The following is a 62,088-nucleotide window of genomic DNA, read 5'->3' on the forward strand; positions in this document are numbered from 1 at the left end:
GATAGGCCATCTGAATTCCACTTTGCGTTTTAAACACACATGGTTGAGTGGCTGCTGCCAACACACTGTCATTGACACTGACCCAACTCCAGCCACTTTAATAATGGGAATTGATGGGAAATGATGTAAATATATCACTAGCCACTTTAAACAATGCTACCTTTATATAATGTTACTTACCCTACATTGTTCATCTCATATGCATACGTATATACTGTACTCTAGATCATCGACTGCATCCTTATGTCACTAGCCACTTTAACTATGCCACTTTGTTTACTTTGTCTACATACTCATCTCATATGTATATAGTGTACTCGATACCATCTACTGTATGCTGCTCTGTACCATCACTCATTCATATATCCTTATGTACATATTCCTTATCCCCTTACACTGTGTATAAGACAGTAGTTTTGGAATTGTTAGTTAGATTACTTGTTGGTTATCACTGCATTGTCGGAACTAGAAGCACAAGCATTTCGCTACACTCGCATTAACATCTGCTAACCATGTGTATGTGACAAATAAAATTTGATTTGATTTGATTTGGTTTGGTTTACTATGCTAATGTTTCCTATGCTATGTGCATTCAAAATCATTTGTACATCCTATATATAGGCCATGCCCGCTCGTTCAGTCCTGAGAGGTTGCATGCATAACAACACCTCATTCAGTCAATCACCGGCCTACCTACCTGCTTTCACTTTCAAACTTGTCATTATTCGCAGCCTTGGCCCTTCCAATTGCCTTCCTTGCACAGCCTATGAGATTGCTGGATTGGCTATTACGATGCCAATGAGGGCGCGGTTAACATCGGGAATCCCGGGAGGTTGTCTGGATAAAAAGTTTGCGGGGACATTATTGTGAATCTGTATCCGTGCGAGTATGACCGACGCAGAAGAGCAGAGCGCCCCATCGTTGGCACCAGTGGAAGAACCGCCACAGCTGGAGAGAAACATTTTAGGTAGGGAAAGTATAATTACTAGTGGCGAAGAGACCTTCCTTGACAAAAGTTTGAATACTTCGTTAGTGTTGTATGTGTGTGAATTTATCAAGGCAGCAACATTGGCCAGGTGTTTCAAATCAATGCGTAAAAGATGTCAGCTGGCTACAAATTGGGTAGATAGAAAGTGCGTAGGCTATATTTTCATTGTTTTGTCAGTTTGTAGTGCTTGGGTCATGTGAATCAATTGGAGTAGCCCACATTGCACACCCAGGTCAAATTATGCTGAACCTATAAGCAGTTTTTGGAATGCATCATTTCTCGAGTTCCACGTCCATATTTTACGCACTGACTTGGGGTTTAAACAATTTCATATAATTGGTTTAAAAATCGACTCAGACTATGACAGCAATGTTGATAAATATTATTCAAGAAGCGCAGACAACTTGTTTTCAAATTACCCCTCGCTGGTTTGTGCGGTTGGTATTATGTGCCAACCTGTTTATACGCACTCGGTTTTATAAATGAATTAAAACAAATGTAGTTATCGACGTGGTTGAATGTAGGCTAATGCTGTCAAAATAATACTCTAACTTCACTTTCAGATGTTACGTTTTCCAAGGCGGAGGGAATTCGTTCACAGGTGTAGGTCATTGATTGAGCATCGATTGAAGTTTGATTTTTCACATCTGACAGTCCTTCGGATCAAAATAATCACTTATCCGTACTTATTCGCCACGTTCGGGCTTTCATAAAATGTCTTCAGCAATGCATTGCGCAGTAGTACACATTATTTGACTGAAGTTGCAATTCAACATTCCAATATCGGTGGAAATTACCTTTCTGTTTTTAGTTGCAACTACTGGGCGTATTATGTATTGCACTAACCACGATGTCGAAACTTTAACTGTTTTCACAGGAAGCACTAGTCCCACTTGCCCTAGTCCGTAGGTTATAGTCAAGTATTGTTAATGATTGACGCGAATGCCATATCCTGCAGCCTAGCTTGAAGTACTTTGGTTGATAAAAGAAGTTGCGATAAGGGAGAACATTTTAGACATTATGATCATGTATTATTTTCCCGTTCAGTCTTCAGATACTATTCATTGATGGCCAAGTGACTTAAAGGTTTGACTTGAATTTGATATTTGTGAATAGTATTTATCCGAAAGTCTGAGGGCCTTTCTGTTACTGACAACTGTTTTCTATGGTGGTTTTACTTTTCGTGTGTACAGGGCTCATCTGTAAAATACCTTTTGATCCCAGCATGAATCCCTAATAAAATAATGGTAAAAAAAAAATAAACTTTCTTTTTGCAGCCTCTGCAGTCCAAGGCACGGTGAAATGGTTCAACGTGCGCAATGGCTATGGCTTTATCAACAGGTACCATGTTATGTGCTAGAAGGTGCCCCTGAATCATTTATTTTGTCTGATGTGCAAGGAAAATGTACACTAATGGGCATTACTTTTGTCACAATGCATACACATCGTAGTACAGCTATCTGACAATTTAACATGGATATGGTTTGTCATGGATGGGAGATGTCATTGCTGATGTTATTTTTCCCCCTCAGAAACGACACCAAAGAAGATGTCTTTGTTCATCAGGTAAGTCCAGCAAGATTAAGTCCATGTCAGGAAGAACACCTGCTTAATACCACTGGGTCACATTCATTAATGCGCACTGTTCTACAATTGAAAAGGAGGGTTTCCTATTGGACCAGTTCAGGTAGTCCCTTACTGTTTCAGTCTGCTTTCTTCTGTTTGGTGCCTAGTGAATACAACCCTGTATCACATCACCCAATCCATCTGCTGTTTAGACTGCCATCAAGAACAACAACCCCAGGAAGTTCCTTCGCAGTGTTGGAGATGGGGAGGTGGTGGAGTTTGATGTGGTTGAGGCCGCCAAGGTAGGTAAACCTGTAAGGATGGCTTTCATTTTATATCACCCATAATTAACAAGCCTTAAAGAGGTATCACAATTCAAATTGTGACCGACCTTTTCATGCCTCTGACTTAGTTGTAAGCCATGTTCAGTTTTATGCCATAAGGTGTGCAGCTTTCTACATTCGGAGACATGTCAAATGAATGGGAAATATTGATTGTGTGAACTATCCCTATTCAATGTCACTAAAACGGTTTGAATTGCACATTGAGAATTCAATAACAATTTCATTGTCTTAAATGTCTCTCCAACAAGCTCTTTCCCTCTCTCAGGGCTCTGAGGCAGCCAACGTGACCGGGCCTAGCGGGGTTCCTGTGAAAGGCAGCCGCTATGCGCCCAACAAACGTCGCTTCCGCCGCCGCCGCACCTCCCCTCACAGCCCTCAGCCCGACGATAAGGGTGACGGCACCTCTGTCCCCACCTCGGAAGGCGAAGTGGAGAATGGTGGTGAACGACCCGCACCACGACGACGCAGGCCCCGCCGACCCAGACGGGAAGGACGAGAGGTGAGTAGATGGATGGAAAAGATGCATCCCAACAGTTTAAAGTTCCTTTCCCTCCATGTTGACTTACTTGAAGAGAAACAGATGGTTAAAGTAATATTTTTTAATCGTTATTTAACTAGGCAAGTCAGTTAAGAACAAATTCTTATTTTCATTGACAGCCTAGGAACAGTGGGTTAACTGCCTGTTCAGGGGCAGAACGACAGATTTGTACCTTGTCAGTTCGGGGATTTGACCTTGCAACCTTTCGGTTACTAGTCCAATGCTCTAACCACTAGGCTACCCTGCCGCCCCTATGGTGAATGGAACTTCCTACCAGCAACTTCCTTCCACTTTAATTTACTAGGAATATTCTTGTTTTAATGTCTGCAAATGGAGGGATGGGGTTGAGGAAGTTTGGACCTCATCCTGTGGATATCTGTTGTGTAATCAGTTCTCTCCCCAGGGCGAGTCAGGGGAACAGGAGGGAGCAGTGCAAGGCGACCAGCAGAGGCCACCACCACGCAGGTTCAGGCCCCAGTACCGCAGGTGAGACTTGTGACATGGCATTCTTTTGCTGGCAGATTTATTTGGGATAGGATCTTAATGTCAATGGATCTTTTTGAGCCCATAGGCCTATTTGACTCTACATTTGACTTTGTCCCACGCCACCTAACCTTCTCAGGCCATTCCGTCCTCGCCCACCCCCTGGGGAGGGTAAGCAGGATGGCAGCGCCCCCACCGAGAGGCAGGAAGGCCAGGCAGCGGACGGACAGAAAGAGGTGGAGGCCCAGGAGGTCCAGCAGACAAACGGGAAGCAGGCCAATGAAGACGGCCAGAAACCCCGCCGACAGTTCAGCCGCCGCAGGCAGAGGAACTCCGAGTCGAACACTGTCTCTAAAGTGAGCCACTCAGTGCTGCCTATGTAATGTTGTGCCGGAAATTCCTCTCCCTGTACAATATGTTACATGACAAAGTTTCTCCTCTGTTCATATCTTAGGATGGGACAGAGAAGCCAGCCTTGGGGCCTAGCACCACCCCTCAGACCTCCAAGCCAGCTGACGTCAAGGCCTCCCCCAAGTCTTCCCCTAAAGGCTCCCCCAAGATGTCCCCCAAGTCCTCTCCCAAAACCATCCACAAATCACCAGAGGTACGAGGCACCCCAAAGTCTTCTCAGTACTTCTCTTTCTACTGTTTCTTCTGGTCATAACTTGGCTGCTGAAGTCTAACTGTAGGTATTAATTTATGTAGTCTCATTTTAATATAGATTCTTTGGGTAATTATGGCAATTAAGTCTTAAATCTTCCTTTCCAGGCACCTGCCACGACAGTTCCCGTGGCGGCAGAATGACTCCTCTGAGCAGATGGTGTCACGTGACCTCAGGCAAGCGGTGCGACTCCACGCTAAACTGATGCAACCTTTCAGGGGTTGGGTGGAGGAGGGGTTTGGGTTACGCCTATTGCACTACTACATTGCACTACAAAACCGCATCGTAGGCCATATTGTAGCTGATGTCACTAGTATGTGACCATTTAGTTCCTTAAGTAATTAGTTATTTTTCTACATGGGTTTTTAGAGGAATTACATAAGTCTTTTGATGAGTTTGAAAGCACCAGGTGGATTTTGCCTTTCCTGTTTCCTTTATAATTTTGGGACATTCTGGCGTTCAATGAATGCCCACCTATATTACAGGTGTAATTTGGTTGCCAATTGAAGACTCAAATCCTGTGGGACCCACTGATTGTTTTGAGGTTTTAAGTTGTGGCATTTTGTATTCAGTTTATTTTGTTTTAATGTCGGGCTCTCTCCTCTTGGCATCCTGTCGGTCTCGCTCTGTAGGTCCTATGGACCGTTAGACGCAGTCCCCATCTAACAGTACATACCCACCTGACTTGTCTACACACTGTGTATGGGAGAAGGGGAAGAGAGGAAGGGATATAGTGGGTTGTCTGTGTTTACAATTGAGAAAATACTCATTTTTAGAAGAAAGTGTGAACCTGCTTGGATGCCCATTTAAACCACAAAACCCACAGCAAGTTCTTTAATTGACTGAGAATGGCACAAGCATTAGAGCGGCTCCAGCCTCTATTTAAGTTTGATAACATGAAAGCAAAGCAGGTGTGAGTAGTGGTACAGTCTGGGACCTGACCCCCCCCCCCCCCCCCCAGATTCTAAAACATGCTGCTGCCCACCCCCCCTCATAAAGGCATGAGGCTGGTTTAAAGAAATATTGTACTTTTTTGGTTTTGTATGTGCTTGTTTGGAGGAGATTATGTGCAATGTCAGTATCAGAATGTCTATAAAAATCATGTTTGCAAAGACTACAATGCATTTCTTTGTATGGTCACATTATTCAGTAAAATGTCTTTAATCACATTTAGTGGGGTAAAACTGAAGTTGGTCATTTAATTTCTTCAACTCAAGCTCCAGTAACAACATTTCATCTAAACTATAACTTGACTTAAGTTGCAGTATATTTAATGTGTTTTGACACTTCTTGGGATGTTAATATAAGAAATGACTCGTTGAAATGTCGGGTCCTCAACATGCCCATGTTTGTCAAATGGGGACAATTGTCACATGAACCACATCGCGACACTGCATATATTTTTCTTCTTCCACACTACATAAGCCACAGGTCCTCCCTGTACAAATGTTCATGAAGACTGTCGCTCAACAGTACATTTAGGAGTTTAGGGGCAGATGGCTGCTACTGTATCAGAGCCCTGTTGCCATATCAACTATGTTTGGAAACCAGTAGAATGAATACTAGTAGTGCTCACTTGGGGCCCTGTCCCATTCAGAAACTTAAGATATACTCCTATATGGGAGTGGGTGAAGTTTGAGTATTTTGTAGATCCTTGTGCAGTTTTTGTCAAGCAAACCAGCACATTGCATACATTAAGTACTTAATACAGGATTTCCTCTGTAAAAGGAGTCTCTATAGGCTGTACATTGAGTCGCATGTTAAAGCGGTCCACTATTTTGTGTAATCAAGTTTAGGGACACTGAAGTGGGTTGCTAGTGGTGGAGTGGTTAGCCTGCTATGATACTTGTATTAACTTATCAGAAATAAAATACCTCAGTCAATGCCACACGCCATAGCTTTGTAAAAAGGTACATGTTTTTTTTTCACCCATATTCTCACCATCTCTGAAAACATATATTTGTAGATAAAGTGCAGAAATACCAGTTTCTCCAAGTCTCTTTCCCTTGAACATCTGTGCAGTCTCTCAGAATAAAATCACCCCCATCTGTACATGAACACTGGGGGTGGGGTAAATGCCTAAGGTTCAGAAACATTCTAGTTCCTGATCACCCATTATGGGTTGCTCTGGTAATAAATCTCCCACCCCACTGACCCTTCACCCTTTCTGGCGTCTATTCAGTTGGTGCAATGCTTAGTAATGTTGTGTAACCTTTTCCTTGACTCAATTCCTGCAACCCCTGATTCTGCCAATATTTTTCACTCTAGCGTAATTTCCCAGTGGCAGCTATTGCATCAACTATGGCCCCCATCCCAAACAGATTCCACCTCCCTATCCCTCGACCCACACGCCAACGCCCCCTTCCCTACTTGATATGTCTAGACGCAACTCGATAAATGGTGAAAGGATGTTTGGAATGAGGCCCAAGCCCACCCCCAGTACCATTTCTCTTCCTCTACCCTCTTCCTCTACCCCCTTCCCTTGCCCACCACCCCACAGTCTGTCTGGCCTCCTGCCCACCTTCCCCAATTGCCCTATGGGATCCCTTCAGTTGAGGCTCCCCCCCTCCCCCAGGTAATCCAGCTCTGTGCTGCGTTTTCCCAGCTCCATGTCCAGGTCCATATCTATCATGGCGGGTGAGTGTTTGCTGAAGGTGTTGGAGATCTGGTCGAACGTCTTCCCCCGTGTTTCCGGCACACGGAAGAAGGTGAAGATGAGGAAGAATAGCAGGAGCGCAGCGAAGATGAGGAAGACATATGGCCCACAAAGCTCCTGTGGAGTGGGAGAGGAGGGAATATGTTCACTGATGTATCTTAAGAAATTCATTCACTCAACATTTCAACTCAGACACCATCCAATCGACTTCACTGATCAATATCCATTATATTACAATCCCAAAATTCCCCCAAAACACCAGTGACCACTGTACTTACAGCAACATATTGGAAGCCAAAGCCGATAATGAAGTTGGCTGTCCAATTGGCGAATCCGGCCACGGCCATAGCAGCGGGCCTGGGGCCTTGGGAGAAGAGTTCAGCCACAAAGAACCAGGGGATGGGCCCGGGGCCCACCTCGAAGAAGGCCACGAAGCCAAAGATGGCCAGCATGCTGATGTAGCTCATCCAGGGAACACTGTCCTGCCAAGCGAAAGGAGATGGTTTAGCCAGAGGTACATGGCTGGTGAGCGGAGGACTGATCACAAATGACTGGAATGGTATCAAACACAAGGAAATCATGTGTTTGATGTGTCAATACCATTCCATTCATTACATTCCAGCCATTACTATAAGCCCGTCCTCCCCAATTAAGGTGCCACCAGCTGCCTGTGGTACATGCATAGAAATAGTCATACCACCCATTATGGCCTCATTGACATGAATAGGGGGCCCCTTCTATACTGAACAAAAATATCAATGCAACAAATTCAAAGATTTTACTGAGTTACAGTTCATATAAGGGAAAAAAAGGTTGGCGCATGGATCAGAAAACCAGTCAGTATCTGGTATGACCACCATTTATCACATGCAGTGCGACATCTCCGTTGCATAGAGTTGATCCGCTGTTGATTGGGGCCTGTGGAATGTTGTCCCACTCCTCTTGCTGTGTGAAGTTCCTGGATATTGTTGTGAATTGGAACACGCTGTCGTACACGTTGATCCAGAGCATTCCAAACATGCCCAATGGGTGACGTCTGATGAGCATGCAGGCCATGGAAGAACAGGGCCATTTTCAGCTTCCATGAATTGTGTACAGATCCTTGCGACATGGGGCCGTGCATTATCATGCTGAAACATGAGGTGATGGCGGCAGATGAATGGCATTACAATGGGCCTCAGGATCTCGCCACATTCAAATTGCCATCGATAAAATGCAATTGTGTTTGTTGTCCGTAGCTTATGTCTGCCCATACCATAACCCCATCGCCACCATTGGGCACTCTGTTCACAACGTTGACATCAGCAAATCGCTCGCTCACACAACACCATACACGTGGTCTGAGGTTGTGAGGCCGGTTGAAGGCACTGCCAAATTCTCTAAAAGGACGTTGGAGGAGGCTGATGATAGAGAAATGAACATTAAATTCCCTGGCAAAAGCTCTGGTGGCCATTCCTGCAGTCAGCATGCCAATTGCATGTTCCTTCAAAACATGACACCTGTGGCATTATGTTGAGACAAAACTGCACATTTTCGAGTGAATCTTTGTTGTCCCCAGCACAAGGACCAATACTTTACATGTTGCGTTTATATTTTTGTTCAGTGTAGTAATTTTATGTCTATGGATACATTATTCCAGTCCACCAAAGTTGCCATTATGATAATATGTTAATGGCTTAATGAGCTTGTTGGTATTCGTTTGGAACTGACCAATAGGGCGAGAGCCATTGTCATGACAATGGCGCAGCCGCACATTCCAGACAGGCCCAGCATGTGTAGTGTCCGGCGACCAGTCCTCTCAACCAGGAAGAGCTGTTGATTGGATAAGAACAAGGTGACAAACAGGTCAGTAACAACAGGTCCGTGTCATGCTCGCTCATTTCTAATTGAGGAAAAACTTTGCAGATGATTCGGTCTGAATTTTCCAACTGGCGTTTGCCTAAGGAATTCTCCAATCTTTATGTAGGGGCTTTCTACAGGATGGAAACACAAAAGCGATGGCTTAAGAAGTTTGCATTTTAAAATCAAAGATCAACCCTCAACCCAATCAATAACATTAAAAAAAACAAATCATGACCTGGCAACCCAACTCTGGCCGATTTGGAGGGGAAAGTCTAGGTTGGGTCGACTCACTACGTTATCTTCTTTGTTCAGTGATAAAGGTGAAGAGTTAAACAGTAATGGAGGTGCCTGGTTACAGGACCTTGCAAGCGTACCGAGACCACGGTGAAGGCACAGTTGACCACGCCGGCTCCTATAGTGGCGTAGACAGGACTCTGGACCCCTGCCTTCTGGAAGATACTGGTGGAGTAGTAGAAGATCTGGACAGGAGAGAAATAGAAGACAGTTGGTCAAGGAACGTGGTCCAGCTTTTTGAGTAATACTGACCAAATATGTGCCGAAAGGCAATATGGTTTGTGTAACGGTGGAATTGTCCATTCTAACATTGATTCAAATTGTGAAAATGGCCAAAGAGGATTGACTGTGGAAGAGTTTGAACACACACACACACACTTTCCCTTTGTTTTGCTTTATTTTGACAAAACACAGCTTATCTGGAGACTCAACACAGCAAGGTTACAGCAACACAGACAGACACACCCTGACACAAACTCAACCAGGTGTATAACACACATTGGGACATTTATTAATGAACCATTTTACCATGTCTCAGAATAGAATAGTACAGACCAGAACATAATGCGTAGAATATTGTAGAACAGAACTATGTCCTCTGGCACGTACTGCTTGGCACATTCTTGTTTAGTTCAAATAAAACAAAAGAGTAAACACATACACAATCCATGTCTCAAGCCTTAAAACTCCTTCTTTAGCCCGTCTCCTCCCCTTTATCTACACTGATTCAAGTGGATTCAACAGGTGACACCAAAAAGGGATCATAGCTTTCAACTGGAATCACCTGGTCAGTCTGTCATGGAAAGAGCAGGTGTTCCTAATGTTTTGTGTAGTCAGTTGAACGCTATGATCCCTTTTTGATGTCACCTGTTGAATCCACTTCAATCAGTGTAGATAAAGGGGAGGAGACGGGCTAAAGAAGGAGTTTTAAGCCTTGAGACAATTGGAACATTGATTGTGTTTGTGTGCCATTCAGAGGGTGAGACTAAATATTGAAGTTCCGTTGAACGGAGTATGGTAGTATGTGCCAGGCGCACCAGTTTGAATATGCCAAGAACAACAACGCTGCCAAGTTTTTCACACTCAACAGTTTCCCATGTGTATCAAGAATGGTCCACCACCCAAAGGACATCCAGCCAACTTGACACAACCGTGGGAAGCATTTGAGTCAACATGGGCCAGCATCCCTGTGGAACACTTCTGACACCTTGTAAAGTCCATGGCCCGACGAGTTGAGGCCGTTCTGAGGTGCAACTCAATATTAGGAAGGTGGTCCTAATGTTTGGTATACTCAGTGTATATGTTTGTATTAATAACATAACATATTGATAACATTTTTGGAGAAGAATCTGTCAACCTTATCTAGCTATGATAAGATATGAACTAAGTAACGGTGCATTGCAGCCCATGTTTAACTAATGTGAACTCAGTGGTATGTTGTGAAGGCTTGTGGAGCCAGTCAGCTTTCTGTGTTGAAGGTAAACAGATGTAAACAGTAGGAAGGCCTGGTCAGTCTCTCCCAGAACCCCTAGCTGTCAGTCACCGTGGCAACAGGTGCCTGTGAGATGATGGGAACTATATGGTACTCAGCGTTCAATCACCCAATCACACAATAAAGTCCTAGACACGGCTACAAAGATCCTTAGACACACACACACACACACACACACACACACACACACACACACACACACACACACACACACACACACACACACACACACACACACACACACACACACACTCTTCCCCACTCTCCTCCCTCTAGTACTCACAGCGTTCACCCCGGACAGCTGTTGTGAGAGTTGCAGTAGGATGGCGATGATGATGGGCTGCCGGTACATGGGGGAGCGGAAGAGCTCTGCGATGGACACCTTCCTCTCCATGTCCATCCTCCTCTTCTCCTCCTTCATCTCTGCCAGCATATCCCCCACTTCCTGTCTCCCCGTCAGCCTCCTCAAGCCTAGGGATGAGTGGGAATGAGAATCAGGCTGAGAATATAACTTCAGATGGGTTTCAGAGTGTGTGTGTGTGGTGGGGGAGGCTGACTTGTTCTGGGGTTGCCCAGACTCCCTAGCCCCCCTGTTATTCAAACCCTGCCCCTGTTCTGCTTGTGGTCCTCTCCGTTCATCCAGAAAGAAAAAGAGACAGAGAAAGGAGACAAGCAAAAGAGGCCATCAGAGTGTCCTGGTACATGGTCGTGACTGGATCCTCACCGCTCTTGGCGTGGTGCTCCTGGGAACGGATGATGTAGAGGAAACGGGGGCTCTCGGGGCAAAAGGGCAGCAGCACCATCTGCAGGACAGTGGGCAGAACGGTCACACCCACCAGCACTGGCCACAACTCCTCACTGCCCAGCAAAGACTCCAGACCCAGGACCTAAGGAAAAGGTAGGAAGGGGGAGAAAGGGAGAGAGGAAAGGAAAGCAGAGAGAGAGAGAGTGAGAGGGAGGAAAGAGAGAGAGAGAGCGAAAGAGAGAGGGGAAGGAAGGAAGGAAGAAGAGAGAGAGAGAGAGAGAGAGAGAGAGAGAGGAGGAAGGAGAGAGAGAGAGAGAGAGAGAGGAGAGAGTGAAAGAGAGAGTGAAAGAGAGAGGGGAAGGAAGGAAGGAGAGAGAGAGAGAGAGAGAGAGAGAGAGAGGAGGAAGGAGAGAGAAGTTGACTACTTTAATACTTGTTCAGATAGATGTGTTGTGGAGAACAAACACCATTCTCTGGCCTGTAGAGAAAAAAATATTGTGTGGTCTGAGAGCTGTACCTGTGCCATGAGAATCCCTGTGACGATAGCCAGCTGGTGGAGCGTGCCCAATGCCCCTCGCAGACTGGTAGGGGCTATCTCACCCACATACATGGGCACCAGCCCCGATGCCAATCCTGGGAGAAAGAGAATGAGGCTCCAATTCAGAAACTGGTACGCCAAGGTGTGGAGAAAACCGAGCAGAGATAGTGGTTCCAATGAACTATTTCACTGGTCAGTACTGTTCATCTACAACCATAGAAAACAATATAGTCTGTCTACAACTGCACCACTGAAAAGCCATTCAAACAGCATTAAACCACATCAAAACACATTTCTGAGATAGTCAATCTGCAGGATGAGTGCTGACCACAGTATGCACCGATGACGAATCGTCCCAGAATCATCATCTCGAAGGACCTGCTGATCTTGGCCATGCCCATCAAACCTCCTCCGATGAAGGCAAACAAGTTGTTAATGAGCATGGCTTTCCTCCTGTCAGAATAAAGAGAAATATATTAGTTATCATTGGTATACTAGAAGTAAATATGTTATTAGTTGTTGGTTTGCAGATATACAATTGATATTTGTGAGTAGTGTGTGTTCTGGCAGTTAGACAGTATAAGAACAGGTCTTCGACAATTCCGGCATTTAGCCTCTTAATGGCAGATCACAAAACAGAGATAATGCCTCTGCTGATATATCCATGTTACAAAGTGTCATAGGAGAAAGTGTCACAGGCAGGGTTGGGGAGTACAAGTAAGGGATTACAAAAAACTGTAATCCGTTACATTACAAGCAAAAATATTGTAATCAGATTACAGATTCTTTTGAAAAACTAGATGATTACCTCAATAATTACTTTTAGATTCAGAAAGGATGTTTGATACTTTTCTCAATGACATTCAAATCAGAATTGAAAAAAGGCACGAGTTTAAGTTTGTTCCACCTGAGCGAGTCTGACCACAAGTCAGAGACCACTATGATGACACACCAAATGTGTTTGATGGATCGTGGGAAAAGAGCAGGAATAGGCTTTTGTAGGCTACAGTCCAATGGTGCGACTGCTGTCGGCATCCAATGACTGTCCAACTTAAATAAACGCTTGGAGGTAAGGATGACAGCAGTGGTGTAGTCTACGGCTATACGGGTATCACTTAGTATTGATATCTACATAGTGCATTGATGTGAATCACACTGCTGCTCTCTCATTTAGCTATTTGCGATTTATGGATTGTGGTTGTTGTGGATGGCTGTTCGCAAATCTAAATGTATAGTTGATGGTTGAATCCAAGAAGTTTAAGCTGCCTATCACTCTTTGCTTTTGAAACCAGTGGACAGCCAGAAAAATGTGTTCTTGCAACAGCTGCATAGTGCGGATCCCAGCCTATGGAATAAAAGTCTGTCTAATTCATGATGATAAAAAAAATGGACACATGCTCAAACTTGCACACTTTTGATAGACTTAAAGGGACAATCTGTAAGTTTGCCCACCATGAGAAACTTAAGTCTAGGGGGAAAGACCGGCTCCGGCTTTCTTACTCCCACTCTACTCCATTGGGATCCCCTTTCAATCACAGAGGGCTCTGGGTCTGTGTCCAGATAACATCCCGGCTTGGGTTACAATAGGAAACTGAGTTGAGCCACTGCCTAATAACACAACCCTGCCCAGTAACACTTTCTCCCACTATCCATAGGGAACCATGTTGGATCTGACTGACACAGTCACTCCCACTGTTTTTCCTATATATTTCTCACTGCATTGTTGGGAAGGGCCCATAAGTAAGCATTTCATTGTTAGTCTACAAAGCATGTGACAAGTTTGATTTGCTAACACTATCCATAGGGAACCACATTGGATCTAACTGACTGACACTATCTATGGGGAACCATGTTGGATCTAACTGACTGACACTATCTATGGGGAACCATGTTGGATCTAACTGACTGACATAATCTATGGGGAACCATGTTGGATCTAACTGACTGACACTATCTATGGGGAACCATGTTGAATCTAACTGACTGCCATAATCTATGGGGAACCATGTTGGATCTAACTGACTGACACTATCTAAGGGGAACCATGTTGGATCTAACTGACTGACATAATCTATGGGGAACCATGTTGGATCTAACTGACTGACACTATCTAAGGGGAACCATGTTGAATCTAACTGACTGCCATAATCTATGGGGAACCATGTTGGATCTAACTGACTGACACTATCTATGGGGAACCATGTTGGATATAACTGACTGACATAATCTATGGGGAACCATGTTGGATCTAACTGACTGACATAATCTATGGGGGAACCATGTTGGATCTAACTGACTGACATAATCTATGGGGAACCATGTTGGATCTAACTGACTGACACTATCTATGGGGAACCAGCTTGGTTTAACTAGGCAAGTCAGTTAAGAACAAATTCTTATTTACAATGACGGCCTACACCAGCCAAACCCAGATGACACTGGGCCAATTGTGCACTGCCCTATAGGACTCCCAATCACAGCCGGTTACGATACAGCCTGGATTTGAACCAGGGTGTCTGTAATAATGCCTCAAGCACTGAGATGCAGAGCCTTAGACCACTGTGACACTCAGGAGTGCTGACAACTATGCATTAGGTGGGTGTATCAGTGTGTAGGTCTATGTGTGTACATACTAGCCCTAAGTCTGTGAGAAAGTGAATACATCTGTTTATATACCTCTACATCTATGCAAAATAAAAAACACATGTGCTATGATATTTACAAGTGTGTGTGTGTGCTTGTGTGTGTGTGCTTGTACTTGTGTGCATATGTGCATTCTGTGGGTGAGTGTGTGTCTGTGTGTCCGCTCCCGCATGCATACATGTGTGTATCATCTCTCCTACCTCCCCAGCCACTCTGAGATGACGCCCACACAGAAGGAGGAGATCATACCGCCTATAGAGAAGATGGCTACGGACAGGGACCAAAGGGTTGTGAGGGTACTGCTGGGGATGGGCTCTCCATACCGATGCACCCATGTAGCGTTGTAGTCCGCTTCAATGATCTGGACAGGCAGGAGAAGAAATATGAGACATTTGATAGAGCTAATATTTTTTCCTTAGGAAGACTATAGTCTAGTCCCAGGTCTGTTTGTGCTGTCCCAGCATAACAGTGATCATAGGAGTTGGTAAGACACAAACTGATCTGGGACCAAGTTAGGAAGACAACAATGTTGTCAAGATAACAAAGATAACATTTCTTTAGTTGGTTGGAGCGTTGTGCTTCCTTACAACACCAGAGTTGTTGGTTTGATTCCTGCATTTTGGGCTCCCGAGTGGCACAGCGGTCTAAGGCACTGCATGTCAATGCAAGAGGTGTCACTACAGTCCCTGGATCAAATACAGGCTGAATCACATCTGGCTGTGATTGGGAGTCCCATAAACCGGCCCAGCATCGTTGGGGTTTGGCGGGGGTAGGCCGACATTGTAAATAAGAATTTGTTCTTAACTGACACGCCTAGTTAATTTTTAAAAAATAATTTCAGAGTGGATAATATTTGGTTGAGACGTTGATCAATGAAATTACAACCTACATTCCATTGTGTTTCAACGAACAGCGGAACCAAATGACCTGGATTGCAGTTCGAGATTCTGTGTAGGTTATTACAGCCATTGTGAAGATCTCCACAGACCTGCGACAACCTATGCATGCTATCTTGAACATGCACGACTTACTGTATTACAAAAGTAATAGTGAACTGTGTTTGGTTGACAAGGCAACCAAATATTAACATTTAAAGGAGATATATCTACTGCATGGATAGTTGCATCAGAGCAACTGGCTTAATCCCATCCTTGAACATATATTTTTGGTTGAGTTGGAGACGTGAATCCAATTTATAATTAGTTAACTTGTCAACAAGTTAATAGGCTATTTATTATATTTCAAAAGTTATACTGAATTGTGTTTGGTTGTCAACACAACCAAATATCAACATTTGATAGAGATGTATCTTCTGCTTGGATAGTTCCATCTGTACCACTGACTTAGTCTGGCTTTAATTCCAGTTTGTCTACAAATTAATCATTGATATGTTGGATTCAGGTATCCATCGCAACTAAATCAATTCCAACTGTAAATAAAGTTTGATCCTATTCTTTTTTGTGATATCCAATTGGTAGTTACAGTTTTGTCCCATCGCTACAACTCCCATACGGACTTGGGAGAGGCGAAGGTTGAGAGCCATGCGTCCTCCAAAACACAACCCTGCCAAGCTTCATGACACACTGCTCACTTAACCCTGAAGCCAGCTGCACCAATGTGTCAGAGGAAACACTGTACAACTGTCAACCGAGTCATCCTGCATGCGCCTAGCCCACCACAAGGAGTCACGATGAGACAAGGACTTCTCTGCCGGCCAAACCCTAGCCTAACCCAGATGACACTGGGCCAATTGCACACCATCTCACAGTCAAGGCTGGCTGCTACACAGCCTGGGATTGAACCCGGGTCTGTAGTGAAGCCCCTAGCACTGCAATGCCTTAGACCGCTGCACCACTCAGGAGGCCCTTAGTCCAATTCCTGAGATGGATACCTGAATAAAACATATTAATTATTCATTTGTAGACAAACTGGAATTAAAGCCAGACTAAGTCAGTGGTACAGAAGGAACTATCCAAGCAGAAGATACAGCTCCTTCAAATGTTAATATTTGGTTGTGTTGACAACCAAACACAATTTAATGTAACTAAATATCATAACATTTGAAATCAACCAAAGCTTGAAACCCTAGTCCTATTTAGGTTTTAAGCTGCTTCTTTTATGATAATGGTTATAACGTTGACGATCTGATGTTGTTTTAAAGGTACAAATTCAACATATTGTATACAAGGGTAAAAATATGTACGTAGACATTTTGTTACTATGATGACATAATCCCGTGGTTAAAATTTTACCCTCAAAACAAGTTGATTACTTTTTTACAAATCCAATGTATTTTCTACATAGATTCCACGTCACAATACATTGACAAATTACGTTGAAACAATGTTAATTCAACCATTTTGTGCCTAGTGGGATGGCATGGGAAACATATACTGAATCTAGGTAGTAAGTGTATGCGAGGCCTCACAAAGTGTTACTTGTTCCTTGAGATAAACACTTTGGTAATGGAACAGAGAGAGATATGCTTTGTGTGAATACTAGGACAAACTGTTCTGTGCAGGCCAGCTATAACCACAACCCAAAACTCTGTGCCTCTTGCCTGCCAATATGACTAACTTCCTACTCATTAATCCCTTACCTAGGCAGGTAGCCTAGCAGTTAAGAGTGTTGGACCAGTAACCCCCGAAAAATATCTTGGTGTGTCCTTGAACAAGACACTTAACCCTAATTGCTCCTGTAAGTCACTTTGGATAAGAGAGTCTGCTAAGTGACTAAACTGTCATTTAACACAAATAGATGTCAGTTCAGTCTAAAGGTTGCTTTGGGCCTGAGGGTTTCGCCTGGTAAATAGATGGCACAGGGGTCAAAGTTTTGACACTCTGAGTTAAGAGTGTCAAGGGACCGAGACTCATGACCAGAGGAGCCACGTCGGTTGTAAGGCCCCTCTAAAACACAACTCACTGACTCCAAGTAAGTTCCTCTGTCTGACTCACTCACTGGCTGTATCTAAATACAGGTACTAACACTTGAATGATACTGCTGTATACCCACAATGCAATATATGCAGCATGAAACAATGCTACATTTGATATAATGTGCTCTCTCCATGACATTGACTGACCAGGTGAATCCAGGTGAAAGCTATGATCCCTTATTGATGTCATTTATTAAATCCACTTCAATCAGTGTAGATGAAGGGATGGAAACAGGTTTAAGAAGGATTTTTAAGCCTTGAGACAATTGAGACATGGATTGTGTATGTGTGCAATTAGGAGGGTGAATGGGCAAGAATAAAGATTTTGGAGTATGGTAGTAGGTGCCAGGCGCACCGGTTTGTGTCAAGAACCGCAAGGCTGCTGGGTTTTTCACGCTCAACAGTTTCCCATGTGTATCAAGAATGGTCCACCACCCAAAGGAAATCCAGCCAACTTGACACAACTGTGGGAGGCGTTGGAGTCAACATGGGCCAGCATCCCTGTGGAACGCTTTCAACACCATGTGGAGTCCATGTCCTGACAAATTGAGGCTGTTCTGAGGGCAAAGGGGGGTGAAAGTCAATATTAGGTAGGTGTTCTTAATGTTTGGTACATTCAGTGGATTTGATGTATGGTAGCTAACATATGTTCCAATATATTCTCTATATTAGTAATTACCAGATATATGTTCTGACATATGCCACTTCCACATCAAAACCCCATGACCCAACCCCGACTAACACATTTTACGAGAAGGGGGCTTTAGGATAGTGAATCTAAGGGAATGTCTAGACAGCAGCGAGAGCATCTAACTATATCTATATGGTTCAGGAGGCTGTACTGGACGTGCACTATGTAGTGTCCCACTCCGAACACGACACCATCTGCCCTTGACTCTGTCTCGGCATGAACCCTCTGCAAACCTTGTGAGTTTCGCCCCCCCAAAGCCCAAAATAGCCCCTTTTTCCCATGACACCAGAATCACTGCCTTAAACCCCTCTGCCTCCAATTGCACCCCTCAGCTGTGAAGGATACCTGAGATGGGGGGGGGCAATGGAGGGGGTAAATAGATGTGTGAATTGTGAAGGCTTGTAGATGGGTAAGGGGAGGAGGGGTGAGGGGGTGGTGAGGGGTAAGGGTTGAGTAGGGGATGAGGGGTGAGGAGAGGATGAGAGGTGAGGAGGGGTGAGGAGTGGGTAGATGGGTGAGGAGGGGGTAGATGGGTGAGGAGGGGATGAGGGGTGAGAAGGGGATGAGGGTGAGGAGGGGATGAGGGGTGAGGAGAGGATGAGAGGTGAGGAGGGGATGAGGGTGAGGAGGGGATGAGGTGTGAGGAGAGGATGAGAGGTGAAAAGGGGATGATGGGTGAGGAGGGGGATGAGGGTTGAGGGATGATGAGGGGTGAGGATTGGAAGGAGTGGTGAGGGGGGGTGAGGGATGATGAGGGGGGATAAGGGGGATGAGAGCTGAGGAGAGGTGAGGATGGTGGGTATTTTTGGCAACGCTGTGTGTTTCGTCATGCAGCATGTGGTGCACACACCCCCTGGTGTTGACATTACTCAGATGTTCCCCTGGACACCCCTCGCTCTTTCTGATCTTTCCCTCTCTTGCATCCAATCTATTTCTTCCTCGCTCTCTCTTTGTCCATCTCCTATTCTCTAAAAGTACATCCTCACTCTCTCTATTCCCCCTTTACCTCTTTTCTTTCTCTATTCCCCCTTTCTCTCTCTCTCTCTCTCTCTCTCTCTATTCCCCCCCTCTCTCTCTCTATTCTCTCTATTCTCTCTCTCTCTCTCTCTATTCTCTCTATTCTCTCTCTATATTCCCCCTCTCTCTCTCTCTCACTCTCTATTCCCCCTCTCTCTATTCCCCCCCTCTCTCTCTCTCTCTCTCTCTCTCTCTCTCTCTCTCTCTCTCTCATCGACCAAGTTTCAATACATAATTGTTTGTACTAACATTAGGATGTTGCTTTCAAAACACATAGGGCTTGTTTTCCAGTCACAGATTAGGCTAGATTAGATTAGAAATAGCTTTCAATGGAGAACTCCATTGAGAATGTTTTTTAGTCCAGGACTAGTCTTAGTTTGTGTCCAGGAAACCGTCCCATAGACTGTACTGCACTGTGAAAGTCAACCTATGGTGTACAAATTCACTATATATACAATGAGTGGATTCGGCATTTCAGCCACACCCGTTGCTGACAGGTGTATAAAATAGAGCACACCGCTATGCAATCTCCATAGACAAACATTGGCAGTAGAATGGCCTTACGTCATAGGAACATCATAGGATGCCACCTTTCCAGCAAGTCAGTTTGGCACATTTCTGCCCTGCTAGAGCTGCCCCGGTCAACTGTAAGTGCTGTTATCGTGAAGTGGAAACGTCTAGGAGCAACAATGGCTCAGCTGCGAAGTGGTAGGCCACACAAGCTCACAGAACGGGACCGCCGAATGCTGAAAGGCGTAGCGAGTAAAAATTGTCTGTCCTCGGTTGCAACACTCACTACCAAGTTCCAAACTGCATCTGGAAGCAACGTCAGCACAAGAACTGTTCGTCGGGAGCTTCATGAAATGGGTTTTCATGGCCGAGCAGCCGCACACAAGCCTAAGATCACCATGAACAATGCCAAGCGTCGGCTGGAGTAGTGTAAAGCTCGCCGCCATTAGACTCTGGAGCAGTGGAAACGAGTTCTCTGGCGGGATGAATCACGCTTCACCATCTGGCAGTCTGACGAATGAGTCTGGGTTTGACCGATGCCAGGACCTAATCGCCCAACATCAGTGCCCAACCTCACTAATGCTCTTGTGGCTGAAGCAAGTCCCCGTAGCAGTGTTCCAACATCTAGTGGAAAGCCTTCCCAGAAGAGTGGAGGCTGTTATAGCAGCAAAGGGGGGACAAACTCCATATTAATGCCCATGATTTTGGAATGAGACATTCGACGAGCAGGTGTCCACATGCTTTTGGCCATGTAGTGTACCTGGTCCTTAGTGAAAACAACAACAATAATCGGTTTTAGAAAAGGTCATGCTAGAGGTATTAATTCCCAGGCCGGTTCTTAAACAGCAACTCTCTTTGACTCACTCATAGAGCACAGGGAGCTGTTTTCAGTCGCTGCCCTTTATCAGTTGAAACGGCGAGACTGAGCTTAGATGGGTGGAATCAAGGGGACATCTGTGTAAATGCCAACTCACTACCTGTCTCAGGTAGTTTTGCAGCCACACTCCCCTATCAGTGTGTGAAATGAAATGAGACAACACATTGAAGAGTTCTTGGTTAACAGTTATTCCGATGCTGAACCGTCTCACCTGGTTTTGAAGTGTATTACACTTAAGTATGCAACCGTCTGAGAACCATGGTTCTGGCACTAGCATCTATGTTTGCAGACCCATGTTTCATGATAACACTTTTGGTGCAAACATGGCATCTATAGGAAATTCTAAATCCCAATTTGCAGAACTCTGTATCAATAGCTCTGGTTGATGAGTGCAAGTCGGTCTTACCTTCTGAGGAGCGTTGATGACACCTATGTTGTACCCAAACTGAAAGGAACCCAATACAGCAGTGAACACTGAGAGAGCAAGGGTTCCAGTCACCGTCTGTAGAGCACACACAAGAACACAACACCTCACTGTTACCATGATGCAATTGTGTGGTTGTTCAACAAAGAGATTGTGTGAAGGATGTGGAGAAGATGGACCATCTAGAAAGGTATGGTTTGTTGCACAGACAATGTCATGTCCATACACAGACAATGTCATGTCCATACACAGACAATGACGAAACTGCTGTTGTAAGATGACCATGGTCTAGACTGTTTACAAGCCTCTATATTTTGGGAACTCTCCTGTCTTAGTAAAGGCCAAAACTACACACATGCAGACACACACACGCACAAACAGACCCCACATCCCTCCAGACACACCTCTCTAATATCCACTATATATACAGTGGGGTAAAAAAAGTATTTAGTCAGCCACCAATTGTGCAAGTTCTCCCACTTAAAAAGATGAGAGAGGCCTGTAATTTTTATCATAGGTACACTTCAACTATGATAGACAAAATGAGAAAAAAAATCCAGAAAATCACATTGTAGGATTTTTTATGAATTTATTAGCAAATTATGGTGGAAAATAAGTATTTGGTCAATAACAAAAGTTTATCTCAATACGTTGTTATATACCCTTTGTTAGCAATGACAGAGGTCAAATGTTTTCTGTAAGTCTTCACAAGCTTTTCACACACTGTTGCTGGTATTTTGGCCCATTCCTCCATGCAGATCTCCTCTAGAGCAGTGATGTTTTTGGGGCTGTTGCTGGGCAACACGGACTTTCAACTCCCTCCAAAGATTTTCTATTGGGTTGAGATCTGGAGACTGGCTAGGCCACTCCAGGACCTTGAAATGCTTCTTACGAAGCCACTCCTTTGTTGCCCGGGCGGTGTGTTTGGGATCCTTGTCATGCTGAAAGACCCAGCCACGTTTCATCTTCAATTCCCTTGCTGATGGAAGGAGGTTTTCACTCAAAATCTCACGATACATGGCCCCATTAATTCTTTCCTTTACATGGATCAGTCGTCCTGGTCCCTTTGCAGAAAAACAGCCCCAAAGCATGATGTTTCCACCCCCATGCTTCACAGTAGGTATGATGTTCTTGGATGCAACTCAGCATTCTTTGTCCTCCAAACACGACGAGTTGAGTGTTTACCAAAAAGTTCTATTTTGGTTTGATCTGACCATATGACATTCTCCCAATCTTCTTCTGGTTCATCCAAATGCTCTCTAGCAAACTTCAGACGGGCCTGGACATGTACTGGCTTAAGCAGGGGGACATGTCTGACACTACAGGATTTGAGTCCCTGGCGGCGTAGTGTGTTACTGATGGTAGGCTTTGTTACTTTGGTCCCAGCTCTCTGCAGGTCATTCACTAGGTCCCCCCGTGTGGTTCTGGGATTTTTGCTCACCGTTCTTGTGATCATTTTGACCCTCACAGGGTGAGATCTTGCGTGGAGCCCCAGATCGAGGGAGATTATCAGTGGTCTTGTATGTCTTCCATTTCCTAATAATTGCTCCCACAGTGGATTTCTTCAAACCAAGCTGCTTACCTATTGCAGATTCAGTCTTCCCAGCCTGGTGCAGGTCTACAATTTTGTTTCTGGTGTCCTTTGACAGCTCTTTGGTCTTGGCCATAGTGGAGTTTGGAGTGTGACTGTTTGAGGTTGTGGACATGTGTCTTTTATACTGATAGCAAGTTCAAACAGGTGCCATTAATACAGGTAACGAGTGGAGGACAGAGGAGCCTCTTAAAGAAGAAGTTACAGGTCTGTGAGAGCCAGAAATCTTGCTTGTTTGTAGGTAACCAAATACTTATTTTCCACCATAATTTGCAAATAAATTCATTAAAAATCCTACAATGTGATTTTCTGGATTTTCTTTCCTCATTTTGTCTGTCATAGTTGAAGTGTACCTATGATGAAAATTACAGGCCTCTCTCATATTTTGAAGTGGGAGAACTTGCACAATTGGTGGCTGACTAAATACTTTTTTGCCCCACTGTAACTGTGGTACTAAATGAGAAAGGATCTTTGTAGCCATGTCCAGGACTTTCCTGTGTATCGTGTTATTGGGTAAGTGAACGATGAGTTGCCTATAGTTCCCATCATCTCACAGGCACCTGTTGCCACGGTGACTGACAGCTAGGGGTTCTGGGAGAGACTGACCAGGCCTTCCTACTGTTTACATCTGTTTACCTTCAACACAGAAAGCTGACTGGCTCCACAAGCCTTCACAACATACCACTGAGTTCACATTAGTTAAACATGGGCTGCAATGCACCGTTACTTCACATCCTATCATAGCTAGATAGGGTTGACAGTTTCTTCTCCAAAAATGTTATCAATATGTTATTAATAAAAACATATACATGGAGTGTTTACTGTTTTGTTTCAACTAAACAAGACTGCAAGCAGTTCCCGTCAGAGGACATAGTTCTATTCTACAATATTCTACGCATGATGTTCTTGTCTGTACTATTCTATTCTGAGACATGGTAAAACGGTTCATTAATAAATGTCCCAATGTGTGTTATACACCTGGTTGAGTTTGTGTCAGGGTGTGTCTGTCTGTGTTGCTGTAACCTTGCTGTGTTGAGTCTCCAGATAAGCTGTGTTTTGTCAAAATAAAGCAAAACAAAGGGAAAGTGTGTGTGTGTGTGTGTGTGTGTGTGTGTGTGTGTGTGTGTGTGTGTCTGCGTCCCACATCGTACAACAAAGAAAACATTTCTAGTCTAAAGGCAAGAGACACGCTCTATTTCACTTCACAGAACGTGCTTCACAACATGTCAACTGTAGCCTGCATATGTAGAACATATTGGGAAAGACAGAAACAAATGGGACAGAGTTGAGGTCAAGGCAAGATAATATTGTTTCTCACTGTCTCAGATTCTGTCATCAGCAACCAATTTAAACGTACCGGCATTTTGATATAACAGTTTGGTGATGTGTTTTTTGCTATTGTGCCACCAATCATGAAAAGAAAGAATACCTCAACGATGTTGAAATCCTAGTAAGTCTAAGAAGAATGGTTTTGAATTGAAGTGTCAGTAACCTTGTTGGCGTCAGCTGTGGGAAGGAACAAGGTACAGGTTGTACTGGGTGATCTACCAACCAACCCATATTCATCTCAGCCCTGATCAGTAAGCACGCTCTTCTCTCTGCTGATCAAGGTCACTATATAGGACCAATAAAACTACGGGCTCTCATGTCCAAAATAAAGGTTGACTTTATGTTTTGTCAATTTTGTCAGAAAATAGAACATTATGTTTTGTTTAATATATGAATAGCAATTGTTATAATTATTCTAATAGCCCAAAATGTCAAATTTAATTTCACTCTCAATAGAAACACTATGTCGTTTCTTATCTTGTTATATTTGACTGACACTAACAAACAGCGGTTGCTCTGTCCTTATTTTGGTCAACCATGTTGTTGTGAACCACGTCATAGATCACAAGATTCTGCAGTGATATTAGTGACCGTTTGCTTGGATGGAGTCATCATTGTCATCATTGTATGCACATGCGAAATTACATTGAAACAACGTTGATTCAACCAGTGTGTGCCCAGCATGATTCAATGCCAATGGCAGACCAGTTATTTTGTCAGGTGAAAAAAAAAATCGATCATGCACTCAGAGGAGGATGAGAATAAACAGATAGAGATACTTATATATATATATATATAGATTCGGATAAGAGTGCGTGATCGATTTTTCTTTTTCCTAATGAGAGCCTACAACTTGGATTATAAAATATAAACAATACATGTATAATTTGATGAATAGATAAATTGATAATTATGCTTTTACAGTCGTAGAAAAAGGTTTTAAACAACACAATATACATTTTAAATCACACATTATGCAGAGACATGGGCTAGACTATTGAAAATCAGTGTCAATAGTGAGTAAATTATACTTCATCCATCATAGGCTACTCAGTGTTAGTGCGCATGAAAACATTTAATTGCAATTTACTTATTGCAAATCAACTATTTTCTTATAAAAACGAGTGTTGTTTAGATTACCTCCCCTCCGAGTTGCTGAAACCCAGACGGCATGTCTTTGACAGCGCGAGACACAGATTACAGTCGGTGACAGTTGTGTCCCGCTCCCCCGCGCGCTATCCCAACTGGACACCACGTGAAAAAAACTCAATTGGAATAAGGACAATAAACCTGGTACTTGTATTAGAAGTCGAAAGGAAGAGTAAAACCCAAGACAAAAACTGGAACCAAAGTGAAAACGGACGATGTGGCGATAGTTCTAAATGTTTAACGTGTCCTCTCTTTGAAGTTTGTGGAGCGTCTGGGTCCAGTTTGCATATAATGACATCAGTACACCGGCGCACAACTCTTGGTATTTTCAAACGACGGAGAGAAGGTGCGGAGGGAACGAGGGGCGACGGCAGGGCGTTTTAGCCGCCCCCTACTCTTGAAGGCCTGTCACAGAGGTCGTCTTTTGGGGTGAGACGGAAGCAGAAAGCCATGTCTTGACCTTATACACCATTGGCTGAAGTCAAGAGGAGCGCTTCATCAGCATACAGAATAACCACCATCTCACTGTAACTTCTATGCACTGTGGGTTTTTCAGATTCTATAAGTGGCCTAGATACAGTATATGGGTTTTTCAGATTCTATAAGTGGCCTAGATACAGTATATGGGTTTTTCAGATTCCATGAGTGGCCTAGATACAGTATATGGTTTTTTCAGATTCCATGAGTGGCCTAGATACAGTATATGGTTTTTTCATATTCCATGAGTGGTCTAGATACAGTATATGGTTTTTTCATATTCCATGAGTGGTCTAGATACAGTATATGGGTTTTTCATATTCCATGAGTGGTCTAGATACAGTATATTGGACATATAGAAGCTGAACAGCATGTACAAAAGAGATAGTCGTGATGGTTCATGCCATTGTTAAATTCAGTTAAAAAGCATTATTTTAAAAAGTGCGGTAGACTAGTTGGTCTACTTTTAAACTAATTCCTCTTCAACCTTAACATGTGATTTTCTCCAACACCATTAAGAATGGTTATAATTGGGTGAAGAGACACTTTCCTCTTATTGATTAGATTGAGACCTGCAGTGGCTGAAAAAGGTACATCTATAGAAAGGACTATATTTATGATATGCTTATTAGATATGTAGCCCATTCCTCTGCAGGGAATGGTGTGCAAAGGCTGGATGCCTGGACCTTGGGAGAAAGCCAATGTCCACCACCACCAATCTGGACCTATGACTCAACACTTCTTCTGGATAGTCAGATGGGCTTGTCTACATTGCCCTGGCAGTCATTCTGTCTTTCCGCTATTTTAGAACACATGCCAAAAGGGTGACGCTCCCCACCAGTACACCACAGCTAACTCACCCCATCCACCACAAACACTTCCCTATTTCACACAAAAATATGAATCCTTTCCGAGGCAACCAGTGGGCCCTAAATTTGGAATGTACCACTTGGGTCGGTGAAGTAGGGGTGGCTGGGGAAATTGGGGACAGCTAGCAGGTGTGAATTGGGAGGTGTGTCTTGGTAGGGGTTATGAGGGGCAAGGCAGGACCTGACAAAAATGCAATGGAAAAATGTCTGGACTAGATCTATCAATCCAACTCACCCACACCCTCTGTGAACAAGCTCGCATCTCACCCCACTTTCCTTTCCTCACATCTTCCCCTTCTCCCCTCCCCTCTATCATACTCTAATCTAAGGCACAGATTGAGAAAGAGGAGCTGAACCTGACACCATCGTCCAACGCCAGGGCCCCAGGCCAGTGAGTCATGTGTATGGCCCACACTAAATGAGGAAGAAATTCTATACCAGGAGAACAGTGGCCTAGGACCTCCAGACCACATGACATGCACTCTTAAAAAAAGGGTTCTACATGGAACCCCAAAAGGTTCTACCTGGAACCAAAATGGTTCTATTTGGAACCAAAAAGGGTTCTTCAAAGGGTTCTTCTATCGGGACAGCCAAAGAACACCTTTATGTTCTAAATAGCACCTTTTCTTTCTAAGAGTGTGTGGGTCTATGTAGACCTACATACCTGTATCCCGGGACAGACACAGATAATACACAGTGGTGCCTGTAAGAACCAACTGTCCCAATCAAAGATAAAAAAAACAGAACTGTCCCAAACAAAGAAAGGAAAACAGAACAAATATACAATGTTTGGGCAGTCACAGTGCAAATGTCAGTTGTGTTGTTCCAAAACTGGAAGTGATACCAATCAGAGAGTGTTATCTGATGGAAAGTCACACCGCCACACTGACCGACGCACACGGACCATGTGACTGCCCCACCGCCAGTCAAACAGGTGACCTGCTGTGTGTCAGGCGATGTGATTACTGTTCCTCTGTAATGACTCGTTCCCGCACTGTGTGTGTGTGATTAGCAAAATGGGGCTGCCAGGGTGCCAGTTCTTAAACATTTTACAGTAATGTGATGTGTGACAGAAAACGGATGTCGCATTATAGCCAATTGTGCGTTCAACAAGTCTCAGACTTAGAAAGCAATGGTGTCTATTGGCAAAAAAGGAGCACATGCTATACTAGTATGGATGTCTATCTATGCTTAACTTAGATTCTACATAAAATACTGATTATAACTAGTTAGACTTGCATAGCCAACCTCTTGAGACCTGTAACCATAAGAGCAAACACACACTCTTAGAAAAAAAAGCGTGCTATCTTATAACCTTACAGGGTTCTTCGGCTGTCCCCATAGGAGAACCCGTTGAAGAACCCTATTTGGTTCCAGGTACCTCTTTTCAGAGACAGTGGTAGCTCACTAATGGTGAGGAAACTCTAGTGTGAAGAGTAGACTAGCCTGATAACCTAAATCAGTTCCTAGCAATGGGATATTTTCAAAGTTCAGCAATCAGCCAGAGTCACAATATTGAAGGCATTTTATTTTAGCAATGTTTTTACCTGGCAACCGCTCTGTTTGAAAATCCCATCACCGCCTCTCTTCTGCAAATAACACAGATGCCTCAGCAAAGATGTATTCTCATCGACTAGGACCCGTTCCCTGTATCTGTCCTTGTGTAACGGTAGAACTGGTTTCAAAAAGTAGATACAGTTGAAGTCGGAAGTTTACATACACTTAGGTTGGAGTCATTAAAACTAGTTTTTCAACCACTCCACACATTATTTGTTAACAAACTATAGTTTTGGCAAGTTGGTTACGACATCTACTTTGTGCATGACACAAGTCATTTTTCCAACAATTGTTTACAGACATATTATTTCACTTATCATTCACTGTATCACAATTCCAGTGGATCAGAAGTTTACATACACTAAGTTGACTGTGCCTTTAAACAGCTTGGAAAATTCCAGAAAATTATGTAATGGCTTTAGATGCCTCTGATAGGCTAATTGACATCATTTGAGTCAATTGGAGGTGTACCTGTGGATGTATTTCAAGGCCTACCTTCAAACTCAGTGCCTCTTTGCTTGACATCATGGGAAATCAGCCAAGACCTCAGAAAAAAATTTGTAGACCTCCACAAGTCTGGTTCATCCTTGGGAGCAATTTCCAAACACCCGAAGGCACCACGTTCATCTGTGCAAACAATAGTATGCAAGTATAAACACCATGGCACCATGCAGCCGTCATAGCACTCAGGAAGGAGACACATTCTGTCTCCTAGAGATGAAAGTCCTTGTTGCGAAAAGTGCAAATCAATCCCAGAACAACAGCAAAGGACCTTGTGAAGATGCTGGAGGAAACAGGCACAAACGTATCTATATCCACAGTAAAACAAGTGCTATATCGACATAACCTGAAAGGCCACTCAGCAAGGAAGAAGCCACTTCTCCAAAACCGCCATAGAAAAGCCAGACTACAGTTTGCAACTGCACATGGGGACAAAGATTGTACTTTTTGGAGAAATGTCCTATGAACTGATGAAACAAAAATAGAACTGTTTGGCCATAATGACCATCGTTATGTTTCGAGGAAAAAGGGGGATGCTTGCAAGCCGAAAAACACCATCCCAACCGTGAAGCACGGGGGTGGCATACTCAGGTTGTGGGGGTGCTTTGCTGCAGGAGGGACTGGTGCACTTCACAAAATAGATGGCATCATGAAGGTGGAAAATGATGTGGATATATTGAAGCAACATCTCAAGACATCAGTGAGGAAGTTAAAGCTTGGTTGCAAATGGGTCTTCCAAACGGACAATGACCCCAAGCATACTTCCAAAGTTGTGGCAAAATGGCTTAAGGACAACAAAGTCAAGGTATTGGAGTGGCCATCACAAAGACCTGGCCTCAATCCTACAGAAAATGTGTGGGCAGAACTGAAAAAGCGTGTGCGAGCAAGGAGGCCTACAAACCTGACTCAGTTACACCAGCTCTGTCAGGAGGAATAGGCCAAAATTCACCCAACTTATTGTGGGAAGCTTGTGGAAGACTACCCGAAACGTTTGACCCAAGTTAAACAATTTAAAGGCAATGCTACCAAATACTAATTGAGTGTATGTAAACTTCTGACCCACTGAGAATGTGATGAAAAAAATAAAAGCTGAAATAAATCATTCTCTCTACTATTATTCTGACATTTCACATTCTTTAAATAAAGTGGTGATCTTAACTGACCTAAGACATGGAATTTTTACTAGGATTAAATGTCAGGAATTGTGAAAAACTGAGTTTAAATGTATTTGGCTAAGGTGTATGTAAACTTCCGACTTCAACTATGCAGTCCCTCAGACTTATAAGACTGAAAACTATAAGAGTTTAGTAAGTACTTATTATGTTCTTATATCTTTACATGCTGCTATTTAATCAGTTAGTACTGCTGTCTCATTCAGAATGGTTAAGCATGTGTTTGTCATTTAGATGTGGTTATGATCGAATTAGGTGCTTGTGTGCACCGTACAACTCAAATGTAGTTATTTTCTATCTGTTTGCATTGCTCTGAAGTGACCTTACTAACACCATTCATGGTATCTATATCCTAGATATGTCTATATACAGTAGCCTACTACTATGATCAGGATTAGGTTCTTACTGCTGGTTGGTACCATCAATATCATTTCCTGGTCCTGCACATGCATGTGTAAATATCCAACGTCAATTCGCTTGAGTGCCTTCTTGTATTATATTTTAGCTAAATTATCATTCTATTTGTACTTCATAAAGTTTGTGTTTTTCCTAGTCTTTGTATTCAATAGCTTATTTTTCTATTGTTGTTGCATTTTCCAGAGGTGAACCTGAAAGAATGCTAAGCAGTTTATTGCACTCTGCATCCATGTATATTTATTTATTTTAATTTGTTTTATTTCACCTTTATTTAACCAGGTAGGCCAGTTGAGAACAAGTTCTCATTTACAACTGCGACCTGGCCAAGGTAAAGCAAAGCAGTGTGACACAAACAACAACACAGAGTTACACATGGAATAAACAAACATGTAGTCAATAATACAATAGATAAGGTTTATATATACAGTGTGTGCAAATGATGTAGGATAAGGGAGGTATGGCAATAAATATGCCATAGTGGCAAATGAATTACAATATAGCAATTAAACACTGGAGTGATAGATGTGCACGAGATGAGTGTGCAAGTAGAGATACTGGGGTGCAAAGGAATAAAATAAATAACAGTATGGGGGATGATGTAGTTGGATGGGCTATTTACAGATGGGCTATGTACAGATGCAGTGATCTGTGAGCTGCTCTGACAGCTGGTGCTTAAAGTTAGTGAGGGAGATATGAGTCTCCAGCTTCAGTGAATTTTGCAATTCGTTCCAGTCATTGGCAGCAGAGAACTGGAAGGAAAGGCAGCCAAAGGAAGTGTTGGCTTTGGGGATGATCAGTGAAATATACCTGCTGGAGCGCGTGCTACGGGTGGGTGCTTCTATGGTGACCAGTGAGCTGAGATAAGGCGGGGCTTTACCTAGCAAAGACTTGAAGACCTGGAGCCAGTAGGTTTGGCTACGAATATGAAGCGAGGGCCAGCCAACGACAGCATACAGTTCGCAGTGGTGGGTAATATATGGGACTTGTCATATATGATGACAAAACGGATGGCACTGTGATAGACTGCATTCAATTTGCTGAGTAGAGTGTCGGAGGCTATTTTGTAAATGACATCGCCGAAGTCAAGGAACAGTAGCATAGTCAGTTTTACGAGGGTATGTGTGGCAGCATGAGTGAAGGATGCTTTGTTGCGAAATAGGAAGCCAATTCTAGATTTAATTTTGGATTGGAGATGCTTAATGTGAGTTTGGAAGGAGAGTTTACAGTCTAACCAGACACCTAGGTATTTGTAGTTGTCCACATATTCTAAGTCAGAACCGTCAAGAGTAGTGATGCTGGACGGGTGGGCAGGTGTGGGCAGCGATTGGTTGAAGAGCATGCTTTTAATTTTACTTGCATTTAAGAGCAGTTGGAGGCCACGGAAGGAGAGTTGTATGGCATTGAGCTCGTCTGGAGGTTAGTTAACACAGTGTCCAAAGAAGGGCCAGAAGTATACAAAATGGTGTCATCTGCGTAGAGGTGAATCAGAGAATCACCAGCAGCAAGAGCGACATCATTAATGTCTACAGAGAAAAGAGTCGTCCCGAGAATTGAACCCTGTGGCACCCCCATAGAGACTGCCAGAGGTCCGGACAACAGGCCCTCCGATTTGACACACTGAACTCTGTCTGAGAAGTACTTGGTGAACCAGGCGAGGCAGTCATTTGAGAAACCAAGGCTGTTGAGTCTGCCAATAAGAATGTGGTGATTGACAGAGTCGAAAGCCTTGGCCAGGTCGATGAATACAGCTGCACAGTATTGTCTCTTATTGATGGCGGTTATGATATCGTTTAGGACCTTGAGCGTGGCTGAGGTGCACCCATGACCAACTCGGAAACCAGATTGCATAGGGTAGAAAGTACGGTGGGATTCGAAACGGTTGGTGATCTGTTTGTTAACTTGGCTTTCGAAGACCTTAGAAAGGCAGGGTAGGATAGATATAGGTCTGTAGCAATTTGGGTCTAGAGTGCCTCCCCCTTTGAAGAGGGGGATGACCGCAGCAGCTTTCCAATCTTTGGGGATCTCAGACGATACCAAAGAGAACAGGCTAGTAATAGGGGTTGCAACAATTTTGGCAGATCATTTTAGAAAGAGAGCGTCCAGATTGTCTAGCCGGGCTGATTTGTAGGGGTCCAGATTTTGCAGCTCTTTCAGAACATCAGCTATTTGGATTTGGGTGAAAGAGAAATGGGGGAGGCTTCGGAAAGTTGCTGTGGGGGGTGCGAGGCTGTTGAACTGGTTAGCGGTAGCCAGGTGGAAAGCAAGGCCAGCCGTAGAAATATGCTTATTGAAATTCTAAATTATTATGGATTTATCGGTGGTGACACTGTTTCCTAGCCTCAGTGCAGTTGGCAGCTGGGAGGAGGTGCTCTTATTCTCATATCATGTGTACATGACAAATAAACAAGCTTGAATATTCACTCAAAGGTCAGCTAGTCAGCTATCCCTCTTAATAGCAGGGCTACTAGTGCCATCAATGCTAGTAGCCTATCGACTCATCATCAACAATATTCCATAATTTAGGCATATCAACTAGGGTGGAAGAATGAATATTGGTGAATTACATTAAGCCGTTATAACAGTTGAAATAGGGACATTTTGAGGAGCAGGCATGTCTTTTCTAAATGAATGCAACTTTTTATATATTTTTATTTTATTTTGAAGGAAATAATTTTGCATGAGTTCATAATCTTTGGACATGCACATAATCTGAGAAATTAGACATCATTATCAGACATTATTATCACAAAACATGAACTATGCAATTCAATGTGATGATACAACGCATTGATAACCCGTGTGCAATGAATGGTGTGCCTCAAACGCCACAATATTTGTTTTCATTCCTGCATTCAGCCAATATAATTTTAGCAATACCAAAATGTAAAATGTATCCACTTAATATTTCGCGCAATTTCATTTAAAAACATACACCTCGGTGGGCGCGGCCTCTGATTGGTGGCCTGTGAACTCTGCACAGCCCCTCCCCTAATTCTGGTTATTGGGGAAATCCCCGAAATGCACGCTTTTCACTGAAACAAAATATTTTGCTTTATAGCTGCTACGGATTGCATTGACAGAGAACCAAGGTGCTGCAAGAAAATATTCATAAACGGGAGGCGAGGTATAAATCCATGTTTTATTTATTTTAGGCAGCGTAGCAAGTTATTTTGCCTGGAAAAGTTTGTGGTCGTTGTTGATTTGAGATTCTAGTTAAAAAAGCCAGTCAAGCTTACAGCTGAGCTAGCAGATTTTAGTGGAAGATGGTGGGTGAAGTTTGGTGTGTCTTGTATTTCGTTGTATTAATACAAATTTAACCACTACACATTGTAGTATTATATGACATGGAAGTGGGATGATGATGATCACGAATCGCTTACGTTTCAGACTGTTTTGGGTGTCTAACCTGCTCGCTAATTAGCTAGGACATGCTAGGCCATAACTGAGGAACGCTCAAACCCTCGCGCGATTTGTCAGAAACAAGATTGAGCCACCTTCAGTCGATACTTGTAAAAAGGTCAATTCTGAAAAGGCTTATCTGTACCAATGTGTTTCATGTACAACGGCGGCCTTTCCGCATGGTACTGAAATTCATATTTATAATATTTATAATAATAACTTTTATCTAACAATTTGCGCGCATCTCCCTCGTGCGGCAGTGTTTGGGAATACCGAAAGCGGTCTATGCCAGTTAACATGATCTTTTTGAATTATGAAACCGTTTTTATTAGTACATAAATTCTAAAGAATTTACCAAAAGTCTTTAGCTGGTTCTCATAGAACAAGAAATAAGATATCCTAAGCCTGTGTTTACCATAGATCTTATTTTCACCGTGTATTCTTTTAACTTTACCTTAGAACAGGGTTCCCCAACTGGATTTGGCCCACAGGTGGTTTTATTTTGCCCCCAAGTTCTCTGAGAAAAAAATAGTCTTTTTTTTTTTTTTTAATTTTCATTGTCAGACATGACTGCAAAACCCCCAGGAAATCCGCTTCAAGTGATTTAAGTAAAAAAAATGTTCCCAAGTATTCCCACGCATAAGAGAGACATGTGATCATATACAAATGTAGAAGTCTAGTTGATGATCCCTGCCCTACAACAACGATGTTAATTTTCCTCATAGGCTCTGTCCAATGAACCATGGCATACATAAAGACACCTTTATTATTTCTCTCTGTATAGGGTGGGTTGCAAGTTAATCATAGATTTAGATGAGGATTAGCCTAATACCGTGGCACCACTTGCTCACATTGCTGTCTAGCTAACTACACAACCCAGTCGGTCATTACCCGTCCCCTGTCTGCATTCTAGCCTTTTAATTTTTATTTATTTAACTAGGCAAGTCAGTTAAGAACAATTTCCTATTTACAATGACGGCCTACCCTGGCCAAACCCTAACCAGGACGACACTGGGCTAATTGTGCGCCGCCCTATGGGACTCCCAATCACTGTCGTTTGTGATACAGCCTGGACCCGACCCAGGGTCTGTAGTGACGCCTCTAGCACTGAGATGCACTGCCTTAGACTGCTGTGCCACTTGGGAGCTGTTGTCCCCCTTTCCCCACTCATTCCATAAATGTATTGTTTTGAAGACACCGGTAGCTGCTAAAACTAGTATAGATTTTTTTCTTAACTAATTACATGGGTGTGCTCTCTCTCCTAGATCCTATCGCCTTCCTCCCTCCCTCCTCGTGTCCCTGTGTCCAATCCTCTCCTCCCAAACGGTCTTGTGAGCTGTCGAGAAAGTGAACGGATACAGGATGGAAGAGCTCAGCCCCCCCCTGGGCCAATGTTCCTTCCAGCAGCTTTGGGAGAGCAAGTAAGTTTTGAACAACCTTTAGGACCACAGACTTCTGTCTAAGACTACCAAGGTAGGTAGCTGCTTCTAGACTAGATCGACGTGGTTCTGTGTGAGTGGAAGCCCAGAGACATTGTTCAATGTATTAAAGCACCTTTTCTGCATAGGTCTTTTCAGGGCCATAATAATGACTGATCCGGTGATTTCTTTTCTATAGTATGACACCTCAGGGGCCCAGTATTCCACTGGTTGCTACTGAAAACTGGTCTGACCTGGATGTCTCGGTACGTTTGATTGTCTACCTCATGATGTAAAGGAAGTATTTTTGTGACGCCACACATTTTTAGAATGGGCTAATGAGTCCCCCCCCCCAGTAATTGTTTGAGTTTGATTTTTTTTCTCTGGTAATTTGATTTCCATGGTGGGCACTCCTGTTTCATTATTCAGACAGAAATGTAACAAGCAACTAATAACTTGAATGCTTTACTCCTCTGTAGATAAATGGCATCCACTTACCTCCCTCACAGCTCCTTCCTGACGCGACTCTCCACAAGGTCTTTGACGAGGTGCTGTTTGAACTGCTGGAGCCCCCGGTTGTGGAGCCCTCTGTGTCAACCCTGGACAGCGTGCCTCCTCCCGCCTCCACTGTCCCCTCCACCAACGACTACCCTGGGAAGCACGGCTTCCAGCTGCGATTCCAGAAGTCGGGTACCGCCAAGTCTGTCACCTCCACTGTGAGTGTCATGCATATGGCTTACTGCACATGCTCATGCCTGAATACATGCACACACGTATAGTTAAGGCCCGAGGAGGTGTGGTATATATGGCCAATATACCATGGCTAAGGGCTGTTCTTCTGCCCAACAGAAGTGCCTGAATACAGCCCTTAGCCGTGGTATATTGGCCATATACCACAAACTCCAGAGTTGCCTTTTATAAACTGGTTATTATTGTAATTAGAACAGTGAAAATATTTTACCAATGCTCAGACCACCCAGTTCATAATTCATGATAATATGTTCATTTATCACTTAAAATAAGTGATGTGTTTTGCGTGGGCTTACCCTGGCGTGTAAGTATGTAAATCTCTCTCAAACAAGGTGACTTTTTCAATCAATATATTCGGCTCTATTTATTCTGTTTCGAAAATGCTAATTAGCATCAGAGTAGACATGATGGAATACTACAAATCCCTGCAGGCTCCTGCACGTCATCTCTAGCTGACTCCTTTGCTAACAGGTATTGTGTCCATTAAAACATATATTCTTTTTGACCTTTTAAGAACAAATTCTTATTTTCAATGAAGGTCTAGGAACAGTGGGTTAACTGCCTTGTTCAGGGGCAGAACAACAGATTTTTACCTTGTCACCTCAGGGATTTGATCTTGCAACCTTTCAGTTACTAGTCCAACACTCTAACCACTAGGCTACCTGCCGCCCCATTTAAAACTTGCACAAGACACTTCAGAATTATACATTTTAAAGACATTTAGCCAATTTAATCATTACAAATTTGAATTAACATTAGATAATTAATCCAAAGATTCTTAGCTTTGCCTCAAGTCAGTCACGGCATTTATAGTTCTTTACGATAGCCACATTAGCAACTAAATAGCTGCACATTTAATTTGAGGGGTAAATACAGGCGAATATATTATAAGTCACCTTGTCCTAGAGCGATTTACGTGGTTATCAAAACGTCACACCAGGGTAAGTCTAAACAAAACACAGCCCTTATTTTAAGTGTTTCTAAAAATCCCCTATGGCCGGGGTTCCCACACTTTTTCCCTCAGGGCCCCTAGCATTGGGGGACATTCTGCGCCACGTCTATTTCTATGGGCACTAACAATGTTCATGAAACACTTTTCACACCCCTCTTGTTGGCGGAGAACATTTAGCAGGTTTAAATCAGATTTTTTAGCAATTCTATACGTTTTGGCATGTCTAATGGGTATTCATGTGATATTTGAGTGACACAAATTACAATATCTATGGGCTATAAAACCCACCTAAAAACACTTTGGCTGACATGGACTAGTTGAGCTGGACATTTCTGGCAAGTTATAAATCGCTTTCTAAGGTATGCAATGACTAACATGACAAGATAAACTGATGATGCACACTGCCAAATATAGAAATTGCACCTTGTGCATTCTACTATTCTAATTTTCAAGAGGACGTTTAAAGCTAGAATGAGCCTCACAGTTTGGGAACCACTGCTCAGTGGGAAAAATTTATGGTGGACAAATGGTTGGAACCCTTTCCTTGTTTGACTGCTAGGCTTTATGGGTATTATGACTCATACTGTGATACTCTATAGGAATGAAACACAGCCTTCCATGGGGTCCAGCCCCACCCTTTAAGAAGCCTTGTCTCTGTATATTCACATGCTATATATATATATATATATATATATATATATATATATATATATACTCTATTGATCTCTCTCTTTCAACTTTAGAATTACTTTTCTCTTCTGGAGGAAACATCTATTTTGAAGTATTTTGATTAAGGTACTATTGTACTATTGTGATTGTCAAAAAAGTAACAGTAAAATGGCTTCAAACCAATCCATGGTCTCATTTCAATCAATTAATTACAGTAAATTGCAGTTACTTTACCTCAGACAGAGATGAAGGATATTCCACTCATTCTAATTCCCTGTGGTTACATTCAACTGGAATCCAGTTCATTGTGACGATTTGCTGAAACTCAAGGTTTTGGCGAAAAAGTATTTGGATTAAAACAGCCAATAGCAGCAAGGTTTCCACAGTGACTCACATGTCACCGTACTATGATAGGTCTATCAGGCTTGTGTTAGGGTGTGCTGCCCTCAAACTAACGCCCCCTGCAACTCATTCATTGGAACTGAGGAGTTGCATGCTGGTAGGTTGCAGTAATGCATGGGTCTGACATGACAGGGCATGTTCCACACAAGGGCTCCATTATGGAAAGGGTTAAAATGCAGCCCTTTTGGTCAAAATGTATAGTTATAAACAGGGTATTTACGATTTCTTCAGCATATTAATATAATTGTTCATGTGTATTATGATCTTATACCTGTAGGTGTTAAGCCCACCCTTTGCTAGTGTTCAGTATTTTATGTAAACTTTATAAACGGATAATACTCACACACACAAAATATCTCCAAAGTGAATTAACTTCACCAAAGTGCTTATTTTTTTCCACTTTTTATCAATTCAATTCACCACTTTGTTTCACAAAATAAAATTCCTATAGGCACATACAACTGGTTGCTCATTGTTTTCGCTCCCCTCCCAGTATTCTGTGCAGCTGAACAAGCTGTACTGCCAGCTGGCTAAGACGTGCCCTGTGGAGGTGTTGATGGCCATGGATCCCCCGCCAGGAGCCATCCTCAGGGCCACCGCTATCTACAAGAAGTCTGAGCATGTCTCTGAGGTGGTCCGGCGCTGCCCCCACCACCAGAGCGCCTCAGATAACAATGAAGGTGGGTGTGTGTTTATAGTCTAAGGTAAACATTCAAAACTGATGAAGATAATAAATATTTTGCCCTTAGAGTGGGGGGAAAAATGGATTAATATGCATGATTTTATTTTGGCTCGGTTTTTGTATTTAGCCATGTAAACAAATAAAGAGTAAATGAAACCCATGCAAATCTAATCGTAATATTCTCCATGGTCTCAGAGAGATGAGGTATACCTTCACTCCATGTAAAATATTGTCTCAGAAACAGAGGAGACTCCCCCTCACTACTTGTCTACTTCCTGTTTTTTTTTGTCTAGGCGTAGTCCACCGCAGTCACTTGATTAGGGTGGAGGGGAGCCAGTGGGCTCAATACCTGGAGGATGGAAACACCAAGCGTCAAAGTGTGCTGCTGCCCTATGAGCCTCCTCAGGTATACCATATAGAAAGAGCATTAATAGAACGGTCCTCCCCATTGCAAGTGTACCCAGATGAGCAAGGCAGGAAGTGTACCCCATCAATCTGTTCTGCGATTTGTTGAATCAACTCAAATGAAATTATTTAAACAATAGCCACGTCAGTTTGTATCATTTGAATGAACATTCTACATTACCATGGAAATCATTATATCACCATACCAGGAAGCCATTATGGACCCATGCGTTTACCAGTTAAATTGGCTGGATTTGAGCTTCCAAGACCGTTCTATTCATTCTTATCAATGGTATTTTATTTGCCATTTCTCTTGACACTTTCATAGAGACATCTGTCTATTTTGCATTTGTCAATGTACGTTCAAGTGAAGCTTACCATTGTGTATATGTGTTTGTATAGCTGGGCTCTGAAACGACTACTGTTCTCCTGAACTTCATGTGTAACTCCAGTTGCATGGGTGGTATGAACAGGCGGCCCATCCTCACCATCCTGACCCTGGAGACCCAGGAGTAAGTGTCTCTCCATATCCCTTCTCACTGTGTTTGTTTATTTTGGAAATTGCGCATCAGGGTCTGAGTTTGCGTTACATTTTCCGTAATGTGTGTTTTTTTTAGGGATGTATGATCTGTCCCCGGTTGAAAAATTTAAGATACGAGTGCGTCTGCCAGCGGGACTCCGATCCAAATGTAGCATGCATCTGTCACAAAAATTGGTTCAAACGTTAAGAATCGCCTACAAAAACAATGTGCTAAATTACTTTCTACCTTCTGAAAATACCTCATATTTTGTGACAACTGCGTCCGTGCCTTCAGCCTGCCGGCACTTCAAACCGGCCCGCGAGACATTTCGTGGTATCCAACTGGAAGTTAGTCTTGTGTCATCGCTGCAACTCCAGTACGGACTCGGGAGATGCGAAGTTCGAGAGCCGTGCGTCCTCCAAAACACGACCCAGCCAAACCACGCTGCTTCTTGACACATTGCTTGCTTAACCCGAAAGCCAGCTGCACCAATGTATCGGCGGAAACACCATACACCTGGTCAGCGTGCATGCGCCCAGTACACCACAGGAGTCGCTAGATGGTGGTGGGAAAAGGACATCTCAGCCTGCCAAACCCTCTCCTAACCTGGACGACACTGGGCCAATGGGTCTCCCAGTCACGGCCAGCTGTGTGACAGCCTGGGATCGAACCCGGGTCTGTAGTGACGACCGCTGCGATGCAGTGCCTTTAAACCGCTGCGCCACTCGGGAGGCCCCCGCAAATTGTTTTAACAAACAATTGGTCCCCCAAAAAATGCGACCATCCGTTGAATTTCAAAATCCCGATGTGGCCCTCGAGCCAAAAAGTTTGCCCACCACTGGTCTATACCATTAAATTATGAGACAGTGGTGAAATCTTATTACACGACCACAATACCTTTTTGGTTTCGAAGGTGTTCAGAAGAATGTTAAGGGCAAAGAAAGCTGTCTGAACACTGAAAGCTTTGTTGAAGTCTCTACAACACAAAATCCGTGTAGGGGCCAGCTGGGTAAAAGACTATCTGCATATAATTGGACGAGGGCGCTTCCTACTGCCTGACCTATGTTGTTGATGTAAATTGAGAAGAGCATGGGGCCTAGGATCAAGCCTTGGGGTACTCCCTTGGTGACAGGCAGTGACTGAGACAGCAGATTTTCTGACTTTACACATTGCACTCTTTGAGAGAGGTAGTTAGCAAACCAGGCCAAAGACCCCTTTGAGACACCAATACTCCTTAGCCGACCCAGAAGTTTGGAATGGTGTACCGTATCAAAAGCTTTGTCCATTAAGATAGCAGCACAAAATTGCTTCGTCACAGGCAATGGTGACATTGAGGACCTTAAAGTTGCAGTGACACAATCATAACCTGAGCAGAAACCAGATTGCATACCAGATATAATACTATAGACATCAAGAAAGCCAGTCAGTTTATTGACAAGTTTTTCCAACACTTTTGAAAAATAGTATAACAATTAAGATTGCTTCCTTTTATTTAAAGGGGGAGATCAATGTGGCTGCCTTCCAAGCACTGCATACTAAGCACTGCCTTCCAACCACACAGACGAAACGATCTAAATGAGTTTAGGGAGAAGCTGTGTAGCAGGGCAGGGGGGAAAGAGGGTGGAGCGTTGGGAATAGTCACATTGGAAGGGCTAGTATATGAAGGAGGCGTGTCTGAGTCATAGGAATCCTGACTTAATAAAGTGATTTTTAAAGAGCTCAGCCATACTCTTTGTTTCCTTTTCTTACATTTTTTTTGACCCCCTTTTTCTCCCCAATTTCGTGGTATCCAATTGTTAGTAATTACTATCTTGTCCCATCGTTACAACTCCCGTACGGGCTCGGGAGAGACGAAGGTCGAAAGCCATGCGTACTCCGAAACACAACCCAACCAAGCCGCACTGCTTTTTAACACAGCGCGCATCCAACCCGGAAGCCAGCCACACCAATGTGTCGGAGGAAACACTGTGCACCTGGCGACCTTGGTTAGCGCGCACTGTGCCCGGTCCGGAGTCGCTGGTGCGCGATGAGACAAGGATATCCCTACCGGTCTAACCCGGATGACGCTAGGCCAATTGTGCGTTGCCCCACGGACCTCCCGGTCACGGCCGGCTGCGACAGAGCCTGGGTGCAAACCCAGATTCTCTGGTGGCACAGCTAGCGCTGCGATGCAGTGCCCTAGACCACTGCACCACCCGGGAGGCCCTAGCCATATACGCTCTTTCAGAGCCTTTCGCAAAATGGTGTTTTTGAGGTGGAGTAACACTGCCAGATCACGGTCGAACCAGGGGCTGATCCTGTTGTTAATTTTCTTTATGGGGGCATGCTTGTTAACAATACCACTGAAAAGATGCAACAAAAAAAGAGGTTCCAAGCATCTTCAACAAAGGGGATCAAGCTGACTCTATACCAATTTACAGAGGCCAGGTCATGAAGGAAAGCATTTCAGCAAGCGTCTATGACGAATCCGGAGAAGTCATTTTCACTGGGCAGCCATTACGAACACAAGCTGTAAAACAGTGATCACTTAAGGTCATTACAGAAAACACCAGACTGATACTAATCAGGATTATTTGTGAGGATAACGTCAAGGAGAGTAGACTTTTCTTGGTATTTGGGGTCATTCCATGTGGGATTGGTGATCAGAGAGATTTAGGGAGTCCCATTGTTTTAACTTGGCCAGGTGGTTTAGGCATGTACTGGTTTAGGTCACCTAGCAGGACAAATTAAGACTTGGTGTAAAGGGCCATGAGAGCGCTTAGGGCAGGTAGGGTACAGGCTGGTGCTGATGGAGGACGATAGCACTCAGCAACAGTCAACAAAGAGCTATTTGAAAGCTTAATGCTTAAAACCAGCAAATCAAATTGTTTGGGGACCTGTTGGAGACAACCGAGCACTGAGGGTGATCCTTGGTAAAGATGGCCACTCCCCCATCTTTGGAAGATCTGTCTTGCCGAAAAAGGTTATAACCTGGAAGTTTAACATCAGAACATTCTTTCTTAACCATGTCTCAATAATGACCAACATATCTGGATTGGAGCTGTGAACCCACACTTTCAATGGATCCATTTCAGTTAATAAGCGTCTAGTGTTAACGTGCAGACAACCAAGGCTTTTACAAGGGCAGAAATCATAAAAGCAAATATCAGAATTGTGACTAGCAACCGTAGACGGGCCAGTGTGTTCATGCACATTTCCAGGGCACGGTAGAGGACAGGGAGAACTCTGCAGTGTTGATATTTTTAATGACATTTGAATGTGCATCAGGTGGCAACAAGATCATATTGTACCACAATTTCATCAGGTAACATGAATACAAAGCCAGCGAGAGAGGGTTAGAATAGGATGGGAGGCCTAGAGTACATGTAACCAATAAAGAAGTTTGTCGCGAGGGTGGGAACGAACATTGTCTAATCCACGTTCTGGTAAATGAGCAACTACATACTCAACAAAGTGTGCAGGAGTCATGGAGCAAATAGCACAAGAAAAAAGTGAAATGGCTTGAGGTTAGACATTGTAAGTTGAGCCAATCGCCCCAACACAATAACGTGGCTCTGAGTCCAATAGGCTATAAAAGTCTGAGATTAATAAATAGTAGACCGATGCTAGTTAATGAAAAGCAATTCTGAATAAAGCTCACATAAGATTCACAAGTTAATTAGCCTAGGTAAAAATTCAGATCAGTCCAAAGTCTACGGCGTGAGTGTGTGCTGGAGCCAAGCGAAAGCTCGGGGGAGTGTGGCGGGGGTACCTGTACCAGACTGGGAGACAGGCCAGGGCAGACGGGGAGTAGATCGCCGGGTGGGATCCAAGTAGCAGGTAACTGGAGCAGATGGCCCACCCGCTTGGGAGAGCTTTGGTCGGGAGGCTGAGTGGGAGAGGAGGCGTTCAACCTTACCAGACAGGTGCGTGGTGGAGCAGATAAAGCGTCCGGCGCGAAAAAGCTGAACGCCAAACTTGAGAGACAACTATACACACGATTTACGCATGTACGCGCACAAGTCTGCTCCAACAGATCCAACTCGGAGAGGCCCAGCTCATGAGCTCCATCAGCAGCAGATTTGAATTTAGAATGGAAAGTGAATGTTTATGCAACAGAAGTTAGTGCATCTTATCACACCGAGTCAATTCGTTTCTCTAATCGCACTGAATGGTTTCAAACTAAAAATGTATTGTATCCCATATACAGTGCATTGAAAGTATTCAGACCCCTTTTTCCACATTGTTACATTATACCCTTATTCTAAAATGGATTAAATGAAATAAGTTACTCAATCTACACACTATACCCCACAATGACAAAGCGAAAACAGGGTTTTGCTAATTTATGTAAATACGTTTTATTTTTTTATAAGTATTCAGAACCTTTGCTATGATACTCGAAATTGAGCTCAGGTGCATCCTGTTTCCATTGATCATCCTTGAGATGTTTCTTCAACTCATTGGAGTCAACCTTTGGTAAATTCAATTGATTGGACATGATTTAGAAAGGCACACACCTGTCTATATAAGGTCCCACAGTTGACAGTGCATGTCAGAGCAAAAACCAAACCATGAGGTTGACAGAATTGTCCGTAGAGCTCCAGAGACACGATTGTGTCGAGGCACAGATCTGGAGAAGGGTAACAAAGAATGTCTGCAGCATTGAAGGTCCACAGTGGCCTCCATTCTTAAATGGGAGAATTTTGGAACCACCTAGACTCTTCCTAGAGCTGGCCGCCCGGCCAAACTGAGCAATTGGGGGAGAAGGGCCTTGGTCAAAGAGGTGAACAAGAACCCAAGATCCTCTGTGGAGATGGGAGAACCTTCCAGAAGGACAACCATCTCTGTAGCACTCCTCTAAACAGGCCTTTAGTAGTGGCCAGACGGAAGCCACTCTTTAAAAGGCACATGACAGCCCCCTTGGCGTTTGCCAAAAGGCACCTAAAGGACTCTTTGGCCTGAATGCCAAGTGTCATGTCTGGAGAAGCATGGTGGTGGCAGCATCATGCTGTGGGTATGTTTTTCAGCGGCAGGGACTGGGAGACTAGTCAGGATCGAGGGTACAGTTGAATGGCGCAAAGTACAGAGGGATCCTTGATGAAAACCTGCTTCAGGGCACCCAGGACCTCAGACTGGGGCAAAGGCTCACCTCCCAACAGGACAATGACCCTAAGCACACAGCCAAGACAACGCAGGAGTGGCTTCGGGACAAGTCTCTGAATGTCCTTGAGTGGCCCAGTGAAAGCCAGGACTTGAACCTGATCGAGTATCTCTGGAGAAACCTGAAAATAGCTGTGCAGCGACGCGCCACATCCAACCTGACAGAGCTTGAGTAGATCTGCAGAGAATGGGAGAAACTCCCCAAATACAGGTATGCCAAGCTTGTAGCGTCATACCCAAGAAGACTCTTGGGCTAGGCTGTAATCGCTGCCAAAGGTGCTGCAACAAAGTACTGAGTAAAGGGTCTGAATACTTATGTAAATTTAATTTTTCAGGTTATAATTTTTTGCTAAAAAATAGAAACTATTTTTGTTTTGTCATTATGGGGTATTGTGTGTAGCTTGAAGGGGGGGAAACAATTTAATCTATTTTAGAATAAGGCTGTAAAGTAACGATGTCAAAAGTCAAGGGGTCTTTCTAGGGCAGGCGTTCCGCTAGCGGAACCCCTCGACAACATTCCGCTGAAAAGGCAGCGCGCGAAATGTAATGTAACTTTCACACATTAACAAGTCCAATACAGCAAATGAAAGAAACTTCTTGTTAATCTACCCATCGTGTCTGATTTCAAAAGGGCTTTACAGCGAAAGCACAACATGATTGTTAGGTGATAGCCAAGTAAAAAAAAAACACCGCCATTTTTCCATCAAAGATAGGAGTCACAAAAAGCAGAAATATAGATAAAATTAATCACTAACCTTTGATCAGATGACACTCATAGGACATCATGTTACACAATACATGTGTTTTGTTCGATAATGTGCATATTTATATCCAAAAATCTGTTTACATTGGCGCATTACATGCAGTAATGTTTTGATTCCAAAACATCCGGTGATTTTGCAGAAATACTCATAAAACATTGATTAAAAGGTCCAAGTGTTATTCACAGAATTAAAGACACTTCTCCTTAATGCAACCGCTGTGTCAGATTTCTAAAAAAAAATGAAGGAAAAAGCATAATCTGAGTACGACGCTCAGAGCCCAATCCAGCCAAAGAAATATCCGTCATGTTGGAGTCAACAGAAGTTAGAAATAACATTTGATCTTTGATCTTCATCAGAATGCACTCCCAGGAATCCCAGTTCGACAATAAATGACTGATTTGTTCCATAAAGTCCATCATTAATGTCCAAATAGCCATTTGTTAGCGTGTTAAGCCCAGTAATCCATCTTCATGAGGCACGAGCACTACGTCCAAACTCGAAAAGTTACGTTACAGGTCGTAGAACCATGTCAAACGATGTATGGAATCAATCTTTAGGATGTTTTTAACATAAATCATCAGTAAGGTTTCAACTGGAGAATTCCATTGTCTGAAAAAAAGCACTGGAACGAGAGCTAACTCTGTCGTGAGCGTGCATCACGAGCCTGAGACACTCTGCCAGACCCATGACTCATTCAGCTCCCATTCCCCCCTCCTTTATAGCAGAAGCCTGAAACAAGTTTCTAAAGACGGTTGACATCTAGTGGAAGCCTTAGGAAGTGCAACTTGACCCCATAGACACTGTATTCGGTTGGCCAAGCTTTGAAAAACTACAAACCTCAGATTTCCCACTTCCTGGTTGGATTTTTCTCAGGTTTTCGCCTGCCATACTCAGACATCTTTCAAACAGTTTTAGAAACTTCAGCGTTTTATATCCAATACTAATAATAATATGCATATATTAGCATCTGGGACTGAGTAGAAGGCAGTAGAAGGCACTCTGGGCACGCTATTCATCCAAAAGTGAAAATGCTGCCCCCTATCCCAAAAAGGTTAATACTTTCCGAATGCACTGTATCTAGGTGCATATCGAATCATCTTGGAAGTGAAAGATGCACATCCCTAGTGTGTTTTGCTCCCCGTGAGTTTATTGCCTCTAACTTTCACTATTCTTCACCCCTTTGCTTCCTTTCTAGGGGTCAGGTTTTGGGTCGCCGTTGTTTCGAGGTCCGTGTGTGTGCCTGTCCCGGCCGGGACCGCAAGACCGAAGAAGAGAACACAAACAAAGTTCTGAACGGGACAAAGACCACCAACGGCTCCAAGAGAAGTAAGACTCGGGCCACGTCTCAACCCTCGTCTCCTATGTCATTGTTGACATTGTCTCCTCTCCCCTCAGAGTCCCAACAGGCCCTGCCCCCTCCAGGGACCAGCAAGAAGATCAAGAATGGCTCCAGCACCGAGGATGAAGACAAGGACAATGTATTTTTGTTGCAGGTGAGGGAATAACACACACACACACACACACACACACACAAACAAGCTGACAGACAGAGGCACTTTTGTGAGGGAGAATTTGTGTATCTCTACTGCATGGTTGTGCCCAAGGGAAATCCCCTCTCACTTCCTCCCTCTCCTCTCAGGTCCGTGGCCGAGAGCACTATGAGTGGCTCAAGAAGATCAATGACAGTCTGGAGCTGATGGACCACATTCCTCCCGCTGAGCAGGAGAAATACAAGAAAAAAGGGTAAAGCTACCAGCGGCAGCCATCCTGACGACAGAAACTTCTCCCTAAAATCCCCATGTACCATTTACATGCATTACCCCCCACCCCCCCCCCTATTACCTGCAACATACATGTTCTCCTCTCAATGGTAAACAGTCTCACCCTCTGTTTGTCCTGTATTTGTCTTTCTTAGTTCCGCAAAGATCCTCAAGCAAGAAGCAATGGCCCCGAAGAGCGGAAAGCGGCTGCTTACAAAGGAAGACAGGAGCGACTCGGACTAAGGCCAGGACATGTCGGTCCTTATTCTCCTGTCTATTCCAGACCAACATTAAGTTGCGACTCCCAAGTTAAATGCCCAATAACAAACCCTAGTCCCTACATGTAGGCACTTCTGAAAGGATAGATATTAGCAAGATGGTAATAGCTCCACCTAGACAGCCATACGCTGGACCCAGAAAGGGGTCAATAGGGACGGACCAACATTTTAATAAATGTAGTCATATGAACATGCAAGACATGGCAAAATGTGTAGAATTGCAGGAAATTAGCTTCAAAACAGTTCAAACTGTGTAAAAAGTTTAATTTTTTATTGTATTGTTTTTTTATATGACGGTAAATTACTGTCCATCCGGATCTTTTGACAGCTAGGAAAATTGTGACCGGACCTTCTCAGATAGTACAAGTACCATGTTGGGATTTTCACCATATTTCGGATACCAGTCCAACAATTTCAGTACAACACAAACTGCGTAAGTGTAGGGCCTAGGGTTTTGTTTAAAATTAGCTAGGTAAGCTAAGACCCCTCCTCCCACTGCCTTAACCATCTGGTGGGACTTCCTCCTCCTCACCTGTCCCCCAAACAGCACTTTAGCTTGTGCTTTTATGATTTGGACCAATTAAATCAAGTATTCATATCTTGACCTGCCTAGCCACGATGCTTTGTTACCAGTTAATTGGCCAGTTGCCTGTTAGTATTTTTTATACCTGTTGAACATAACTGCTGTTATCCCTCCCCCTGAAACCTTGACTTTATTTTGCCCCTTTTGTTTTTACTTGTAGCTCTGGTTATCAGAATGTTTTATTCATTGTTAAAAAAAAAATACATTTGAGTTCTCTCTTGTGAAGCGGTCTGATACTATGATTATGATACACTTGGCACATGTATATTTGTTTAATTTATCGTTCTCTGATGGAAACTCTTTTTGATGTCATTCGGTGCTGAGACATGGGGCTCTATTTTGTTTAGGGGGAAAGGAAACATTTCAGGGAACTTTTAAAATCAATTAAAGCAATTTCTTAAGTAATACTTAAAATCCTCAGTCTTTTCTCAGTACCTGCAGTCTTTTGAGTTGAGTTTTTTTTTTATATACAAAGTCCCTGCGGATGAACAAGGTGACAAGGTTGTCTAGAGACTACCCGTAATCTCGGAACCCAGAACCAAATGTTGCGTACTCTATTTCAGCTGACCTACTTCACTGTCCCAGACCATTCTCTAAGTATATTTTATTTATTTAACCTTTATCTAACTATGGGAACCCCAATTACGGCCGGATGTGATACAGCCTGGATTCAAACCAGGAACTGTAGGGAACTGAAGCTTCTTTCACTGAGATCCAGTGCCTTAGACCACTGCAACACTCTGGACCCCTACTGCTATGTTTACATATCGACCCAGCATGCTTTGCATGTGTGGAGGAATAACGCAAAACCAAGTATCTCTTGCATCCATTTAACAAATTCTTCTTTGTAGTTCCATTTTGTTTGCATGTGGGAGCCATGTTGATCCAGTAGATAAGTTCCCAAATGGGAGCGAGATAGTCATCTATCAAATACCAGAAACTACCATCTGTAATCGAGTGGTCGTTGATTTCAAAAGAACCTTTGTGGTACACCTGTGGGTTATGCAAGAACCACAGGTGGCCGTGGCACCTTTAATTGAGGAGGACGGGCTCATAGTAATGACTGGAATGGAATATCTGGAATGGTGTCAAACGGCAAACATATGGTTTCTATGTGTTTGATACCATTCCCTCTATTCCAGCTTTTATTATGAGCCATCCTCCCCTCAGCAGCCTCCTGTGGCAAGAACTCTATTAGTGGTTTTGGCTCCAAATCACATTTTATACGTCACATACAGATTACTGCAGGTATAAAGGTGCTGTGAAATGCTTGTGGGAGCTCCCTCAGCAGTTCAGGACATTATCAGTTAATGACGACAAAAACAGTCAAGTTATAAATAAATCATAGAAGTAAGAGGTAGTATTCATGGTAATAATGGACTATTAGTATTTACAAATATAAAGTGGGTAGTGTCTTGGTCACGCAGTGGAATAACGTTAAATTGTATTCTGTTGGACTTCTTGAGAACCCGAGAGCCCATGCTTAATTTCTGAGGTTTTAGGGGCGCTGTTACCTTCAACACCGCGGTGGTGGTGTGACTGGACCATACCCGGTTATCTGTGATGTGCACACCAAGGAACTTGAAGCCTTTGAACCTCTCCACTGCAGCCCGTCGCCCCTTCACCCCGTTTCCTGTAGTCCACCATCAACTCCTTGGTTTTACTGTCATTGAGACCGAGGCTGTTTTCCTCGCACCTCTCTGCCAGGACTCTTGACCACCTCCCTGTAGGCTGTTACGTCTGCGGTAAGGCCCACCACTATCGTATCGTCAGCAAACTTTTAAATGGTGTTGGAGTCATGGGTGTACAAGGAGTACAGAAATGGGCTGAGCACTAGTAATTCGCTGAGCTGTTTGTTCACCCGCACCCACCTGCAGTAGCTAAAGATCCATCCGCAACCACCCGACTCACTATGCGATAAAGTGAAAATCTGAAGTCAGCACTGGACCCAAACCCGCAAATATGGAAAATGCGCAGTAGCCTACAGACTGCGGGGGGAAAAAGTGGACAGGATATCAAAAATAGGTCTATGTTTCTGTTTTACATTTTTGCCAACTCTCCAAATCGTTTTGAAATCAGAGCATCTGCGACTGCAATTGAACATCACGAGCGAAAATCTACCCTGTCTTGCTACAACGCTGAAATGCGGAACATTGAAGCATATTATTGGTGAAGTTATGTTAAGGATCAAGGGGATTGGATGCATGTTTTAAAGAAACACCCCTCAAGATTAGAGTGGAAATGAATGGCGTTAGAACCTTTATCGCTGAGTTTAAAACTGTTTAAAAAAACAGATGTACAATGTTGTCAACAAAATTAGGTTGCTGTTACTCCCGCCCCTATTGCAGAATGCAGCCTTTTGACAGCATATTTAATCCACACTTGCAAAAGTGTTTTTGGTGATTGGCATTTAGGCTGTGACAGACACAGAGTATGTTTTAGCAGGGACGTTTGGTACAGTGACCTGATTTGGAACTATGAAAAAGAATTTCGTCAAACAGATTATGAACCCAAAAGTGTCCATTTTATGGGTGGTCAATAAATAGAAACATAATTTAGTTTAGTGTGTAGGGGCAGATTTATCGTCTTGTCTTCGGGATATTTGCTATATTTAGTCTGATCAGTGGAACAATTGTCATTCTTAACAATGAGCAACAATATAGGGTCATTCCTGTGCTTGCCATCAAGAACACTACTGTTATTCCCCACACTTATTTTATAGTTCCACTTCCCAATGTTGCCAGTGTTATCACATATTTGAAATCTGATGTGACAACTTGTCTTTGTAAATTAATTATATGAGGCTATGTATTTTTGCAGCCATTCATGGACAATTTTGAATAAGTCATACAAATAAGCATGGGATTTAAATGCTCTAGGAATCAAATGTAATTTGACATGTTAGGGGGACTCAACTTGTTCACGTCAATTTGTTTTCCAATAATACTCTGAATACTCCAATGACACTCCCTGTGAGTCTTCCTTCTCCATCCCCTCATTCTGAATGCAGTCCGTGTGTCCATATTCAAATGAGAGCGAGACGTTGCCTGCACAGGTGTTAAGATCAAATGCTGCGTCCGCAGTTGGTTTGTTCTCACTCCTTTTGGTAAGTTTTGGGATATTGATTAACCTCTTCAGTTCATCTTGGATACATTTAGTGGATTTCAACAGCTGTTTGTCTGATTTAAATGTATTCCCGTGAGAATATCTAAAACGGTAACCAGAACAAAGAAGTCTGAATCGTTCCAGTCGAAGGATGGGCAGGATTCAACACCTGATATTATGGGGTGAGCTCAAGTCTTGCGTTTCACAAATGTATTGTTTTTCATGTGTTGATTAAAGGTCTACAGAAAGGTGAACCTTTTTAGGGTCTAAAAAAACAAACCATCATTAAGTAAGTTCTACCAACAAGGGAAGCAAAACTAACATGGAAAGTTCTACCAACAAGGGAAGCAAAACTAACATGGAAAGCAGATGTTGTATTTGGCAGGTTATTAAACCAGAAAGAAAGGCGCAAGAGTGAGAATTGTTTCATTCTTTTTAATAAAAAATGTTCAAGTGACATTTACAATGGATATTCTGTTTGGAAAAAATATATCCCAAACTTCCTGGACTAGCATTCCCTCATATGCAAACTCATGCAAAGACATCCCATCAAACAAATCTAATGGCACCTAGTTGTAGACATGGAATAACAGTGGTGTCAGTTTACTTACCTTTTGAATCAATAGTGCTGATTTTGGAACAGTTTTGCCTTCTAGATCACAATGAACTCGATTACATGGGCAGGGGGAACCTGATCCTAGATCAGCACTCCTACACTGAGACACTTGATATGGCCCCTGATCTAGGATCAGGTCCCCCGTGTCCATGTAATTATAATCAATATGATCTAAAAGGCTAAATTAATCCTATATCAGCACTTATATTCTGATATGCATTATGAGTATGGCCCTGAATGATACACAGGTGCTAAAAATCAATCAGTCAAATTTTAACATGACTTTTAGCCTTGCATTATAAAGTTTGCTGAATAGGATCATTGATTATCATACTGAAAATGACTGTAAGCTGTATATGAATGTTAACTCAAAATCATATTCAGATGTCTTCCTCGTTCCCTCCTCCCAGCTGTGTTGGTGGTGTGTTGTGTAGCTGAGAGACAGTACTTCTTCCAGTCCAACTCCTCCACTTGGGAACAGGCCAGGCTACACTGCCAGGTAGAACACTAAAATATGGAAACATCTTTATTGTCCCCATGGGACACCTTTCCTGGACGCACAGACTTCTTGTACGCAATGTAAAACGGCAGTGTCCAATGTGTGCAGGCTTTTGTCAACCGCAACCTAGCTTTAAAACGCCTGGTTAAACCAGTGACTCGATCGAGGACAATGATTAGATGATGATGTTATCAAATATTATTGCTGGACTGGAACAGAAGCTGGCACACATTGTGGCCCTCTAGGACCAGTACTGACCCAATATACCTGATATTATCCTTGTCCTATTAGGTGTGCTACAAGGAGATGGTGAGCCTGACCCCTGAAAACATCCAGCAACTTGCCCAGAACCTGACCTCTTCTTACTGGATCGGCCTCCGCAAAACCATGAACAACGGCTCCTTCCCCTGGTCCCGCTGGTCCAACGGAAACCCCCTCGCCTTCCAGAACTGGTACCCCGGTCGCCCCATACTCTCCAAGCCCAAGAATCCTGTGAACATCTTTAACAACTACTATTCCACCCCCCCCAATTACTGTGGGTGTTGCTGCACCAATAACAGCAACTCTACCAGTGTTCCCCCGGTAACTACTGTTAATAGTAGCTACCATGGTACCATGACTGCATCGCCAACGAAGACACCAGCCGTGACAAAGATGACGTCTGTCATGACGGGATCAACGTTCTTTACTGGAGTTACTGGTGGCATCAATGGCACCAATATGACTAGTGGGAACAATGGGACGAATGAAACTGAGACAGACGTGTACATTGAGGAGCCTTGCATAGCCATGCTCAGTTTTGGACTTTGGTTCGATAAAATCTGCTCAGAGCTTCTTCCTTATATCTGCTATGAAGGTAGGGGGGTGGTTTAAAAAAAAAATACAAATGTTTCTAATTTACTGTGATGTTCCCTTGAAGTGGACTGAGATGTTGATGTTTGGGGTGCATAACTTACTGATAAACATATTGATGTGTTTTCTTTGACTTGCACCCTTTCCCCCTCTTTCTCTTTCCCCCTCACCCCAACCCACCCCAATCAACAACCGCACCTCACCTGTGTATGTAGACCGTTTCTACGGTAATGCCACCATGACCAACAAGACACTACACAGCGCGACTCTGAGCTGGACCCGTGGGCCTGGTGACATCAGCGGATACAGGATGGAGGTCAAGTCCACTGACTACAACCTGACCCTAAACCACAGCAGTCTGAACCAGACCTATGACCTTTCTAACCTCACCGCCGGAACCCAGTACAGAGTCCAGGTGTTCCCCATTAAGTGTGGAAGAGACCTCAACCCACAGAACGTCTCCTTCTACACCAGTGAATATGGGGAATATCACTAGTAGCAAATGTTAATGTTGAATAGGACCACTACAGCTGCTGTTGTTGCTACTGTTCCACTACTTCTAATACTAGTAGTTGTAGAGATCCTAGACAGATATATTTGTGTACCGGTAGATATTTATTATGATATTACTGTAACAATATGAAGACATCGATATCAATGATGACGATTATGCTAACTACTGATCATGAATTCTCTCTCAGAGCCTGGCGTGATCCAAAAACTCAATGTTGCCAATGTCTCAGAAACAAGCATCTTCCTGACCTGGTTTGCTCCTGAGGGCAACCGTGACTTGTACAACATTCAGGTGAGGGGTGAACCCGACCTGAAAATGACCACACGCACAGAGAGCGCCCTGGTCAAAGGCCTGATACCAGGAGGGTTGTACACGTTTGAGGTCAATGCCGAGGTGGAGGACAAGTCCATCGAGGGAGATCGGCTGAATATCCCCTCCTACACCAGTGAGTCAGAGCACTGTTGTTGTTTTTCCTATGCAAATGTTTAACTTGTTTTCCTAGAGGAACGTTTCCATAGGGGAAACTGTAAATAATAAGACATTCTGTTTCAAATTCCATTTGAATTTCATTCCATTGAGAAAGTTAATGTAATTTGATTTGAAAAGGTCCGTTTTATACATTTATATTTGGAGTTAAGAATTTGTTCTTAACTGACTTGCCTAGTTAAATAAAATAAAAATGTTCAGTGCAGCTCACACACACTGATCTCTCCTTTCCCCTTCAGAACCAGGAATGGTGTCAAACTTAAAGCCAACTGCTCTTACTAATGACAGTGTCGAATTCCAATGGGAACAGCCGACAGGTAACACCTCTGGGTACAGAGCGCACGCCTGGAGAGAAGAAAAGAACGGGTATGTAGGCTGCTATAGAAACATCAAGTATGTAGGCTGCTATAGAAACATCAAGTATGTAGGCTGCTATAGAAACATCAAGTATGTAGGCTGCTATAGAAACGTTATCAAGTATGTATAATGCTATAGAAACGTTATCAAGTATGTTGGCTGCTATAGAAATGTTATCAAGTATGTAGGCTGCTATAGAAATGTTACCAAGTATGTAGGTTACTATAGAAACGTTATCAAGTATGTAGGCTGCTATAGAAACGTTACCAAGTATGTGGGCTACTATAGAACGTTAACAAGTATGTGGGCTACTATAGAACGTTAACAAGTATGTGGGCTACTATAGAACGTTACCAAGCATGTTGTTTACTATAGACATGTTATCAAGTATGTAGGCTGGAACTCAGGACTCCCTTGAAAACAGTGGCAATTGTTACTGGGTGCAGTATCCTGGCTAACTAAATAAAATGAATGAATGAGGAGACTATAGAAACTGTATCCAGTATTTTTGGCCGCTATAGAACGTTAACAAGTCGTAGCTAAAAACAAACGGCAAATAAAATGATTGGTCACATGCAGATGTTATTGCGTGTAGCAAAATGCTTCTAGTGCTTCTAGTTCCGACAGTGCAGCAATAAATAACATGTCATCTAAAAATTCTACAACAACTACCTAATACACACAACTCTAAGTAAAGGAATAGAATAAGAATACGTACATAAACTCAGCAAAAAAAGAAACGCCGACTGAGTTTTATTTTCAGCAAACTTCACATGTAAATATTTGTATGAACATAACAAGATTCAACAACTGAGACATAAACTAAACAAGTTCCACAGACGTGTGAAAGATTAGTGGAATCTGAGTAGCTGGACAGGTAGGATGACTGACGGTGAACAGGTGGCCACGGGTCAGGTGACAGAGGAATGGGTGAGACTGAGGCAGGAATTCCTTTAACCATAAAGTGGTATATTTACTGGGTAGTGTGGATTCATGGATGCACAGAACTTCTGGATTAGACAGAGTTATGGAAGAGAAAGCAGCAGACCATGGCGGTTTCCTCCTTTTATGGAGTTGAGATCTGTCGGACATTTCCACCTGACGTAATTAAAGCGCCCCTAGCCCAGCTGAGCAAGTGGCCATGAATTAAATTATTCTTCCACCAACTCCATGGGCCTTTTCTACAATGTGACTAACAGAAATGGAATAATGTGTCCCTGAAGAAGGGGGGGTCAAAATCAAAAGTAACAGATTTGCCAGTTTTTGCTGTGAGATGTTACCCCACTCTTCCACCAAGGCACCTGCAAGTTCCCGGACATTTCTGGGGGGAATGGCCCTAGCCCTCACCCTCCGATCCAACAGGTCCCAGACGTGCTCAATGGGATTGAGATCCGGGGCTCTTCGCTGGCCTTGGCAGAACACTGACATTCCTGTCATGCAGGAAATCACGCACAGAACGAGCAGTATGGCTGATGGCATTGTCATACTGGAGTGTCATGTCAGGATGAGCCTGCAGGAAGGGTACCACATGAGGGAGGAGGAAGTCTTCCCTGTAACGCACAGCAACAAGCTCAGTCTATTGAACACTTTAACGCGCACAACAAGCTCAGTCCGATGATGCTGTGACACACCGCCCCAGACCATAATGGACCCGCCACCTCCAAATCAATCCCGCTCCAGGGTACAGGCCTCGGTGTAACGCTCATTCCTTCGACGATAAATGCGAATCTGACCCATCACCCCTGGTGAGACAAAACCGCAACTTGTCAGTGAAGAGCACATTTTGCCAGTTCTGTCTGGTCCAGTGACGGTGGGTTTGTGCCCATAGGCGACGTTGTTGCCGGTGATGTCTGATGAGGACCTGCCTAACAACCGGCCTACAAGACCTGAGTCCAGCCTCTCTCAGCCTATTGCGGACAGTCTGAGCACTGATGGAGGGATAGTGCGTTCTTGATGTAACTCTGGCAGTTGTTGTTGCCATCCTGTACCTGTCCCGCAGGTGTGATGTTCGGATGTACCGATCCTGTGCAGGTGTTGTTACACGTGGTCTGCCACTGCGAGGACGGTCAGCTGTCCATCCTTTCTCCCTGTAGCGCTGTCTTAGGCGTCTCACAGTACGGATATTGAAATTTATTGCCCTGGCCACATCTCCAGTCCTCATGCCTCCTTGCAGTATGCCTAAGGCACATTCACACAGATAAGCAGGGACCCTGGACAGCTTTCTTTTGGTGTTTTTCAGAGTCAGTAGAAAGGCCTCTTTAGTGTCCTAAGTTTTCATAACTGTGACCTTAATTGCCTACCGTCTGTAAGCTGTTAGTGTCTTAACGACCGCTCCCCAGGTGCATGTTCATTCATGCGTGTAGGGGGCAGTATTTTCAATTTTGGCTAAAATACGTACCCATTTTAAACTGCCTATTTCTCAGCCCCAGAAACTAGAATATGCATATATTGTCAGATTAGGATAGAAAACACTCTAAAGTTTCCAAAACTGTAAAAAAAAATATTGTCTGTGAGTATAACAGAACTGATATTGCAGGTGAAAACCTGAGGAAAATCCAATCAGGAAGTGTCTCTTATTTTGAAACCTCTCTGTTCCTATGCATGCCTATCCTCCATTTAAATGGATATCAACCAGATTCCTTTTTCTGTGGCTTCTCTAAGGTGTCAACAGTCTAGACATAGTTTCAGGCTTTTATTTAAAAAACTGAGCGTGAAAGATCACATTGCGTAAGTGGATAGGTGGGGGCTCTGAGTGAGTTTTGCGCTACAGAGTAAAACGGCATTGTTTCTCCCGGTGTTATTGGAAAATCTACACACCCAGTTGATATATTATCGAATATATATTTTAAAAACAACCTGAGGATTGATTATAAAAAACGTTTGACATGTTTCTGTGGACATTATGGATATTATTTGGAATATACGTCTGCGTTGTCGTGACCTCTCTTTCCTCTGGATTTCTGAACATAACGCGACAAACAAACGGAGGTATTTTGGGTATAAAAATAATCTTTATGGAACAAAAGGAACATTTGTTGTGTAACTGGGAGTCTCGTGATTGAAAACGTCCGAAGATCATCAAAGGTAAACGATTAATTTGATTGCTTTTCTGATTTTCGTGACCTAGCTACTTAATGCTTAGTGTACATAATGTTATGTCATGCTATCGATAAACTTACACAAACGCTTGGATTGCTTTTGCTGTAAAGCATCATTTCAAAATCTGAGACGACAGGTGGATTAACAAAAGGCTAAGCTGTGTTTTGCAATATTGCACTTGTGATTTCATGAATATGAATATTTTTTTGTAATATTATTTGACTGTGGCGCTATGCTATTCAGAAAATGATCCCGCTAACGGGATGGGTAGCATCAAGAAGTTCATTAATTGTTTATGATTCATTGAACAAGCATGGGAAACAGAGTTTAAACCCTTTACAATGAAGATCTGTGAAGTTATTTGGATTTTTATGAATTATCTTTGAAAGACAGGGTCTTGGAAAAAGGGACCTTTCATTTTTTGCTGAGTACAGAAATAAATTGATGAGCAATGACAGGCAATAGGCAAGATGCAGTAGATGGTATACAATACAGTGTGTGTGTGTATATATATATATATATATATATTAGATGAGTAATGCAAGATATGTAAACATTAAAGTGACTAGTGATCCATTTATTAAAGTGGATAAAGATTTGAGTCTGTATGTTGGCAGCAGCCTCTCTGATTTAGTTATGGCTGTTTAACAGTCTGATGGCCTTGAGACAGAAGCTGTTTTTCAGTCTCTCGGGTCCCAGCTTTGCCATTTGACTTTCTACTGCTAATTCTTTCATAAATAAACAGACCCAACTGTTACATCATGGGAACAGTCAGAACATGCATGTAAAACACTCCATTACCCTGCTTTATGGAACCGAGAACAGACTCTGAACTACAGTGTATGACAAGGACGCATGTGAAGGACGCATGTGAACAGGATTGACACAAGGCCATTGTTTATTTTGAGTATAGAACGGTTGAGATATTCTGGAAGAATCTAACATACACGAATCTGACGGTGGGGAACCAGTCGCCAGGTGACAAGATCTGGCTGAGCGTTGTGGCACTGGTGCCCGACGGATCGGTTGAGGGAGAACCCAGCCAAGTGATTGGCCGCACCAGTGAGTATGGACAGATGATAATGGTGTAAGGTGAAATTACCCCTGGACACACTGATCGGGGGTCAGTTTTGCATTTCCCCCACTAATGGTTAAGGTTGGGGAGGCGAAGCTGATCCTAGTACCTAGGGGAAACTTCTCGCCGGAGCGACGATAATGAGGCATTAGTTCATTGAGAGGGTGGTTGATTGGGTAGTGGATTTATTTGGTGGTTGATTGGTAAGGTGGATAGTATTTTTGTGAATGGTGTATAATAACTGAATATTATTATAGCAATAGCCTAATCATTTCACACTACCATTATTATTCTCAATTTGTCACTTTTATATCTTTTTCTTGTCTCACATTCATCCTTCTCTCCCTCTTTTCCCCCATAGCTCCAGGTGAAGTTACAAACTTACTGCTGGACATTACTGAGGACACCATCAAAGTGTACTGGACACCTCCTCAGGGAAACTACGAGACATTCAGTGTTCAGCTCAAGCTAAACGCTTCTAACAAGGAAGTGGAAACAGAGAATACAAATAACAGTCAACTCTCATTCATCAACCTAAAGGCAGGAGCTGAATATATAGTGACAGTCACCACTCTGAATGGGTATCTCAAGAGTTACCCAATTTCCACTGCAAATTTCACTCGTGAGTTACTAGTTAATCTTTCTCTCTTTGAATAGATGAACACATTCCATCAATATTGATACATAGCAGTAGTATAAAAATACAAGAAAGACATTTAGACTTTTTATTGTTGACATCTAGTCAATATTATTCTTACAATGTACAGTACAGTGTCAAAGGGCAACAGCTGATGTGAATTTGAAAAGCTTTTGACCTTTGAGAGGTTTTGCACTTTGAAATGTATGATTTTCCCTTCTAATTTTAAGTCACTCCTCTCTCTATCGTTCTTCCCTGTCTCCTTCCCTTAGTTCCTCTCCCACCGCAATCAGCCCAAATCGATTTCTTCAATAAGAGTCATGTCACCCTGTCATGGAAAGCCCCCGTGGCATCCCAAGGTGTACAAATAATGTACCTGGTGAAATACATAACTGAATTCTGGAATGATACGCAGACGTACGAGACACACACAACCAACTATACATTTCATGAGTTGCATGCTGGGACCAATTACACCTTCGAAGTACGAGTGAAGGCGGGAACCCAGGAAAGCCAGCCCGTCCAAACATCACAGACCACAAGTAAAATTACTCACCACATCAGACATAATTACATGTTGTTGAAATATCTTGCTTACATATCTAATAATGATCGGTGACAATGTTTGTTGTGGGTGACCTTTCTTCATCACTCCCTTACATTACATCTTAACTCACATGGATCTCTCTCTCTCTCTCTCGCTCGCTCTCTCTTTCCTTTCTCTTCCCCCCTCTCTCTGCCAGGTCCTACGGTGAGAGTTCGAACTATGACTATGGCGTGTTCCTCCAGCGAACCTTCCATCTGTGAGGATAGCGGCACACGGACAAAGGTCCTGCAAAATGTGAGGTCATCACAACATCCTCCAATCACAGTACATTCATCACCAGATCCTCCAATCACGTTACATTCATCCCCACATCTTCCAATTACATTACATTCATCATACAATGAATTGGTAAAACAACCACATAGCAGGATAATTGCAAGAAAAATATTTTTGTAAAAAGCTGCAATGAGCAACAGTAGTTAGTGAGTATATAGAGAAAAATAGGTACAGAAGTTCAGTGTCAGATATTTTCCTCCATCACATACCGAATAAATCAAAAGGAATATATTGTCTTACACGTTGAATACAAAACAAGTTTTTGTTCTGTATTTTTATGTCTGTACCTTTTTGTTACAGTTGATTAGCCATTTCCGCAAGTGGTTCAGCAAGATGGAAAATGAAACTTTGGTTGATAAGGTGTTCTGGGAACTGGAGTGGCGAGGGGCATAATCACACACACACACACACACATACCATCTATTCAATATAATTTATTAGTCAAGATTAAGATGAATTGTATTTTGATAATAAAAAATTATAACAATAGATAAATGAAGAGTTGGATGTGTGCCAAGAATGTATGTGTTTTGAATTTCTTGTCTATCCTTGTTTTGCTTGTTTTCAGGATGTGATGTATGTTTTACAAATGTATTTTAGTAAGGTATTTTCTCTGACCAAATTACTGAATAAAAGGCTGACTGTCTTGGTGTGCATTATATACAGTGTATATATATCTTTTTTTTCTTACTAGTGTTTTCGTTAACTAGGTTTTTGCATCTTGATCAAGAAGGCACCTGATGTTAAGGACGAATATGTGTTGGAAGTTGGTTATTCAATTCAACATCTTTGCTGGATGTTGGACCCCCAGCAAGCATGTGACATAATAGTTTTTTTAATTCATTTTTTATTTAATTGGTTGGCCATGTTAGGCAGGGCAGTGGATTACTTTTGTATGGTTGCTCAATGTTGAAAATTAAATTGTATCCACTCAGATCCATTGATGTCCTTCCTATAGGTAGTTGTTGTAGTTGTTAATTACTATTGCTGTCTATTAATAGAGCTTTGTATCTATTGTAATGGACAGCTATAGTAAAACGGCTATAGTGCGAGGTAGAACCTTCAGAATAAGCTGGCCTGTGGCTTGCTGACACCTCCTGTTTGAGAGACAAGGCAACCTCCAGAGTAGTTGACATAATGCGCGCTCATGGGAATAGTCTAAAGCCGGAATCGAAACAGGAAGAAATGTGATAAACGTCATGCACAAACATAACAGCAGAGAAGAGGCTGTATCACATCAGGCCGTGATTGGGAGTCGACTGTAAGAAGGAAGAGGTTGGAACGGCTAAGCATAGGGTCCAGTCAGCAACATAGGTTGACCCCCTTCTAGACTGTAGACACTTGGCAAATACATATGTCAAAGAAGAAAATGCTTAAAAAAATGGTTTTTGCATAACCTAATTTGTTGAACAGGGTTGCTCAAAAGGTACTAAACACTGGTGCACATATCTGTGTCTGTCCCATTTCATAGAGGACGAGAATAGGAGAGGACACAAAAAAAGTTGGGAGGATAGCAAAGGACAAGAGGGCAAGGGACAGGTAATCCTTCACACTGTGTCACGGGTTGTGCTGTCTGGTTCAGTCTGCTTTCCAACAGAGACAGGGAGACAAATTCACCTTTCATCAGCACAATACTCAAACACAAGGCTAAATATACACCAACGTTGCTTACCAAGAAGACACTGAATGTTCCAGTTTTGATTTAAATCGGCTAAACAATCTATAGTAATCTAAAATTGCCGTTTAACAACGATCGACAACCAACTTGACAGAATTTGAAGAATTTTCAAATGAATAATGTGCTAATATTGTACAATCCAGGTGTGCAAAGCTCTTAGAGACTTACCCAGAAAGACTCACAGCTGTAATCGATGCCAAAGTAATTCTAACATGTATTGACTCAGGGGCTGTGAATACTTTTAATGAGATATTTC

General features: G+C 43.1%; 4 protein-coding genes across 13 annotated transcripts; 3 read left to right on the forward strand and 1 right to left on the reverse strand.

The window, feature by feature from the left end:
- The first annotated feature begins 845 nt into the window (after nucleotides 1-845).
- LOC115133610 (Y-box-binding protein 2-A-like) lies at nucleotides 846-5,704 on the forward strand. 7 transcript variants are annotated; one of them, XM_029667028.2, is made up of 9 exons: nucleotides 846-967; nucleotides 2,266-2,329; nucleotides 2,521-2,554; nucleotides 2,767-2,868; nucleotides 3,164-3,397; nucleotides 3,828-3,922; nucleotides 4,059-4,275; nucleotides 4,374-4,523; nucleotides 4,688-4,820. In XM_029667028.2, the coding sequence occupies exons 1-9, from the start codon at nucleotides 889-891 to the stop codon at nucleotides 4,721-4,723; spliced, it is 1,011 nt and encodes a 336-aa protein (XP_029522888.1). In that variant the 5' UTR covers nucleotides 846-888; the 3' UTR covers nucleotides 4,724-4,820. The 7 variants fall into 7 exon arrangements, with proteins under 7 accessions (XP_029522888.1, XP_029522890.1, XP_029522889.1 ...); XM_029667030.2 differs by having other exon boundaries at nucleotides 849-967; nucleotides 2,767-2,856; XM_029667029.2 differs by having other exon boundaries at nucleotides 850-967; nucleotides 3,840-3,922.
- Nucleotides 5,705-5,794: 90 nt separating this feature from the next.
- On the reverse strand, nucleotides 5,795-25,755 carry LOC115133603 (solute carrier family 2, facilitated glucose transporter member 4-like). The gene is made up of 11 exons (XM_029667014.2): nucleotides 25,305-25,755; nucleotides 21,227-21,322; nucleotides 14,991-15,151; nucleotides 12,476-12,600; nucleotides 12,127-12,242; nucleotides 11,589-11,751; nucleotides 11,148-11,335; nucleotides 9,453-9,557; nucleotides 8,947-9,048; nucleotides 7,515-7,718; nucleotides 5,795-7,353 (listed from the first exon to the last, which is right to left on the reverse strand). Exons 1-11 carry the CDS (start codon nucleotides 25,335-25,337, stop codon nucleotides 7,129-7,131), a joined length of 1,518 nt encoding a protein of 505 aa, XP_029522874.1. The 5' UTR covers nucleotides 25,338-25,755; the 3' UTR covers nucleotides 5,795-7,128.
- A 7,536-nt stretch (nucleotides 25,756-33,291) lies between these two features.
- LOC115133606 (cellular tumor antigen p53-like) lies at nucleotides 33,292-48,436 on the forward strand. 4 transcript variants are annotated; one of them, XM_029667018.2, is made up of 11 exons: nucleotides 33,293-33,430; nucleotides 34,971-35,126; nucleotides 35,323-35,389; nucleotides 35,603-35,839; nucleotides 38,390-38,576; nucleotides 38,872-38,984; nucleotides 39,386-39,495; nucleotides 46,606-46,736; nucleotides 46,806-46,903; nucleotides 47,050-47,153; nucleotides 47,326-48,436. In XM_029667018.2, the coding sequence occupies exons 2-11, from the start codon at nucleotides 35,068-35,070 to the stop codon at nucleotides 47,411-47,413; spliced, it is 1,194 nt and encodes a 397-aa protein (XP_029522878.1). In that variant the 5' UTR covers nucleotides 33,293-33,430; nucleotides 34,971-35,067; the 3' UTR covers nucleotides 47,414-48,436. The 4 variants fall into 4 exon arrangements, with proteins under 4 accessions (XP_029522876.1, XP_029522877.1, XP_029522878.1 ...); XM_029667020.2 differs by having other exon boundaries at nucleotides 35,633-35,839; XM_029667016.2 differs by having other exon boundaries at nucleotides 33,292-33,430; nucleotides 46,606-46,903.
- An 872-nt stretch (nucleotides 48,437-49,308) lies between these two features.
- LOC115133602 (receptor-type tyrosine-protein phosphatase eta-like) lies at nucleotides 49,309-60,813 on the forward strand. Its single transcript, XM_029667013.2, has 11 exons — nucleotides 49,309-51,318; nucleotides 52,163-52,251; nucleotides 52,543-53,107; nucleotides 53,319-53,576; nucleotides 53,805-54,062; nucleotides 54,343-54,469; nucleotides 58,473-58,621; nucleotides 58,996-59,256; nucleotides 59,544-59,813; nucleotides 60,015-60,112; nucleotides 60,455-60,813. Exons 1-11 carry the CDS (start codon nucleotides 51,288-51,290, stop codon nucleotides 60,545-60,547), a joined length of 2,199 nt encoding a protein of 732 aa, XP_029522873.2. The 5' UTR covers nucleotides 49,309-51,287; the 3' UTR covers nucleotides 60,548-60,813.
- Nucleotides 60,814-62,088: the final 1,275 nt, after the last annotated feature.

Source organism: Oncorhynchus nerka, linkage group LG8, assembly GCF_034236695.1.
Source record: "Oncorhynchus nerka isolate Pitt River linkage group LG8, Oner_Uvic_2.0, whole genome shotgun sequence".
NCBI lineage: Eukaryota > Metazoa > Chordata > Actinopteri > Salmoniformes > Salmonidae > Oncorhynchus > Oncorhynchus nerka.

Bases quoted from the DNA above. Each gene is read 5' to 3' on its own strand.
- LOC115133610 (XM_029667028.2), top strand. From the start codon at position 889: ATGACCGACGCAGAAGAGCAGAGCGCCCCATCGTTGGCACCAGTGGAA. The intron at 2,330-2,520 runs GTACCATGTTAT...TTTCCCCCTCAG, and splicing joins GGCTATGGCTTTATCAACAG to AAACGACACCAAAGAAGATG. The intron at 4,524-4,687 runs GTACGAGGCACC...CTTCCTTTCCAG, and splicing joins CCATCCACAAATCACCAGAG to GCACCTGCCACGACAGTTCC.
- LOC115133603 (XM_029667014.2), bottom strand. From the start codon at position 25,337: ATGCCGTCTGGGTTTCAGCAACTCGGAGGGGAG. The intron at 12,243-12,475 runs GTCAGCACTCAT...TCTTTCTCCCAG, and splicing joins CGTCATCGGTGCATACTGTG to GATTGGCATCGGGGCTGGTG. The intron at 9,049-9,452 runs GTACGCTTGCAA...TCCAATCAACAG, and splicing joins GTGCCTTCACCGTGGTCTCG to CTCTTCCTGGTTGAGAGGAC.
- LOC115133606 (XM_029667016.2), top strand. From the start codon at position 35,068: ATGGAAGAGCTCAGCCCCCCCCTGGGCCAATGTTCCTTCCAGCAGCTT. The intron at 35,840-38,389 runs GTGAGTGTCATG...CTCCCCTCCCAG, and splicing joins CCAAGTCTGTCACCTCCACT to TATTCTGTGCAGCTGAACAA. The intron at 47,154-47,325 runs GTAAAGCTACCA...TGTCTTTCTTAG, and splicing joins GAGAAATACAAGAAAAAAGG to TTCCGCAAAGATCCTCAAGC.
- LOC115133602 (XM_029667013.2), top strand. From the start codon at position 51,288: ATGGGCAGGATTCAACACCTGATATTATGGG. The intron at 53,577-53,804 runs GTGAATATGGGG...ATTCTCTCTCAG, and splicing joins GAACGTCTCCTTCTACACCA to AGCCTGGCGTGATCCAAAAA. The intron at 58,622-58,995 runs GTGAGTATGGAC...TTTCCCCCATAG, and splicing joins CCAAGTGATTGGCCGCACCA to CTCCAGGTGAAGTTACAAAC.